Genomic DNA, 67,584 nt, shown 5'->3' on the forward strand with positions numbered 1-67,584 from the left:
GAATTGTCATCGAATGTCGTGTGCCACAGAGTCAATATTGTAGAGTGCTCTTTAACACAACCTTAGGATATCACAGGGCGCCAAATCGCATCCTGCCGGGGCGCCACCAGACGCGCCTGATTCCATATAGTCAACAATTATTGTTGACCATCGTGTCTTTAGTGTATAAATTTAAAAAAAAAACGAACGTAGGCATCATAGTGTTCACATGGTAGCACGGGGCGCTTCGGGTTACGTAATATCCGGGGCGCCGGCGGCTGCGCCTGTTGTTGCTTTTTTACCTTACCTTTTTTATTAACAAAAATCGCACCCTCCAGGGAAACGCCCATAATAAATTTTAATTTTTGTTTTCGCAGAAACCTTCTCGTGAGTGTTTTCATTAACTCTCGAAAGTTTAACGGCACTCAGATGAACGATGTCAAACAGCATCAGTTTTGTTTTTTACAAACTGTGTAGAGAAAAATTGCACCCTCCAGGAGCGCCGCCCTGTTAAAATAAAAAAAAAAGAATTTCTTACTGTAACCTCCCCTGAAGTTTTATGGCGAGCGGATGAACGGGATTAAACCGCAATCTACTTTTTTCGTATATATACCCTATATAGGGAAGAATCGATTCGCGCCCTGCTGGGGCACCGTGCTTGTGGTATTATATATATCCAGTGGTATTCTTAACTTAAGTTGCATGGCCATAGGATGAAAGGTGTAGTGCTGCATATAGGACATAAACAAACCCACAAACAAACAAGCAAAACTTCATTATATATATACATAGAGAGAAATATACATAATTCTACATTATATGCATATATATATATATATATATATATATATATATATATATATATATATATATATATATATATATATATATATACATATATCAGGGGGGTATAGCCCCTTGGCACAACTTGTACCACTACATAATCATGTTCTTAAGATTATATAGCACATTCTATGTATAAATTCGATAAAAATAGCTATTACGTATTCTACAATTTTATATTTGTAATAACATATTGTAAACGAAATGAGTCTTAAATTCGATTACAAAATGGGCGTTTATATTATGTATTTTTTCTATTTTGCAATCATATCATGTATTACTTGTTGTATAGCCTAGATTCTATAATAATATACTAATATATTCTATATTACATAATCCTATATTATATCGTTTAGTAATCTCTACCCTAATGTTTTCTATACCGAATAATCAATATTCTGTAATTCTAATTGTGTATAAATTAATCATATAATCTCTAAAATCAATCATAACTATGATCACAATTAAATTCAGCAATCCACTGTATTAATTTATATTGCTAAAAATAATTTAATTTTCAATTTTAAAGACAGAAGATACATTTTTATAATATTAATTATTATTAGCTCTGTAAAATAAATGGTTGTTTAATTTTTCTTATATTAAATATTTTAAGCGATTAATTAATCGAAATGGTTTTATTCCGTTAGCTAGTTTTAACAGTTTATTACTATAACTAGAGTTTCAACGACAGAATCAAATGAGAAAAAATCTATAACGTTATTATATACCGACACTGTTGATAAGCCACTCAACGACAGTGTCGTTGAGAATAGTGTATGATCGGCTTTTCAGTGACTAGTCAATCGTCGCGTAACCCCTGTGATTGTTGGGACATCACAGTTGATGTTGTCATAATTTTCTGCCGATTTAAGTAATTCTGCAACGAGCAGCCAAGTCTGCTCATTCATGTCCCCCTTCCAATGTCGTCTTTCTTTTCCCCGTCTTCCTGACTCCTAGCATCTTGCCCTGTTTTGTTATTATAGACACACACTTAATGGCACGCCCTTACCATGTCAGTTCAAGGTTAAGGTTAAGGTTAAGGTTAAGGTTAAGGTTAAGGTTAAGGTTAAGGTTAAGGTTAAGGTTAAGGTTAAGGTTAAGGTTAAGGTTAAGGTTAAGGTTAAGGTTAAGGTTAAGGTTAAGGTTAAGGTTAAGGTTAAGGTTAAGGTTAAGGTTAAGGTTAAGGTTAAGGTTAAGGTTAAGGTTAAGGTTAAGGTTAAGGTTAAGGTTAAGGTTAAGGTTAAGGTTAAGGTTACGGTTACGGTTACGGTTACGGTTACGGTTAAGGTTAAGGTTAAGGTTAAGGTTAAGGTTAAGGTTAAGGTTAAGGTTAAGGTTAAGGTTAAGGTTAAGGTTAAGGTTAAGGTTAAGGTTAAGGTTAAGGTTAAGGTTAAGGTTAAGGTTAAGGTTAAGGTTAAGGTTAAGGTTAAGGTTAAGGTTAAGGTTAAGGTTAAGGTTAAGGTTAAGGTTAAGGTTAAGGTTAAGGTTAAGGTTAAGGTTAAGGTTAAGGTTAAGGTTAAGGTTAAGGTTAAGGTTAAGGTTAAGGTTAAGGTTAAGGTTAAGGTTAAGGTTAAGGTTAAGGTTAAGGTTAAGGTTAAGGTTAAGGTTAAGGTTAAGGTTAAGGTTAAGGTTAAGGTTAAGGTTAAGGTTAAGGTTAAGGTTAAGGTTAAGGTTAAGGTTAAGGTTAAGGTTAAGGTTAAGGTTAAGGTTAAGGTTAAGGTTAAGGTTAAGGTTAAGGTTAAGGTTAAGGTTAAGGTTAAGGTTAAGGTTAAGGTTAAGGTTAAGGTTAAGGTTAAGGTTAAGGTTAAGGTTAAGGTTAAGGTTAAGGTTAAGGTTAAGGTTAAGGTTAAGGTTAAGGTTAAGGTTAAGGTTAAGGTTAATAATACACATGTGTTATTTTAGCTACAGATCAACGATTTTCTGTGCAAATATAAGTGTATTTATCAAATTCTTTACAATGAGTTAGGCTTTAATATTATTTGCGATCCTATACATATCATTGAAACATTAATATATACTGGTGGCTTATATTTTTTCTATTTTAAATAGAGTATATTGTGTGTTATGTTCTCTTACATATTCAAGTATTTGTAATATTTATTTCTTTACTTCTTTTATTTAAAATTGTTTACTTGTTCTTAACACAAAACACCTAATTTTATTGGGGTTTTTCTACCTGAAAATTAAAATATTGTTAAAATGATGATTCAATGTGCTGTAAAGAGTTTGGTTTGTCGGATTGAGTGAGGGGTAGGAAGCATGGGCTTATAAATAGAACTGGAATAATTTTGGGTCTACAAAGAAAAGCTGTAAATTATTGAGAGGAAAATGAGACACCAAAAACATTGTAACATCCTTCTCTTTCAAACAACTATATAAAGTAGAAATCCTCGTACAACGTTTATTTTAAACATTAAAAACAATTGTTTAGTAGTTTTATACAATTTCGAAGTGTATTAATTTATTAAATGAGGAGCGTAAAACAGCATATAACTGCATTAAAATAACTATTAGTTAATTTGACGTTATTGATGGAAACTGATGTTGTGTTAAGGATCAGTCTGCATTCTACTTCTTTTTAATTTGGTGTAATGCATTTATTGTAGAGTTTCTAAATGTATCTTTATTTTTATTGTATTGAGTTCCTGAACCAACTAATTATTGCTGTGTAGATGTCTATTTTGTTCAATTAGGATGTCGTATATTTTTTATGTGTCTTCCACAATAGTGCTTTGTTTCTAGCATTTTTTATAAAGGCTACCTATGTCATTTCTCCACTAGTAAGGTCTAGTGATGTTTAATTTTAGACGGTTCTTTATTTTTTACCCTGCGTAATATTGTGTTAATGGATCTAAATGTGGTTCTATGCTGATTCTGTATAGGTCCTTTAATAAGAAAGTGTTGTTTTTCTTCCGTATGTATATCATGCAGCCCATCGCCTCCATTTAATTTGTTTTGTATTTTAGTGGCTAATGATTATGATTGTTTTTTTTAAATAACTCTCTAATCTGCTTGTTTGTTTGTTTAATAAATGAGTTGGGTATTGTAGAGTTTGCTGTTTCAAAAATCATTTTGGACTGATGTACCTGTTAACTAGTGCTCTATTAAAGATGATTGTATAGCATTGGTTTTTTCCACAGTTTTGGTTTTCTTTTATTGTTCATTATGGCCCACGTTTCTTTATCATCTTTCATAGAGCCGCTGGTATAGGTTATCCTGTAAATTCTGATTTTGTCTGTTATTGTGATGTCTATGCTTTATTTATCTTTACCTTTTCACTTACCAATCCCATTATTTTTTTTCTGCTTCTAGTTTGCTTCAGCATACTTTATCCAAGTTTTTGAATTTTAAGGTGTGTGCATTTATCTGTTTGCATATTTTTCTTTGTGCGCATTTTTCTCTTGTGCCTTTTTCTGTGTGCGAAAATTTCTACTTGCGTATTTTTCTGTTTGCGCTTTTTCCCGTTGCACATGTTTCCGTTGCTCATCTTTCTGGAAGCCGAATTTTCCCACCGTAGGCTGAATTGCTTTTTCTGTTCATGCTCAGAAAATTGTGTCTTTCGCGTATACAAGCAGTTTCTTGCCTGTAGTGTATAAGGTCTCTTCATAGAGATATCATGTCTAATGTTTTCTAGTAGGGGTTCTAGGCTAAGGATGTATAGTACTTGAGATATAGGACAGTATTGTCTAACTGATTTATGTGTGTGAATACGCTTGTGCACTGTTGTTTTGTAATAGGGGTCCTAGATTTTAAGCTTATATTGTGTTCATTAACACGTTTGATCTACACTGTCAAAAGCTTTCTATTAGTCGATACTATGATGATGTCGATAAACTGCTGGTTATATGTAAGTTAAATTTAAGAATCAAGTAAACGCCTACGTGTTTGTGATTTGAGAGTAGTCTTAACAATTGCTGCTTGTAGTTTAAACACAAATATTTGATTCTTTAAACAGGTAGAAATAAGTTCTTTGGCAATATTTTTATTTTAAAATTGTAGTAGTTGGTTAAAAGAAGAATTAGCACAGATGGTAAAGAAGTAAATTAGCTATATGAACTTAATATTTAAATAAATGTAATTACTTATTTCTTGCGTAAATAAGTAAGTGTACAAATTGATATCATTTTCATTCAGGTTTTTATACTCCTTTTCCGCATTCTGTAGGATGATAAAAGAACAAAGAAAATTACATGAAACCAAGAAATAAATGTTCTCATATTTAGACAATAAATGTAAAATAAAATTATATAAGTATTTCTGAATCAGCTTAATTAAGTGTAAAGCAAAAGCCAATCTAATATACGGTGTTTTTTTCTAAATTTAGAATATGTACTTTATCAATTATTACCTTTTATATATAAAGAATGTCAGAAATAGGCCGATAAGGACACAAAAGGCACCTGCTGATATTGCAGCAGATATTAAGACTATATTGGTGCCTGTATCTGTAAATTTAAAAACAAAAATGTATAAACTCTATCTCTTCTAGGACTTCTGATTGAAACGAATAGTGTTGTTTTGAATCTGGAAAAGACAACGATGTCTGTAAAGACAAAGTAAACTAGATCTATATGTACGGCGTGCTTATGCTCTTATTACTTATTGATATTTGACATTTTTAATTGTAGTTACTGTAATATATAATTAAAAGACTCATCGTTTGAATATTGATTATGGTAAATTAGCTTAGAATAATTATTAAAAAATTAATTGTAAGATATATTTTTTCTAAACAATTTTTTTTTTATTTCAAGTGATTTAAATCATTAGCGATTAGAAAAAATCGTGTTATTTCTTATCTTTTTTAAACACAAAGATAAAAATCTTCTTATTTTTAAATATATATTAAATAAAAATATATCATTTATAATAATATAAATTTATAATAATAAATTCATGAATATAAATTTATAATAATATAAATTTATATATAAATAAATATTAAATATAATATTAACTGAAAGTATACTGATTAATAATCAATAGCAATGGATATATTTTTTATTACCCAAACACTGGGTGAGATCTGTAGAGCCTTTGTCCTTTGTCGTTTGACCATCAGGACAAGGCGTGCATGAAAAAGCAACGTCCTGGTCCTGGTATGTCCCTACAGGACACGCCTGGCAAGATTCAGTTTCGTTAATGAACATGTAGCCCGCTCCACATCCCGCTGAAAATAGTAAAGTAACGACTTCATAAACTTACCAGAATTATTAATGGATTGTAAAGAGTAGCTTTTTTAATTAGGATTTTTTTCAGCGTTACTGTAACCATACGGTAATATAGTGACGAATTATTGGTAGAAATTCAATTATATTTGTAGGTTTCCTTAATTGTGTAATAAGTAATTTATACGCAATTCATCTCAGCAACACATTTCTACATTTAATTATATATAATTAAATGTTAAAAAATAAAAATAAAATATTTTGCAATATATTTAGTAACATAAACATAAGTATTGTATCTAGTAGTTAAAACAATGTGTAATCATAGTATAAATACTTTTATGCTAAAACAATTTGTATGTACCGCATGCCATTACTCTCTGCGCCATTTTAGTCCCTGGTTCACATTTAAGTCCAACTTGACCATATTCAATCTTGTTAAAAGTACCGATACTTTGTACATTTAGGAGACCTGCATCGGCTTTGGTTTGAATCTTCGCATTGATGCCCATCACAATATCGTCATAGTATTTGGAAGTTTTTTCATCATCGCCCAAGTCCTTGTACTCACCAATATTGATAACTACAGAAATCTACTCAAAACAAATTCATATATAACAATTCCAGAAGCGGTTGTTGTTTAGGATTTTCTTTTTGGATACCATAAATAATAATTTATGAATATCTTAAGCTTGGTCTAAAGCGAATGTTACGTTACTTTTAGAGCTAGTTTTTTTTTTAAATTAAACCGATACCCCAGCTTTACCAACGGCAAAAATAACAAATACACATTAAAATATAAGTTTTGTTTTATCTTATTAAAAAATTTCCTTAAGCTTGAAACTAAGTACAGAAATGCAGTATCGGCTAGCAAAGGATTAAACAGTCGTTGTTAAATAGTAGATAAACAAGTATAAATTAGGCCAAGGGTTTGCCGAGAGAAGCATATAAATTGTATAGCGACCGAGTAGGTGTAAAGAAAATATGAGTCCATTTTAGTTTTCTTCTACATTTTAAAAATTTAAAACAAACATCGAAAAATAATCTTTTCCGGTAATGAAAAGAAAATGGAACGAAATAAAATTTTGGTTAAAATAAAAGCATAATAAACCTTAAATTCAAAAGTAATGTTACTCGTGTCCCTTCTCTTTCTACGAACAACTGCACCACAAGACAACTCCACAGTGTCAACAGAGCAAGGTGAATCTTCGGAACAAGCATCCCTAAAAATAGAAACTCCTAAAGCCTGAAGAAACTTGTCCTTAATGGTTGCACTGTCATTACTGCAGCTTCCAGTGTAGTAGTAAAATTGCAGTTCTGTTGTTACAGCTATTGGTTTCCTTATTTCTAAAAATATGTACAACTGTATTTTAATAAATTAACTTTTACTCACTTCACATTCTATTTCTAATGTAAATTTGCATAGACAGCTTATAGTATTAAAGGAAGCTATGGGTACTTAGTCAAAATCAAACTTACTGACGCAACTTTGCACTGTGTTATTTGGCAGCCATATCCCGGTTCGTTTACTGCAGCTGAACTTAAAAGGTGCTTGGTAGGGATACGTGTATTGGTTATTGCACATTACGATGCACACTTCACTTGCACCGTCCGATGTGTTACAAGCCAAAGCACCGTTGTCGGGAGAATTTAATTTGCTGCAAGATTGTGCTGCAAGAATAGTTTTACAAGATTGTTTTTCCAACAATTATTAGTGCAATATTATATCTGATACATGCCTAAATCAATACGGACATAAGTATATACATTGAATGAAGTGCAAAAAAAATCATTACGATTGCAAAATGGAAAAGAATTGCCATCTATTTTCCAGTCTAGTTGTGTGGAGTTTCTTGTTTTATCACACGTCATTCTATTTGACCCTATAATTTGGTCACCGTTAGAGCAGTGCATAAAACACGAGGCTCCGTAGACAAACTGATCAGGGCAGTCGTATACGATCACATTTTTTGCCGATGTGTTCACATTCGGGGCATCACACGAGATAGCTGCAATTGCATTTTAAATACAAGTATTATAATTACGTATAATGTTTATATATATATATATATATATATATATATATATATATATATATATATAAAAGAGATCTAAAAGTGGTAGACTATCTGCAAAGATTCAAAATAATACTTAATTTATGCCTGTGTTTAAAATCAGTAAATTGCTGTCTCTTACATTTAACTGTTATAGAGAAGGAGCAGTTGGCTTGGTTTCCAGTAGAGTCTGTTGCCGAAACTACAACCCGACTTGCTCCAAGTGGGAAATCAGACCCGGAGATAGGGTTGGATGTGATGACAACCCCTTCGCCAGAGTTATCCACAGCTTCTGGCAATGTGAATCTCACATAGTTGCGTTGACGAACAGCCGCGGCGATAACTTCAAAGTCTCGTGTACAGCCTTTTGTAAACTGAGGTGCCTCAATATCTGCAATAATTTTTTTTTATAATGTGACGGGCAACTTACTTTTTATACTTCTTCTGAATTGTTAATTGTATTATTGGAACGGATTTTCTACAAGGCAATTAGGTATTTCGTGACAACTAGCCTGTTGACTCTGATTTAAGCCTGCTTTTCTTTCTAGAATTTATTTCTTCCATAGCCTTTGTTCATTAAAGAACAAACTGTAACTAAGCAGATGTTTGATTCTGGAGCTGTCTCTCCTAGATGTGTTGCTGTCCACAGCAATAGAGCTTCTTCTACCTGGTGGTTCAAACGCTGGATTTTTCTGTTTTGCAGCCATGGTTTTACCGACCCGAACAAAATCGACCCGATTTTCTTTTTATTTTGTGGAGTTTTATTTATCCCGAACTTATTTTCTAACACTACTCTTAACTATTAAATAGATTGAAAGTTACAAGTGTATTTGTATTTACCTACGCATGAACCAGCTTGTGACCACTGCTGATCACTTTTGCAGACGATAGTAGCTGGGGTGACCGGTAAAAATCCTGCACTGCAATTCAGTGAGCAGAGGTTTTTGTACCTTAATCCAGACGGACAAGAATAGTTTCCGTGTGCAACGAATGGTGGGTTGCCGCATTCTCTCGCTGTGTATCATTAAAAAAAAACTGAATGTTTAGCAAACTATCAATAAATTAGGCTAATTTTTTAAATAATGTTCAGGACAAATCTAGCCGTATCAGGTGACAAAGAACGTGTATACTGACCTATATAATGATATATATATATATATATATATATATTTATATATATATATATATATATATATATATATATATATATATATATATATATATATATATATATATATATATAAATATATATATATATATATATATATACAATGAACGCTAACAATGAAATAATAACTATGAATACTTTGTAAAACTTGAGTAATACCACCCTGCGCAAATATAGACATGAAGTTCTCATACACAATTCCTTGTTAATCTAATCGCAACTGAAAGTAATTTCTATATCTATAATCATGTTTGCTTTCGTTACCTTTCTTGACGAAGCTAGTCTAAGAGAAGAAGATAACACACCTTATACTCTCTATTTCCTGTCTAACCGTAACACGCGATCCCTGAACTCGTGTCACCTGAACATGTTATTTATCCAAAACATAGTGATAATGTCATGCACATAATAATGCAACTTTTATAATTAACTAGCGTGCCCATCCCCACTCGCGTTGCCGCGGGATTAGAAGAAAGTCCTATGATAGTGCGGAGACATCGCAGCCTACCGGGGCGTCGGCGAACGCGCATAGTTCAGTTTAGTGAACGACCTAATCGCTCCATCTTATCCATAGTCTATCACACTGCTTAAAACGAACGTAGGCGCCATAGCGCTCACGGGATAGCCCGTGGCGCCAAATTGTACACTGCAGATACGCTGGAGGACGCGCAAGGTTCAGTTTAGTGAGCGACTACAGCAACCCATTATATCCTTAGCCTATCGCACTGTTCAAATGTATCGCAGGCACCATGGATGTACTGTTAATATGGTAGTACCCTTACCCGTTATTCAGGACGCCCGATTAAAGTATGCTCTGGAACTCTAAGCGCCAAACCGTGTATTGAACAAAATCGCACACTCTCAAGCGCTGCCCATAAAAAAAACGTTTTCGCAGGAATCTTCTCGTGAGTATTCTCATCTACTCCCCAAAGTTTCATGGTAATTGTATACCGTATATACAGAAAAATCGAATCGCTTCGATACAGACGAATGGAATTGTGCCCTGCCAGGGCTCCACCCGTACGAATTTGAATTTTTCCGCAGGTACCTCTCAAGGAGTTTATGGCAATCGGATGAAAGGTATAATAATGCAAAAAAAGACAAACACACGTATATTTTCTTTATATATCTATATTGGGTGCCCGATCTGGTTCTTCCCGGCTCCGCAGACGCTTAAATTTTGGCAGGCTCCCGCCTCGGGCCGACAGAACACCGGGGCCAGTGCAGGTCAGCCAAAAAGTCCACGCTAAGTGGGTCAAACTGACCTCGACTGACCGGTGCCTTCTAAGAGCTAAATATCGTAGAAAAATTTGCCGAGTGAACACAAGTGAAATTCTTTTAATATGAGCTATATATGGAAAGAAAATTGCCTAATGACCACCCTTGATATTTTGTGAGATTGTAGAAAAACGCCTAGATATGTCAGAAAAAACATCATTTCTGGGAAAACTCTGTAAAGTGGTCAAAACTAACCAGTGTATTTTTTTTATGTAAACATTGTAATTTATATGAAAACCATGGCAATTTTTTGCATGCACCTCGATAGATGGCTGAGCTGTACAGAAAATGTGTCGGTCAGACTTAAGCCATCGATGAGGGCTAAAAAATTACCGCAAATGATGTTATCCTAATATGAATTATACATAGAAAAATAATTGCCGAGCGAACTCCTACTCCCCTGATATTTTGTGAGGTCGTAGATATTCGACCTTGGAGGGTGGCAAAAAATCTTTATGCCCGTCGGGAAAAAAGTGTTAGAGTCGTTATATTTGTCCAGATGCCGTATTTATTTTATAATCATAGCATATTTTTTTCGAAAAAAGTAAACAAAGACTACGTCATTCGATCTATGTACAAGGGAGGTAACTTTCTAAAGTAATTATTTTGTAATTATAATTGCATACTGTTTCAAAACTAAAACAGAAAATGATGTACTATAACATTCGTTTAAATAATAATGTCGTTATAATTTACGTTATTTATTGTAATTAAATTGTAAAAGTTATTTTTTAAAAGTTAATTTAATATAATATTTGAATTATGCTATTAGAAGACTTTGCAGTTCTAATTATCTTGCGAGTAGTACGTTTGTGAATATTCCCCAACATTTTTAATGAAATTACTGTTTAAACGTTTAAACTTAAGCACTCCACATAACAGCCAATCACCAATTAATTAATCGTTCTAATTCTTAAACGTTTTTGAAACCTAAGCGAAGCTAGATAGTATGCCTAGTCTATATATATATATATATATATATATATATATATATATATATATCTATATATATATATATATATATATATAGATATATATAGATATATATATAAAGCAATGTATGTTTGTTTGTTTGTTTGGTTGTTTGTTCTTTTGTTTGTTTGTTTGGTTGTTTGTTTGTTTGTTTGTTGTTTTGTTTGCTTGTTTGCTTGTTTGTTTGTTTGTTTGTTTGTTTGTTTGTTTGTTTGTTTGTCTTGTATGCATTACTACACCTCTTATGACATCGCCGTGAAACTATGGGAAGTTGTTGAGGATATTCCTGGGGAGGTTTCTGCAAAAAAAATAATTTCAATATCGCAGGGGTGGCGCCCCAGTAGGGCGCGATTTGTGTTTTCTCTTTATACGGTAAATAAAAATATAAGTCGATTGAGTTTTCTCACCCTTCATCTGTTCGCCATCGAACTTTAGGGAGTTGATTACAACACTGCAGGGAAGGGTTCTGTCAAAAAATCATTTTTAATTTCGCAAGGGCGGCGCCACAGGAGGGTGTGGTTTTTCTCTATATACGGTATATAGAAAATAAAAGTCGACTTTGGTTTGACACCATTCATCTGATCGTCATCAAACTTTGGTGAGTTGATTAGAACGCTGTGGAGAAGGTTTCTGTTAAAATTATTTTTAATTTCGCAAGGGCAGCGCCACGAGAGGGTGCAATTTTTCTCTGTATTCGGTATATAAAAATAATAAAAGTGAATTGCAGTGACACTGTTCACACGGTCGCCATAAAACTTTGAGAGGATGTTAAGAATGCTCCTGGGGAGGTTTCTGCGCAAAAAAAACATTTTTAAATTAGCAGGGGTGGCACCCAGGCAGGGCGCGATTTGTTTATCGGCAGGATGCGATTTCAATGGGTAATATGGGGCGCTACAGTCGCTTACTAAATTGAATCAGGCGTGTCCACCGGCGACCTGGTAGGGTGCGATTTTGCTGCGAACATAAATTTCAGTTTCGGTCCCCAAAGGCTCAAATGGGCCGCTGAGGGCCCTGTAATGTATTTTTTAAAATCAGAAAAATTATCCAAGGTTAGATTATTAACTGGGTTGTTTCCTTTTAGCAGTAAAAAAAGTCTAAACTGTTTCGTAATTTTGCGAATGATGCAATTAGCATACATTTTTAGACGATCCAATCAGAAATTAAGATTGAGCTTTTAAAAATACATCATTAGTAATGCTACAAATTGCATCATTCACATTGATGATTATAACACGTGAAATAATTTTTTCCTACGTGTTAAAGAAAAAATCCTTTTGTTGTGTGTAACATTAGCAAATGAAGCAATTTGTATCATTGTTTCAGGATGCTATTTGGCGCTCTTGGTTATCTTGTGAGCATTATGGCGCCTCTGTTAGTTTTAAGGGGCCAGGGGCCGTACGCGGCGCCTCTGCGGTAATGTAATCGGGGGCTCCAGTTAGCGCCCATAAACGTCATAAGCGTAGTGTTTTCTACCTCATTATTTCTGTTAGTGATTAACGTACACTCAAACTTTTCATTTGGTAGTGTAGGTAAAATCGTGTCCCGATATTTGTGATTCACGCGAAGGAATTGTTTACATTTAAATAACTCACTTTTACAAAACAATGTCAGGCGTCTAAGAATATATGATTAGTAACGCATTGATGAAACCCTTCTTATATATTTCGACAGGCTTTCTTCTATTTCCGCGACAACGCGCGGGGTCGGGTACGCAGAGTATAAATAAAGAATTTTACAATTGCAGGCTGGTTTCGTTCCACTCCACGTCTGGTTTTCTTGGCACGTCTGAGAATTAGCACCGACCATCTGGTAACCTTGGTTACACACAGATATACACTCAGACCCGTATGCGTTGTCATGAGAACAGCTGACAGCAGCGTTTTCAATGGGCTGGTAGTATGGGCATCTCTTGACTGGTGTACAATAATATATTCATTACAACTAATTATTAAGCAAAATTCGTTTCTTTATTTCATGCTTTAATCAAGTCAATTAAAAAACACTTATTTTACTGGTCCGAACGGACACTTGCTAGAATGGGACGAATTTAAGGTAGATCACTTTAAACATGCACAACCGCCCCAGTGTTGTGTGTAATAGTTACAGGTGTCCAAGAAACACATAATGCTGACCACACTGTCATATGCCGACGCTACTGAACCAGGTGAACTCTACAAAAGATGGCAAAAGTTATGCTGTTTGGTCCACAGTGCAGTCTGGGTGGTTCCACGTCTAGTATTACACAAACCTTATTCTATACTTGTAGTATTTAAATGTCTTTGTTCTTTCCTGTTAGTGATTCATATTGTTGGTACTAACATACATGCAGTATTATTTCCAAAATTAATTCTTTAGAATAGACACATAATTTCATTATTAAAATGTGTTTCACATTTTGTATGGACAATACGAAAATGTGGCTACCAACGCTGTTAGATTTTTATTGTTGCTAGAAATATTCACTACACTGGCCAATTTACCTGTGCAAAATCCTGCACATGTCCATTGCTTATTAACCTGGCACCTGATAGAACTGTCCCTTTCAATGGCATATCCAGCCTCACACGACAGGTAACAGGTAGATAGATAGCTGTAACCACCAGAACCGCAGGTAAACTGACCATGCTCAACGACAGGTGGCGCTTGGCAAGTAATTGCTAGATTTTAAGTAAATAATTTTATTAAAAAATATTATTAGTACAAATTTTAATAAACCGGTAGTGATCTCCCCTAAACTTTCTCAAATATTCTTATATAACACTACGGGGATGGCAACTAGGGACATAGACATAATTTTAATCCATTTTTAGTTACTTAATCTTTTAAAAATAGAATTAAATCTCGTAGAAAAAAATTGCGCACCAAGTGAACGGCAAACAATATGTGTATAATAATGCGGAATTTTATTGGTACTTTCCAAATTTATATGCATTTTTTTAGAAATCGGAAATAGCGAAAAGTGCTACTTCCGATCAACGGAAATTACGAAGGCAGAGAATTGGATCTTTTACTTATGTGTGACTATCTGAAACAGTAATCAAGTTATAGGCTTTTGAAAAACTAAAAGTAGAATAAGTTCCACTCCCGGTTAACGGGAATCATTGAAAAGTTGATACAGAACTACAAATTCGAGATAATACTTATATATGAAATTTCATCAACCTAGCTGTGACGGTACTCAATTAATCGTGGTCACAGATATACAATAATACAAACACACTCACACACAAAGAGAGAGAAAAAGAGAGAGAGAGAAAGAGAGAGAGAAAGAGAGAGACATACGGACAAAATAGTAAAACTATGTTTTTCTGACTCAGGGAGATGTAAAACGTCGAGATTTGTGAAACAAAAATGTTTGTACGATTACAATACTTCCTCTAAACTTCGTATACGAGAAAGTAAAAAGAAGTCTAGTAGTCTAGTTCAACTTTTAACATATTTTGTAAACAAGAAAATGATACAGACGTCTACAAACTGGTTTTGGTGCAGTCCATTGACTGTTTGATTCGCATTGGATTCTCGTAGCTCCGGTAAGTTCGTATCCTACATCACAGCGATATTCACATTGAGCTCCGTAAATATTTCGTTGAAAGGGCTGGCACGAGGCGGAACCTCTATCAATGTACGTGTTTTCGTTCGGGCATCTTCGGACTAGAGCAAAATGATTACATATTAGATAACAATGAATCGATCGTGTGTATGAGCGTACGTGCAGTCGGATATTGTTACCTATAACGTTAAAAGCAAAGCTACATGTGGCAGCTGCCCCTCTGTTGTCCTGTGCCATGTAGGAAATCGTGTAGCTACCTTCTTCAAACCTCACACCTGGTTGGCTGCCCTGAGATAAACTAACACTGAAATGTGTGCATAAAGTTTTATTAATTAACATCATCTTTTTTTGGAAATTCATAATTAAAAAATATAATTAAATTAAATAAAGTATGCATGGCTATAGCTTAAATACATTTGTTTAAATTAACAATTAGTTAGCTTCGAAAGGTATTTTTTAATAAACGTAAATGGTGAAGCTTTTATAAAAAGTTTTGTTACTAATTGAAGCAAACTCAAATTTTTAATGTCGATTAATCGATAAGATTAAGTAAGTATATACTATTTTGTATGTCGATAAAATCCGAAATAGTAAAGTTTATGCAATTTCAAGTATCCCTTGAAGTAATGTCAAGGAGTATTGTTTTTTTTATTGCACGTAGAATACAAAAACAACTGCGACATACCTGACAGTGTCACCATCAGGGTCAGAGACATTTGGCTGGTTCCACCAGACTGCCACCGATACTTCCCCCTTGTCTGCGTAGTAAATTAAAGGTATACTTGGACAAGTGACCGACGGGTTTCTGTTTGGTAATAAGTCTGAAAGCAGATCATTCAAATGGGTTTCGGATAATGTCTTAAAATAATTTCTGAATAAATTGTAACGGAAACATATTTTATGCAGTTGGTCAGTACATCGGTCTCTATACGCACCCAGTAAAATATCTAAGTACTAGTATTCAAATGATACATAAACTATTCACCTTTAGCAATGTATAGGAAATTTTATTTAAGGAAAATATCATTACATTACTCGATGGAATGTTAAAGTTAAAATCAGAACCATCCCAGAAATTTCTTTTTGACCGGTGCACAATCCACGCTTTCTTGTCTTGCACTAGAATAGCAAGATACAATGACATATGTATTTATATTTAAAACTGGATGTGTGTTAGTATTTTCCTTCTGTAAGCTCATTAGTACATTATATTTTCTTTGAAGAACAAAATTAAAAGCGGGTAATTATATTTATTCATGAGAGAACAGGCAAGAATAATGTATAGAAAAGTATTATATTTGTATACCTTTAATCCATTGTCCTTTGACGCACTGTTGTATTTTGAAGGTTTCAGGGCTGATATTTGTCTCACAGAGTGTACCTTCAGATACAAAAGTGCGTCCGTTTCTTTCCGCTAAATTAGCTAAGCCATTTTGGTTTTTTATGTTGAAACAAGTCTCAATGTTCATGTAGCTCTTCAGCTTGCAAAGGATCTATCAATAGATTTTAGTAATATACAGAAATAACATAAGATATCACAGCGTGGTCAAATGATAGAGCGTTTGAATGCTAACCCGAAAGTCTCGAGTTTGGATCCGTTGCTCATACCCAATGACGTCTTTGAGTCTACCAAGCTTTGATGGGTACCATAAAGGAAAGTAAACGCGGCCGAACATAATGCTGACCACACTATCCATTCAATTCTCCTTGACTCCTTCATATGCCAAAGTCAGTGAACCAGGTGAATTCTACTTGCCCAAAAAACGTCAATGTTCGTAAAAGTACTTTACTGTTACCATAAGATAAGACTTTAGGTAAGAGTATTGTTCGCACACTTTGTCATTCTTTTAACAGACCATGTCTAGGCTATTAAATATAAATCGGGGTCAACAGATTTTATTCGTTGGATTCCGGTTATAAAGCTTGTCGAGCGTCATAAGCAATTGTGTTTGATAACATAAACACGGATGCTATGAGTGAGTCGGAAACTGTTATGCTTTTATTATCTGACACATTTCAAAAACAAATCCAATAAAGTTTTAAGTAAAATATAAGTCAATAAAAGTCAATAATTTATAGATCTTAATTCACATAAATATCCCGATAATGTAGTCGTTCGTAACTAAAAAAATAAAGTGTTAATAGGTAGTAACTGAATGAGCCCCGTCTAAGCTTCATCTGAATCAGTATAAAAGTATCACGATTTTCTCAACAAATCACAAAAATAACTCGGAAATAGCCTACATTACTACTTCTGGTCAACGAGAGAATTAGATCTTTTACTTACATATGAAATTTCATTGATTTATCTGAAATAGTACTCAAGTTATAGGCTTTTGAAAAATTGAAAGTAGTAAAAGTTTCTTTTCCGGTTATTGGAAATCGCTGAAAAGTTTATACGGATGTACACATTCGATATAATACTTATATATGAAATTCCATCAACCTAACTGTAACGGTACTCAATTTATCGTGTTTACATACAAAGACACAGACACACACACACACATACACACACAGACATAAGGACAAGATTGCAAACTTTTGTTTTTCCGACCCAGGTGTAAAACGTCGAGATTTGCAAAAATCTCGATTTGATTTGGGTTTTTTTGCACGATTACAATACTTTCTCTATAGCCTACATTATATGCCAGTAAAGTAAAAATTTCATTTGATTTTTTGTGCACGATTACAATACTTCCTCGATACACTGTATACGAAAAAGTAAAAATGTCTATACTTACTTTTTCATCATTGGAAAAATTTGAAGCATGAATAAGTGCAACTAAAGATCCGAAGATGATATAAATAGGACCAGCTTTTGAGTAAATATTTTCAAATAAAGGAAGATTCATGGTTGGTTTTGTTCTTTATAACATTATGCAATTCTTTTGTCAATAAATTAAGAAATCAAAACTTAAAAAAAGCTATATTAATAATGTTGATGGATAAGCCGTAAATGCCAACAGCTGAAGCTACGACTAACAAAAAAAAGGTAGATGCTAAACATGACTAATGATAAAATTTCAGCTAAGAGGAAGTTGACAGAAAATGGCAGGTTGCGTGTGTCAATATGCAAAATGTATTTAGCAAAACCGGTTCGTGCAGCCTTTTCATCGAATTCATGACGCAAGTACACTAGATCAACTTTTAAATTTATTTTGCTTATGTGTCTGTGGTCCACGTGGACGTTTCAGGGTTAGGGTTAGGAGCAGGAGCAAGTGGTTAGATAGCGTATAATGTAGGCTACTTAGTTATAAAACAAAGCATATATATATATATATATATATATATATATATATATATATATATATATATATATATATATATATATATAAAGCAATGTATGTCAGTCTGTCTGTGTGTCTTTTATGCATTACTACACATCTTATCACATCGCCGTGAAACTTTGGGAAGTTGTTGAGAATATTTATGGGGAGGTTTCTGCGAAAAAAAGTATTTCAAATTCACAAGGGCGGCGCCACGGGAGGATGCGATTTTTCTCTATATACGGTATATAAAAAAAATAAAAGTGAATTGCAGTGACACAGTTCACACGATCGCGGGGCGCGATTTGTTTTTTCGTAATAACGGTATATAAAAATAAAAGTCAATTTTTGTTTGACACCGTTCATCCGATAGTCATGAGACTTTGGGGAGTTGATAAGAACACTACCTGAAAGGGTTCAGTAAAAAAATTTTTTTTTTTTTAATTTCGCAAGGGTGGCGCCACGGGAGGGCGCGATTTTTTTCTCTATATACGGTATATTAAAAAAATAAATAAGGAATTGAAGTGACACCGTTCACACGATCGCCATGAAACCTTGGGAAGATGTTAAGAAAACTTCCAGGGAGTTTTCTGTACAAAAAACATTTTGAAATTCGCAGAGGTGTCGCCCTGGCAGGGCGCGATTTGTTTTTTCTCTATATGCGGTATATAAAAATAAAAGTCGATTACGGTTTCACACCGTTTATCCGATCTCCATGAGACTTTGTGGAGTTGATTAGAATATTCAATGGAAGGGTTCTTTAAAAAAATAATTTTTATTTTGCAAGGGCGGCGCCACAAGAGGGTGCGATTTTTCTCTATATTCGGTATATAAAAATAAAAGACGACTGCGGTTCGACACAGTTTATCAGGGTGTTATAAAACTTTAGGGAGTTGATGAATACTCCCCAGAAGGTTTCTGGGGTGGGAGAGGGCATGGGAGTTGGTGGGCGGTGATGGGAGGTGGGATTTAAGTTTGCATGGGAGGACCCCCAGCAGGATGTGATTTGGCGCCCTGGTCTATTGCGTGAGCACTATGGCGACTACGTTTGGTCTAAACAGTGTAATAGACAATCGATAGCATGGGGCGTTACAAACGATCACTAAATTGAATACGGCGTGTCCGCCGGCGCCCTGGTAGGGTGCGATTTGGCTGCAAAAAAATTTTCAGTTTGGGCCGCTGAGGGCCATGTAATACGTTTTATTTTAATAATCAGAAAAATTAACCAAGGTTAGATTATTAACTGGGATGTCTGTCTGTCTGTCTGTCTGTCTGTCTGTCTGTCTGTCTGTCTGTCTGTCTGTCTGTCTGTCTGTCTGTCTGTCTGTCTGTCTGTCTGTCTGTCTGTCTGTCTGTCTGTCTGTCTGTCTGTCTGTCTGTCTGTCTGTCTGTCTGTCTGTCTGTCTGTCTGTCTGTCTGTCTGTCTGTCTGTCTGTCTGTCTGTCTGTCTGTCTGTCTGTCTGTCTGTCTGTCTGTCTGTCTGTCTGTCTGTCTGTCTGTCTGTCTGTCTGTCTGTCTGTCTGTTCTGTTCTGTTCTGTTCTGTTCTGTTAAGTTCTGTTCTGTTCTGTTCTGTTCTGTTCTGTTCTGTTCTGTTCTGTTCTGTTCTGTTCAGTTCAGTTCTGTTCTGTTCTGTTCAGTTCAGTTCTGTCTGTCTGTCGGTCTGTCCCTCTGTCTGTCTGTCTGTCTGTCTGTCTGTCTGTCTGTCTGTCTGTCTGTCTGTCTGTCTGTCTGTCTGTCTGTCTGTCTGTCTGTCTGTCCGTCCGTCCGTCCGACTGTCTGTCTGTTCTGTTCTGTACTGTACTGTACCGTACTGTACAAAATACAGTTAAATACTGGAAATTGTTCAAAACCGGATAAAAACCTACACGTACTTGTGTATGGCACATGTAAGTAAAATTGCATCTAACAGACAGACACGCACATACACACAGACATACGGACAAAATTTAAAAAAAAAAATTTTTGACTCTGGGATGTATAAATCGTCGAAACATATCGAAAATCACGATTTCTATTTTATGCACGATTACAGTACATGTACTAAACTCCATACACGAGGAAGTGTTGTAGTTGTTCCCCTTTGACCGTTGAATCGTTATTAAACAAATGTAATAAAACGAACAAATTTAAATAATAATCATTAAAAAACGTGGGGCGCCGAAGTAAATGTTATATTACTATTGATTAGATAATACTATTGACTTTTATTAGGGAGCTTGTAGAGAGTCAACAGTATTAGAAACTGTAAGAAAATAACGGCGCCCCACGTTTTTGATCGCTTATAGTAGAGTGATCGCTTGCATTATTGTGATGTATAGCATTTATTTTCTACTTTTTAGTTCAATCAGAAAACGTGGGTTTTTTAAAACTTTTTTAATGATTATTATTTTCTACATTTTAGTCTTTGTCTGTTTGCATTAAAATCTTGCTATCGATTTTATCTTTTCACTTTTTTTTTGGTAAACGAAGACAACTCGTAAAAAGACAACTCGTAAAAAACACGTTGTGTGAATACTTTACTGACTAGAACACATAGATTTGAACCCGTGTCGAGTGGGATAGCAATCGTGTGCCCAACCACTCGACCATATCGTCTCCCCCATACTGGCCACCAGTTGTTACGGTTGTTTGTACACAAACACCGCGTGAACACTACTCAGTAAGCAAAGAGGGAGAGTACCGAACCTTGTTTTCATCAAATTACAGTTACTGGGTGATGTCCCTTTTTCCCCACGTTTTTACTACAATTATATAGCGGTCTAAAATGCTCAATAAAATGTTTCCATGGATCAATTTTGTAATAATAATAATTGAATATTCTATGGTCATCCAAAACAAAGCTTCCCTGAAAATTTCAGCGCGCTAGCTAACTGGGAAGTGCCAGAAATTTCGATCGCAAGATTTGATCGGAAAAACAGAGACGAAAGCAAGTTAAAGAAACGTGGGAAAAACAGCAAAAGCAGACGGGAAAGTATTCACGGCCGTTGTCTTGGGCGGCTCTTTCTCCTTCATCTTCGTAATTTTTATCGCCGTCATTCTCCTGTCTAACGCGACGAGAATCATCACTGACCTCCAGGTGAGAATGCGTAGGAAGATCCGCGGAAGAAAATAGTGCAGAAATTAGAAATACTTTTTTGAGATTTGCGAGTATTTTGTAATTGCACAATGTTTGCAATATTTCTGTTTAATATATTTGAGCTAAACCATTTCGTATTACATCTTAAGACGCTGTGTCATAATTTAAGCTATTTTGTTAAATCTTACGCTACTTTGTTTTGTATTTTGAAGATGTTTTGTAATATCTTGAAGCTAATTCATAATATCTAAAACTATTTTGTAATATCTTAAACTATTTTGAAATATTACAAGCTATTTTGTAATATAATAAGCTATATTTTATACATAAGCTATATTTTATATAATAAAATTTTTTGGAGTTAGAGACAAATATATAACATGGGGATCTAAGTAGACTACTTCTCTTTGTTATTTTAGAAGTAGCAAAATAATATGCTAGATATAAAGATGATGTGAAATTAGATGGTTAAAAGATTAAAATATTTTACTTACGACTTTGCTAGAAACACATTTCAGATATTTTAGATAGTTAAATGTAAACTTCATTACACATGGGTAAGTATAATTAAAATTTTCAAATTTCTAAATAAGATTAAATGATAAATTTGTTTGAAAGAGTTTTTATTTTAGAAATGATTTAAAATGATAACTATTATAGAATAATGATAATATTTTTTCTTTCATAGAAAGTTCATTGATAGATATACGTTCTATAACAGAACCAGCATAAATGCAAACAAAATTTACTTTTAGCACATTTTTTCAATTACGATTTTTATTGACATTTATGAATATTACTAAAACATATTTCCTTACTTTTTACAACTAAGATATAAATATATATATATATATATATATATATATATATATATATATATATATATATATATATATATATATATATATATATATATAAACAATTATCTCATAACTAAATTACAATAGTCCGTATCTTATTAATCGTATCAGTTATTTAAATTTTTAAGTATGCCAAGCAATGCGACATGATTTACTGATGTCCAATTGAGGCTCACTCACTAAAAATATTGCATTTGGTGTTTCTTTCAGAAAATATAAACCTTTTTTTATATTTCCCATCGCCCCAAAAAATTAAGTCTGCCCCCCCCCCCCCCCCCCCCACCGAAACAAAGTTTCAACAAAAACAAATTATTTTATTCCAATCTAAATCAGACACCTCTCTATTTACAGGTGATCTCTTTAGTCATTATAAGAGTATATTTTAAAAATTAACACAACATTTTAAAACTAAGCTTTATTTGAATAGGCCAATATAATTGTGTTACATAAAATATGTTTGCCTACAAAAAAATGTGTAAATACAGTAAACAGTCGTATTTTTATTTAAAAGAAATGAATAATAAAATATGTTTGTTTAGATTCAAGGTTTAAATTTAAGGGGGAAAAAAATATATATTTAAATAAACTACAAGTCTTTAATATATTTAATTTGTTACTAAGCCGTGAAAATAGGTGGGTTTTAACATTTAAAACATCTAATAACAGTATTCACATTAAAAATGTAAAACAAATATAACCTTTACCAATGCTATATAAACTAAAGCAGTAAGTATACACAAGCGAATACACGTGTAATGAGAGTTATAGAAAATGTAGTTGTTTTCAAGTTAGTTGGTTTGTAGGTCATCTAATCTCAAGTTAGCTTGGCCTTTGTTGAATCCACCAAAAGATGTTTGATTTCGTTTATGTTTTCTGTTAGAAGAAACAAAATGTAACTTACGTAGTGTATTTTTCTATATTCATATGATTATTTACGTATGTTTTTGTATTTACTAGTCACCGGTTGCTGTTACTCGTGAATTAAGGCTTATATATATTTTAAATGTTATGCTTGTTTGAGAAATATATTTTATATAATAGTTATTTACCACACGTTGAACGATAAAAGTGACAAATCAAAGAAATAACTAAATAGCTAAAAAAAAATACGACACATTTAAAATAACATAGGCTTCGAATACCTATTAGAACAATTAAAACCAAATTATATACATTATTTATCAACACAACACCGTATTAAATTCCCATACTTATTAAGCGACTTGGATGATTAAGTTAAAAACCCGGCTATTCAATTGTATTTTTGCTTTTTTATAATCTAATTTATTTTTATTATTTTTGGCCGAGAATTTCTTAACGTATGTCTTGATAAGTGACGGGGTGGCCTAGCGGTAGAGAACTAAACTGCTAACCCGTGGACATCTTATCCGTAAGTCTCGTGTTCGAATCCAGGTTTTTAAGTCAGTAGACCGTCCCTGAGTCCACCCAACTTTGATGGGTACCTAACTCACGTTAGGGTAAGTGAAGGCGGCTGGGCATAGTGCTGACCACACTATCCCTTCATGTGCCGAGGTCAAAGAAACAAGTGAAATCTACTTCACTTGCCTCGTAGACCGACATGTTTGAAAGGGAACTTTACTTACGTCTCAATAAGTAGATTTATAGATTTAAATAATATAGTTCATTTCTTCATATTCTAAAATAAGAAAGTGTCGGAAGCGAATTCGACATAAGATGACGTCATTAGTATTGTGCATCATTTTCAACATTCAATTTTTAATTCTATTTTCATCTTACATTCAATGACGCCATATGTATTGTGTACTTTCCGTAGTTTTAACTTTTTTATTAATATTGTTTTTTTTTAATATATTTCTCTGATAGTTTCATGCAACTTCATTATATTTGCCAGTCATTATTTTTGTGTTACTTCAATCTTCTCTGGAGCGTTCTTGTCACAACCATACGTAAGTTTACGGTTGCATAATCAAAGATGTGTTTCTACATTCGAAAATATCTTTAGTTTTATTTTCCTTCTTAAATTAAATTTAGTTTATATATTTAATACATCTAACATATTAATTTCAACAAAAGTCCGTATCATTAAGTTATCCATATATTGCTGCACATACTGATTTCATAGCCTCGGAGAATATATTGCGGGCTTTTATATATTAGGATCCTACATTAACCTTGCTTTAATATGTTGTTGACATCTGCTTTAGTTCTCACATTACAATTGTTATAGCGGTTTATTTATAATTTTAATATGAAAAGTATTTTTATTGCATTACAATTTATGTCTAAAGAAATTAGTTGTAATGCATATTTTATTTTAAATCGTATATTAAAATACAGAGTTGATTAAAGTCTCCTAATAAAATGTATTAATGATCAAATCATAATTTAAATTAACTTACCTTATTAGGATGAACATTACAACTGCAACTATAACGACACCCACTACAATACCAACAGTCAGTCCAGATATCAGAGCAATATGATCATCGTTCACTAAAATAGAGAAAGAAGACAATTAAAAAAAACGTTCTTATTTCAATAAATTAAAAAACTTCAAACAATTATTCCCCTACAACCATTCCCATTTTAAATAAAGTAAATTACCATTCACAGTAATGTCCTTCTTGGTATTTAGATCATTGCTGGGCACATAGTTTGGGTAAATATCCTGAAAAGTAACCGGTTCATTTGTGCATTGGTCCATGGAATAGGATCCTTTGCTTGATGTTGTGGTGTCTGTGGATGTTTGATAAAGACAAATGATGCACGTGAGCCTAAATCTTTAGTCAAAAATAAATTTTAAAAACTTATATTTCTAACATAATAAAATGTAATTATTTTGAAAATGTGATTACTTACCTCCTGGGCATTTATTGCATTGACTCATTTTAGGCTGCTCTTGGAAATACCCTTTGTCACAAAGTACACAAGAACCATTACCATCTGAATAAGATCCTGCTGGGCAGTCCACTATGTAAAAACAAAACAAATTAGATCAAACAAATTATTTACTTTCTAAAAATATTTAGATTTTTCTGTGCTAAAATATTCAGAGTATATTAATTACTTTATTTAGTGACTCAAAAAAAGAGATTTTTTTTTGTGTTTAATTTCACAAACTACCATTACTTCTTACCACAAAATCCATTGTAATATCCAGATCCTTTTTGACAAACGATTTTGGTTTGAACAGATTCCACATTTCCACTGGGATAATTTGGACCAAGAGACAATACTAACCCATCTTCCGTTTTGTTTACCAATTGGTTAAGAAGATTTTCTAAATTTATCAGCTTTTCTATTTCGTGCTCTGCATCATTTTCTGAAATTAAGTCATAATGTTTATATATTGATTTACTAATTTAAATTTTGAGAGAACATAAGGTCCAACATTGTAAATGGTATGGAGAACATTTTTTTTTAAATATAACTTTTCTTTCTTTTTCTATATAAAGGATTTTTTTGCTAAATAATTTAATTAAACGAATAGTTTACCAGGAAGGGAGGAATTTTTCGTCGGGTCAATTTCAGCACTTCTCGACAATGACAAATTTATAGTTACTGTTAAAGTTCCTGAAAATAAATGTGGTCAAATTAATTTAGATGTCAAAGCAAATATTATTGTTTTAAATTATATTTTAAGTTATTTAAATGAACACGCAGGTCTAGTTAATTAATAATAAAATTAAAACATTAATTAATGTTGTTCGAATAAGTTTAGGATCTCTTTCTAAAACATTTTGAAAATTATTGTTTATAAAATTAAATGAATATATTTTCATTTTTCAGGTTATATTCGTTTTATTAAAAGTAACAGTGTCTTTTTTTAAAAAAAAAAAAAGAAATGGTTAGAAATGTCGAGTATGTACCGATGGATCTCCGCCTGCTACTGCTGCAGTTTGCGGCTGAGTCTATATCAAAGGAGCAATAATTTTCCTCTATACATCCATGAAGTCTAAACTCTTCTGATATAACGTTTTGCACTTCTTGTTTTTGTGTTTTGTTATTGCAATCCACAGCAAATGTGGTCACAAGCGTTGGCTCAACTTCTATAGGCACTTTCATTTCTGGGGAAATAAAAGTTCAAAGTAAAAAAAAAAACATGTTTTATAGATAATAGTAAGTACGCAAAATATAGTTAATGCAAATAGATACGAATTAATACAACATAATACCTGTACAATCAGGAAGTAAGCCAGTAGGATTATCGATAGTCTGATGAGACCAGGTGTAATTCGTTATTGCTCCACACGTAAAGGTGTTCTCAAAATCTATAACCATAGTACCGGGAGCACAGACAATATTACAGACTAGCATTTGATCTTCTGTAGAATTTGAACAGTTCAGAGAAGTGTGCCATGTTCGCAGTTCTGGCAATTTACATTCTGAAGATTTTAAGAACAAACACGAGGTATAAATAAAAAAATAAGTACACACATTGCTAATAAAACGTTAGAATTGTTATATTGTTATGACAGAGTACTAAGAAAATTCCAAAATTACCAGGACAAGTTTTAGCATTACACACAATTTTCTCAACAGCCAGTGAACTGTCACACTGCTCCCCGCCGTTACTTGGTGGAGGATTATCACAGAGCCGTCTCCTGGTGGAACTGCCCCCTCCACAGGTAGCGCTGCATTGTGACCATTCTGACCACGCGCCAAAGTTACCGTTCACTATGTCAAAATCGTAGAAGCGTATGTGAAAATGTACACTAAATAATTTTCACATACATTTTTTTAAGAAAAAAGCTTTTATTATATTGATAAAAACAAAAAACAATTTACATATGAAAAAATATATCGTAAGTAAAATGTCATTTTAGTTTAGTTTAGCTTTATTAAATCCATACGCTGGCATGGTTATACTAAAAGCTTGAGCGCTCACTAAAGCATAAAATATTCCCTTTCATACGAAGCTCATTAATAATGTTAAGTTCTATAACGTAATATACGACTTTGTTCAATCTTCATCATCGAGCAGAGAGGCTTTTGGGTTGTTAAGTTGTGAAACATAAAAAGGTTAATTTTTAGTTAGACAACAAAACAAACCACCCAGGTCATTCATGTAACAACGTACTAATCAAGTTCACAGCTGATAATATTTTGTTTTAAAAATGGTTTTAACTCCATAGAGATAATTAATCAGAGAACGCATGTTAAATGATTTCATATAAAACGTCACAAAAATCCCTTTTTACAAATATCTGTGCCTAAGTTATTTTTACAACCTGCTCTTACTATTTCGTTACGGATTAAATTGAATAGAATGCGGAATAAAGACTACATGTTTCTCTCGTTGTAACGAGTTATTAGGTGTGCCTTTGTAAACACACCTCAGTAAAGATACTTGTTGATTTGAATTGGCTAATTTCGCTAACGTCTCGCTAGTACACGTGACATTATAAAACGAAATTTTAGAAATTTTCAGTAAGGAATAAGTACTTTTTTACTTTTAAAATAAATTACCTGGACATGCTGTGAGATTACATTGAACAACTGTTTGAACCAGTCCTCTGCAAGGCATACCATCACCCACTGCATCCTGCAAAATGTTTCTTGTTCGTATAGCTTGTTGGTCTCCGCAGGTCCCAGAACATGGAGAAGTTACCCACTCACTCCACTGACAGTCTTGTTATGTAATCATAACGTAAAGGTTTACATCCAATACGTTTAATAACAATACATGTAATATTTAAAACTCTTTATTTTTTTAGGTGCCTTCATGGTTAACAATACAACGTTTAATCTTAACTTAAAATTAGTCTTTTACAAGAGATTCCAAGAAAAATGGCATGAAACCTGTGTTAACAGCAGTTTATTATAAAACATGTGCGATGTTAAAATATAATCTTACCTTGACACGCGCTCTTACACACTTCTGTTTCCGTACCACCACCTAGACACCCGTCAGTCCCGGGGCTGTTACACTGTCGGGTTCTTGTCCTCTCGCCTGACCCACAGGCGGCTGAACATTTTGACCAGGTGCTCCACGCACCCCAGCTTGTAAGTTGACGCGTTACTTATAAAAATAATTTCAAACACTGGCACAACACAACCAAAAATTCTCTCGAGAGATTAAAAACAGTTTATGTATTGTGACTATATCTGTCTAAAGTTTTTTTCATGCAATTTACAAATACTAGCATACAAAGACAAAGCAAGAAGATATATGTGAAAAATCTTCATAGACTGACCTATTTTCTTGTTACACAAGACTCCGTAGAACCCAGGTGAACAGACGCAAGTGTAGGTTTTATTCTCAGGCCTGCTGATACAAGATGACCCGTTGGCACACAAGTTGTCAGCACAGAAATTTGTGACATTCTGGCACCTGTCACCTGACCAAGGACTGTCACACAGGCATGTCAGCCTTTGGCTACCGGCTACACAGACGCCATTTTGGCCGCAAGGTCGATCAGAGCAAAAGTTGTTGTCTAATCATGGACAAATATTCTTTCATATTAAAATGTAAATTACATAATATTTTTATTACTTTCCTTAAACTCAATTTTAATTATGTATGTGATTAGATATATTGGTGTATTATTAATCTAATGTTAGTTTTAACATTATCATCTAAGTTTACAATTTCAGTTTAGTTCGTAATCTATTCGTTTTCCAACATGATATAATGGTACTGTTTTATTTCAATAAACGCATCTCTTTTAAGACATTAATCATTTGAAATGTATCTATTAAAATTCGAAATGATTATTTACCTGTGCTCACTGGCTTAAACCGCTAGTCTAACCTTGATTTCTCTGATATAGCGAATTCTTAAGCAAAAAAACTCAACGGTTGTATACTTATACTAGCTGCATACCCGTGCTCCGCCACGGTAAATCTTTTTAAATGTAACAACTTGGGAACAGAACAAAACTAAACACAAAACAAACATAACACAAAAGAAAACACAAACACAACACAACCACAAAAGAAAACACAAACACAATGCAAACACAAACGAAAACACAAATGCAACACACAAACACAAAAGAAAAAACAAACGCAAATAAAAACACAAATGAAAACACCAACACAATGCAAACACAAACCCAAAAAAACACAAACGAAAAAACAAACACAACACTCATAACATAAACACAACTTAAATGCAAACATAAACGCATAATGCTCACAGTTTAGCCCGTGGCGCCAAATCGAACCCTGTCCAAGCGCCGGCGGACGCGCCTGATTCAGTGAATGACTATAAAAACCCCAGCTTGTCCGCAAACGGAATGTTAGATTAATAATTAGTAAACAGTACTTTCAGTGTAGAAAATAAATAAAAGGCAATATTTGAAATATCCGTGTTTTGTACTATATCAATTCATGCATTTTTTTCAGTACTCTAAATTTTAAAAATTTACAATAGTTTCATGACTAAAACCATAGCGCACCTAATGAACTTGATGACGTGTCTATAAAAGTGCAAAATAGTTGATTAAAAATTATAATTAATAAACAGGACGTTTAGTGAATAAAAGAAATAAAAGATAGCTTTTTATCAATCCATGCTAATTATAATTTTCCAACAATAATGTCCTCTTACAATAATGTCATCTGCGGATTTGCATTCACATTTTGCTAATTATATAATTCCAACAATAATTCCCTTTTCGAGATTTTGCATTCACATTTTTGTATTAGCGTGAGTTGAATTTATTTTTAGATTACCTCCCTTGGCAAAATTACAAAACAGTTTAATTAATTAATTAATTCGACCTTACTTTTATTGAAATGTATCAACTTTTTATAGGAATCAAAACGACAATTATATTTGACATTGATCCGTTTAATATGTTTTAGCAATTTGCGTGTATTTAATATTTTCTTTACGTTATGCAAAAGAGTAAAAACTGTGGCAACTCTAAAATATATTTTAGTCGTTGTAAAAATAAACCCTACTATAATACTTATAATAAGACACTGCGATGCACTGAAAAGCACTGCGTCACTGTGTGATGTTTACTTTTATGGTTCCAAAATCTATAGCGATGACACGAGGTCTTACACACTACCAGTCCGCTTATATCATAGATAACTAAAACATTTAGTAAGAAAGGATGTTTTTTTTAAATAACATTCAGTATTACATTAATCTGTTAAAGTAAGTTCTTGATGTGACATAAAATCAAATCAAACTTTTTCAGTTATTACCACTGCAGGAGCTTGGTGTCATCAATGTTATGCCAAAAGGGTCCGGAGCTAAGACATGCTTGTCAACCTGTTTGGTACAGGAGAGGCTAAACTCTTTGATTTGAGAGGCTGAGTAAAATGTGGTCGTCATCTGTATGCCGCTTGTTACAATATCTGAGCAGAACACAATTGTATTTTTTTCAATTCCAATCAAATGTAAAATCATTATTATATTCTTCATTTTACTTTCTTTTGTAAGGCACTGAAAATATCTCCTGCTACTAAAAATAATAAGACTACTTTAAAAAGTTATGAAACAAGCGTTAGAGTAGCTTAATTGTTTAGTAGAATACTGTTTAAAATTATTAAAATTTAATATGCGTAGCTACTTTGCATACAATTACGGATAAAACCGCTGTATTTCCTTAAAATTAACTTACAGGGGATATCTTTAGATTTTTTGAAGTACAGAGACTTCTTGTTTAGATTTGTGAAGTTCAAGCCTGTAGAAAAATAGATCTGCTGGCCATTAAGGTACACTGTTGCATTTCCGCTTGAGTATGTCAGAGCCACATGATTCCATTTTCTGAAAATAAAATTCTAACCATTTCAATATTCCATTTTTAGATGTCTAGAATGTATTACAGAAAAAAAGTCTAAAATAGAAAAACAAATCAGATATTCGTGTATCATTTGTATTACTGTTTTCTTTAAGTGTTAAACAGTTTGTGCAAAATTCGATTCTAATTTTAGAATATACCTTTAAAAAATACTACCTTAGGGTTCTGTTAGAGTCAACAGTTTCTGGAACTATGTTGACCACAAACTGGTCTAGAGAGAATTTGGCTGTGTTGTTATTTACAATGTTTAGTGATGAAATTGTTACATCCGATATCCAGGTCATAAATGAGAATCTTTTTGGTACTGCATCAAAGATTTGGATTACTGGGCCTGTGCTGTTTTCTGTTTGCTTAACATCATAGACTGTTGACATATTACAGATACCATATTATGCTAATAATATTTAAAAATGGAAGTTAGGATATATTAATTAATGTCGATAATTATGAGATTTTCAAGAAAATACTACTAGAATGCGAGATAATTTTGTCAGACGTAAAATGAGAACTGAAACAAAAAGGTATATTATAAGCGCATCTTGAATTAAACTAAAAATATTACTCACACTTGCAGTTGGCTTGTGACGTTTGTCCGGGTAATGTCGTCGAGGTTCCATAAGGACATTTGTTGCAGAGTGTCATACCAATAGCAGACTGGTATGTGCCGGTAGGACATGGCTGACAGGGTTTAATGCCAGTCTGTGACACAGAGCCAGCGGTGCATAAATCTAAGCCAGGGACAGAATAGTTACTAACAAATATGATTTTATTTCAGTAATTACTACTTAAAATAACATTATAGTTTACTAGTATTTATATTCAATAAATTAATTTTAAACTAGTCTACTTACCTTATTTTAAAAAATACAAATTTTAGATATACAATTTTGTTTAAGTAAAAGTGTAAGTTTTGATTCAAATTATTATTTCCTCACAACAAATTAAGGTTCATACAGCAAAAGTTTCAAGAAACGAAAAACACTCAAACAAATACCACGACTGTAAAACATTATTTACCAAGACATTGGTTGAGAGCTGTAGAGCCTTTGTTCTTTGTCGTTTTACCAACAGGACAAGGCGTGCATGAAAAAGCAACTTCCTGGTCCTGATATGTCCCCACAGGACACGCCTGGCAAGATTCAGTTTCGTTGTTGAATATGTAGCCCGTTCCACATCCAGCTAAAAGTACAAATACATTTAAAACAAGTTAATAAAAAGTCTAGTGACAATTTAAGCGCAATTTCCTTATGTTATCCATAACAATTTTTAATTTTTTGTGACCGAACGAAAGGATATATTTTTGCGCTAAAAAAAGACAACTATATTAACCTATATCAACGGAAAAAGTTTTATTTTAACGAGTAGGCCTACACGATGCTAAGTTTAAAAAAGTAGTAAATATTTGTTTGTGACCGAACGAAAGGATATTTTTGAAAACTTTCTTCGGCAATATTGTTCTAAATTATGGCTGGAATCGATTAGTAAATGTTTCAAGTCGCTAAGTGGTCTGGTTGCCAAGATATGGTCCAAAAACTGCATTTTTCTCGAGGTTTTTTTGGCTTTTCCGGGAAATCCAAGAAGGAATTCCGGGAATGTTTTTAGCCCCCAATCATCCTCGGAACTTGCTTAACATATTTGCTTTGGAACTAGTCCTCGATATTGCTTCGTTGAGGAGGAGATACGACTTAAAGCTGCGGACACACATCCATCCATTGCGGACACACATCCATCCACCCATCCATCCATTCAGAAATGACGAATTAATAATCGCAAATCCTGTAAGGATATTGCGCTAAAACTTACTCAATGAAAAAAAAATTATCAAAATAAATAAAAAACGGTAATGGGTCAATGAAAAGATCACTAATGCAATTGGTCCTTTCGAGAGTTTACTGAACATAGTCACATAAGGAAGATGAGTAAGTATGGGGGTGTCACGCGAACCAACAACAATATTTCAGAGCGCGGTACCAAAGGGAGTACAAGGGGAAGATAAAGCCGTCAATTGATAAGGGAAATTAAACGTTGGACGGGACAGCCCGACGAATAATTACTCAGAGCAGCAGAGAACCGAGACGGCGAAAAATTATGAAAGAAAACTAGCGTGCCCGTCCTCGAGCGTTGCCGCGGGGTTAGAAGAAATTCCGAGGATAGCCCTTGGCAAATCGCACCCTACTGGGGCGTCAGCAAACGCGTCTAATTGAGTTTAGTGAACGACCATAATTCCCTATTGTATCCATAGTGTATCGCAATGTTTAAAACGTACGTATGCGTCTTAGCGCTTACGAGATAACCCTGGGCGCCAAAATAGCACCCTGCTGTGGCGCCGCGAAATTGAAAATTTAAATTTTTCGCAGAAATCTCATTAGGAGTATTCTCAACAACTTCCCAATGTTTCATTGCGATCTGATTAAAGTTGTAATCGTGCATAACCTACACTACAGATTAGCACGCGAAAGTGTGTGCTGTATGAAAGCTTAACGTGTACATTCATCACTCACCGTAATATCTCCGTTAATCACTCACTGTCTAAGTGTCGGTGACGTAGAGGGGCGCTCTCATGAGCCCTCGATTACACTACCGCAGGGACGCGGCGTACGTCCCTTGCACAGTTTAATCATCCCATGTCGTGTGCCGCCTTGTCATTATTGTAGGGTGTTCCTTAAAATTAACGTAGGTGCGTAGTGCTCATAGGATAACGCAGGGCGCAAAATCACACCTTGCCGATGTGCCGGCCGACGCGCCTAATTATGTTTAGTAAACATTTATAATGCCACATTGTATCCACAGCGTATCGCACTGTTTAAAACGAACGTAGGCGCTATAGCGATCACGGGATAGTCCGGTTCGTCAAATCGCACCCTGCAGAGACGCCGGAGGACGACCCTGATTCAATATATTGATCGACTGTAGCAACCTATTGTATTCATATCCTGTTTAAAATAAATGTAGGCACCATGTTGCGCCAAATCGCCCCGTGAAATGGCGCCGGAGAACACGCCTGAATCGATAAATTTAACAATTATTGCTGCTCATTGTGTCTTTAGTGTAAGACATTCTTTTAAACGAACATAGAAGCCATAGTGCTCACACGGGAGCCCTGAGCGCTTCGGTTCGTACAATCGACGGGTCGCCGGCGGTTGCGTCTATTGCAGTTTCACCGCAGAATATAGTAGTACCCCTTACCATCTATGTAGGACGCCCGATTAATGGATGTCAAGTGCTAACATAGCCGCTCTGGGTGCAAAACCGTGTATTGACGAAAATAGCTATCTCCCGGGCACCGCTCATAAGTATTCTCATCATCTACTCCCCAAATTTTCATGTACTCGGATGAACAGTGTCCAACCGCATCCGACCTGTATTGTTAATAAACCAAAGGTAGAGAAAAATCGCACCCTCCCTGGGCGCCGCCCTTGCAAAATTCAACACAAATTTTTTTGCAGAAGCCTCCCCTGGAGTGTTCTAAGCAACACCCCAAAGTTTCATGGTGATCGCATGAACGCTGTCCAACTGAAATCGACTTTTATTGTTATATACCGTATATAGAGAAGAATGGAATCGCGCCTACCAGGGGCGCCACCCCTGCAAATATGAAATTCTTTTTTCGCAGATATCTAGCCTGGAATATTTTCAACAATTAGCAAAGTTTCATTACAAGCGGATGAAATTTGTATTCATGCATAACAAACAGACACACGCACACACATATACATTGCTCTCCCTCTCTCTCTCGCTATATATATATATATATATATATATATATATATATATATATATATATATATATATATATATATATATATATATATATATATATTTCAACTGTGGTGCCCAACGACCCCTATATGGGTTAAGTAATTATTGAATGATTGAGTAATGTAAGCAGCAATATATTTTGTATTCTCACTACTTAAAGATTCATAAAATGAATACAGTTATCTATTTTTTATATCAATGCCTACTACCAACATAAAAAATGTTATGCTATTGCTATTTTAAGTACCGCATGCCATTGTTCTCTGCACCATTTTAGTCCCTGGTTCACATTTAAGTCCAACTTGACCATATTCAAACATGTCAAAAGTGCCGATACTGGTTACATTCAGGAGACCTGCATCAGCTTTAGCTTGAACTTTATAATTGATGCCCATCACAATGTCGTCATAGTACTTGAACGTAGATTCAGCGTCACCCTTATATTTATATTCACCAATATTGATAGTTGCAGTGATCTACAATGTAAAGTACAGTCTTTGTACATAATTTATCACTGGTAGCATGATAATGTATAATTAAAACATGTTTACAATTTGAAGTTAATATTTAGTATAAGATGTTCAAACTTCATGTTATTCAAACATAGGAGTCACTTAACGTACTACCAGCAATATAAACAGAAAGTTATATTTTAATGACAAGAGAAGACAGAGGCAGTGGCGTAGCTAGGTCGGGTGTAGCCCGGTGCGGTAATTAATGGTGTCAACCCCCAGAGGCGTAGCGACCCTTCCCGGGGGCAAACTTTCTTATTTTCAATTTGCACCCCCCCCCTCAAACATTCGATTTGCACGCCCCCCCCCCCCCCCCTCAAACTTTCGATTTGCATGCACCCCCCTCAAACTTTTGATTTGCACCCTCCCCCCTCAAGTTTTTCTCTATATATTTTGCTATTTTTTGCCTTGGTGTCACCACCCTAAATGGTGTCACCCGGTGCGATCCGCACCCCAGCCCCCCCCCCCCTCGCTACGCCTCTGGACAGATGTACAGAACATAGTCCAAGTAGAGACAGAGCAGTTTTTAACCCAACAGGATCCGAACAACGCGGCATCAAATCGCATCAAGTCAGACTCTTGTAACCACTTCAGCCAATGAAGTGGTTACACGTCTGACTTGATGCATGGAGGGCGAGGCGATTTGGTATCGCGTGGAATGGTAGGTTCGGGTCCCGTTGGGTTAAAACTCCTCCGTCTCTACTTTGACTATATTCTGTCTCTCTGTCTACCCTTGGGGTTGAAATATCGTTTTCTGTTTGTATTTTTTAGCAGCAACGCCTGCTTCCATCCCCTTTACACGTTTAATCAACCACAACCTGACGTTATTGTGTTTTATTTTCAATGTATTCAGACATAAATTATTGTATTTTGGGCCATTTAGAAAGAACTAAAATGATATTTATTTTACCGTATATTCTGTAGAGGAACTGCTTGTGTCTCTCTTCCGTCTACGGGCAATAATGCCACAGGACACTGATACTGTGTCCACAGTACAAGGAGTGTCTTGTGAACACATAGCACTGAATACACTGCGAGAAACAGCTTTAACAAACTTGTCCTTGATGTCAGCGCTATCAGTAGAACACGTTCCAGTGTAGTAGTAAAACCGAAGATCGGTTGTTACAGAAACTACTTTTCGTCTATCTGTTAAACGTGAAATATAACATTAAAGTTAATAGACAGATAATTCAAAATAAGCTGTCTTGCCTTAAAAATAATAATTTAATTTCAGTTTTTAGTTTACAACTTACAACAAGTTAAAGTAATGAGACAACATTACATTCCGACCAAATTTAATAAGCATACTCTGTTTTATCTTAAAATGTATAAAATAGCTAGCAATGTGAATTCGACCAACCGACACAATCCCGTGTTGTTTCTGTAGGTGACCAGGTACCATTGCTCTTCGCACAGGAAAATTGAAAAGGATCTTGATAAGGGTAGGAATAGTTTTCATTGCACATCAAAATGCAAATTTCACTGCCACCACCAAGTAAATCACACGAAAGAGAACCATTTTTTGGGACTCTTAATTTACTGCAGGCCTTTACTGTAAATATTATAAAGGTGTTCATACGGTAAATGTGACTACGTAAGCCCGTTGTATTTCTAAATTATTTTATCGTACATTTACGGTTAGAGAAAATATTTAACTGTACAAATATGACAGTATAGTTAGTAGACTTACGCTCGCAAATTGGACGGGAGTTTCCTTCCATTTTCCATTGTACACTATTGTTGCCATCTACTTTCCCGCATCTGATCTGGGTGGGGCCAGTTATCGGGTTCCCATTCATGCAAGATAAGTCGCAGGAAGACCCAAACACATATTGATCAGAGCAGTTATACCCAATCAGATTTTTTCCTGACGTATCGATGTTGGGGGCGTCACATGATATAGCTTTGGGTATTATTTTTGAAAAGAAAAGAGTTAAAAATCAATAACCAGGGGAGCGTGGTAAGAAGTGGAACAGAGCATTATTTTAGTCATTTTGGACACAAAATTTCAATGTGCCCAGAAAAAAAAAACACTCAGCCGTTCATTATATAACATTAAGTTCTCATTTTAACGGAATGGTTTCATGTTAACGGTCAAGTGCGAAGTCTTTACTTTATGTATTTAAACCATCTCTTGATGTAATAATTTTCCTAAATTACTAAATAGACATCGGTATACTACTAAAAGAGAGAAGTTTGTATATTTTATTATTTTTTTTTGTCTATTTATTTAGATGAAAGCATCTGCACTCTGTGTAGAACTGTAAATTACGTATTTATGTATTGAGTAATGTTCTTTTTCCCGAACTGTTAAACACACATTTACAGAAATTAAATAATTAATTTCATGTATAGTACTTTATTTTCACAAAAAATATAAACGTTCACAGGCTTATTGACGTCACTTGATTTATTTACTTATTTTCGCAACAAATATGGCGGCTTCCATAGAAGGCCTTGCTGGCAATTTAAAAGTTTAACGCATTATAATGCTAAATGCACAGTGCTAAATCACAATTGGTTCTAATTCATAAATATTAGTTAGACTTAATAATTTATTCAATTATTATTTAAATAAGGTTCTATCTCAGAAACTATTATAGAAAGATTTTTTAAAAAGATAAAAACATGTAAGCTGAGGTGTGACTTCTTTTTTTTTGTGACGCTGTGTGACAATTTGGGGGGGGGGGGAGATAAAGATCATCAACTAAACAGTTATCCAAGGATAACGGATAGTCAGGCATATTATAATTAACAGACATAACGCAAGTACATTAGAAAAACAGCAAAGCCTCATGCTGACGAAAGAGGTATCTATGGTGTTGTTATAAGTGTTTTGAAATGAGAAAGCGTTAGCCTTATGGCAGACAGTCGTTGACTCTCCCCGTTTGCACTGCATTGCTTTGTCGCTAAGCATGGACAACCGATGGGCTTCGTTTTGCAAGAAGAATCAGAGTTGTATGTGTTCCTTTGCTCTACCGTATGCTTCAGTTTTACCACTGAAATTGCAAGAAGCCTACCATACCAGATGGTAGTTGTCAGAAACATAAAATTCACTCTGCCTTGGTAAAACAAAAGAAAAAGCAAAGCAAGTGGGGCAAGCGTTGATAGAGTTTGACACAAAAAGTATAAAAAGTTTTTATGTTGGATGTATTTTGAGTAAGATAGACGAAGTGGAGGATTATGAAGTAGCATACATCAAAAAGAAGCATGTCCTTAAAAATGACAGTAGATTAATATTTGTAAGAGCCTTTCTGAAAATTTAAGTTATCAGATGAACCGATAATTGCAGTTGTTTTTTTCGCATCTCAAATCGTTGTTCCACTTCTCACCACTCTCTCCTATACAGAAAATATAGGCTTTTGTTAAAGGTATTAGGGCAATAAACGTCTGTAGCAAGAATGTTTACACAAACGCTATCTCTTTTATGATCAGGAATAGGATTGGTTCGTGCGAGAACTAAAATACGATCTCTACTTACTCTTGACTACAACAAAGAATGAACATTTTGATTGAAGACCCTGTGTGTCGGTCGCAGTGACCGTTACTTTAGTGGACCCCAGTGCGAAGATAGCTCGGGATACCGGCTCTGAATTTACTATGACACCATCGCCTGAATTGTCAACAGCTACTGGCAGTGTAAAATTAACGTATGTGGGCTGTCCAACTTCAGAGGCAATAACTTCAAGGTCACGAGGACATCCATTGGGAAATGTTGGTGGCTGAGTATCTGTAAATAATTGATTAAATAATATCGATTATAAAATAAAGATTAAACTTTGTGATACACACACAACCACTTACCCAGCAACATGAATACCACTCGACAGGCCATTCACCAAACAATACACGAAATACAACACAGTAGAAATATTTAGAAGAGATTGAAAGGGAGTAGAAAAGAATGGTATTGATTGGAGAGTACTTTAGTAGAGATGAGAGTAGATGTAGTGATCTTTTAACTATCACTATGGTCCATGATTTTGTTTAAAAGAGTGCGATAAGCGGTGAGTAAAGAGAGTTACTGTAGTCGTTCACTAACTCTATACCAAGTCGTCAGCCGGCGCCACGACAGGATGCTATTTGGCGCCCCGGGCCTTCACGTGAGCGCTATGGCGCATACGTTCGTTTAAGTGAGTGCAATAGACTATGGATAAGTTGGGGTATTACAGTCGTTTACTAAGTTAAATCAGGCGGTTCCACCGGCGCCCCGGCAGGGTGCAATTTTGGAGCTTTTGGCGCCTCGGAATAGACTGTGAGCACCATGCGTTTATACTTTCATTTAAGTTTTTGTTTATGTTCTGTGTTATTATTTGCGTTTAGGTTTGCGTTTTTGTTTGAGTTTGTGTTTTCTTTTGTAATTGCGTTAGTTTTTGCGTTTTTGTTTGTGTTTAAATTTGCTTTTGCGTTTGCTTTTGTGTTTGTGTTTGCGTTTTTGTTTGGGTATGTGTTTTTGTTTAGGTTTGTGTTTGCGTTTTATTGTGGATTTGTGTTTGTGTTTGCGTTATGTTTGTGTTTGTTTTTGTTTTGCATTTGGTTGATTATGGTTAAGATTAATTAGAAAAGTAATGTATTTCCTAATGTAATATATTGGGATTTGTGAGGTCAGGGGAACTCACTCTTCTTGTATTAGTTATATTTATAATGTTGTTATTGAGTGATGTCCCTTGTATTTATCTATTGTTACTTCCTGTTCCGGTCTCCATCATGTTAGCGAAGGCCAATAAAATATATATACAAACAGCATGGCTTCTCGTCAGTGTATTATAATAGAACAACTCCAATCTACCTCAATTGGCGACGAGGATAAATGATCCACTAGAAAGAGCACCTACTTACTCAAAAAGAGGTTTGCTAGAGCATATTGGCTAAGTATTTCTAGGATAATGGCGCTGTATGGCCAAATAAAAGAATTTGATTCGAATGATGAAACCATTCAGGATTATCTAGATAGGTTAAGTTTTTACCTTGAAGCAAACGACGTGACGATAGAAGCCAAAAAGAGAGCTGTTTTGTTAACAGTCATAGGGCCTCAACAATTTAGGCTACTAAAGGACTTATGCGCACCAGCTAGTCTAACTACCAAGAGCTTTAACGAGCTGAGCAAATTGCTAACAGACCACCATGCGCCTACCCCATCAAAGTTTCTATGTCGAGCTAGATTTGACGGTAGGACTCGTCAACCAAACGAGTCAATATCAGAATATGTTGCTGCTTTACGTCATCTAAGTAAATTTTGTGAATTCGGCGATACGCTGTCTGACAGACTATGTGAAAAGTTTGTGACAGGTGTAAACAGCCCTGATATTCAAAGAAAGTTGCTGCTCGAGTCAGATCTAACATTAGAAAAAGCAATACAACTTGCAACTTCATTCCAGCAGCCATCCGATGCGGCAAAATCTCTAACGCCTTCAGAGATCCATGCAGTAAACAGCAGGTTAGTCAACAAACACCAACCCCATCAGAGCATTTCAACTTATGCTAAACATCCTGCACGTTCAAATCCTAGATCTAAATCTAGTAATAATTATCAAAAATGTCATCGATGCAAGGGTCCCCATGCATCTCATCGATGCAAGTTCAAGTTGGCAACTTGTTATAAGTGCAGAAAGCAAGGTCACATTGCCAAGGCCTGCTTTGCAAAGTCTTCGTCTGTTGCTAAATCTAGCCAGTCAAGACAGTACCGCAACCAAAGGCAGTACTATGTTAACTCTCACCAAGACTACCTAACCCAACCAATGAACCACTCTACCAGTGAAAATGCTCAAACTGATTCGCAGCCGGATTTCAACCTATTCTCTGTGAAATCAATAAGTCATGCTCCCATCAATGTACCAGTTTATATCAACGGTAAGAGCATCAGCTTCCAACTTGACACTGGAGCATCGCTAACTGTCATCACAAAGAAGGACTATGACGCTGTCACAGGAGGATCAGTGCCTCTACAACCATGTCACAAGTGTCTAACAACATAACCTGGTGACAATGTTCCGGTAATAGGAGAGTGTATGGTTCATGTAAGTTATAATGGTCAAAGTGTTAAACTTCCTCTTCTTGTGGTTGAAGGAAATGGACCACCATTACTAGGTAGGAACTGGTTAAGTGATCTTAAGTTAAATTGGGAGAGTATATGTTCATTGAACAATGCAAGAGAATCTAGTCTTACTTCAATAGATAAAGTTATATCTGAAAATAAATGTGTTTTTGGTAATCCTGGATTACTAAATGATAGAACAGTGAAGATAAGCATTAAAGACACAAATCCAAGATACTGCAAAGCTAGAGTTCCACCTTATGCAATGAGGAATAAAATTGAAAATGAGCTAAGTAGATTGGAATCTAATGGCATCATAAAGAAGGTAGACTATTCAGATTGGGCAACGCCCATTGTGCCAGTGTTAAAGAAGGATGGTTCTGTAAGAATTTGTGGAGACTATAAAGCTACACTGAATAAGCAAATAGAGCTAAATAGGTACCCTATTCCTAACATTGAGGAAATTTCTTTGAATTTGGCAGGAGGAGACAAATTCACTGAATTAGACTTTAGTCATGCTTACACTCAACTACAACTGCATCCAGATTCAAAAGTCTATACGACAATAAACACACATAAAGGACTCTACCAATATGAAAGGCTATGTTTTGGTATATCATCCAGCCCTGGAATTTTCCAAGCTGTCATGGACAGTATTTTTAAGGACATTCCAAATGTTTGTGTTTACTTTGACAATGTGTACATAACTGGTAAGAATGACACTGAACATCTTAAAACACTTGATAAAGTCTTGAAAATAGTTGGTGAAAAAGGTTTAAAGATAAACAAAGATAAATGTCAATTCATGCTGACAGAAATTAGTTTTCTTGGTTATATATTAAGCAAGCAAGGTCTCAGACCTCAACCTGAGAAAACAAAAGCCATTAAAGAAGCACCAAAACCTGAAAATACCCAACAACTAAGAGCTTTTTTGGGCTTGATAAATTACTATGCGAAGTTCATAGGGAATCTGTCTGGTAAACTATCACCACTGTACAAGCTGCTACAGAAAAATGCAACTTGGCACTGGGGTAAACAACAAGATGCTGCTTTTAATACAGCAAAAGAAGCTTTGTCTTCTGACACCTTACTAACTCACTATGACCCAGGGAAAAGACTTATATTAACATGTGATGCTTCACCAGATGGTGTAGGAGCAGTCTTGTCCCACATGGATGAGAAGGGTGACAGACCCATTGCTTTTGCCAGTAGATCTTTGAACCAGGCTGAGAAAAATTATTCTCAGTTAGATAGGGAAGGCTTAGGCATCATTTTTGGTGTTAAGAAATTTCATAAGTTTCTGTTTGGTAGGAAGTTCACCATCTTTACAGATCATAAACCATTGCTAGGTTTATTTGGAGAAAACAAAACCCTACCTGAGCATGCCTCACCAAGAATTCAAAGATGGGCTATCACACTAGCCGCATACAATTATGAATTGAAATACAAACCTGGATCTGAGAATAGTGCAGATAGTCTTAGTAGATTACCTTTAAAAAACCAAAGCCTTAGTTATGTACCAGAAGATGTATTTGTTCTTTTCACTATCATGGATAACTCCAATATATATGTGAATGATGTTAAGAGAGAAACACAAAAAGATGAGTGCTTAATAAAAGTATATGAGCACTGTAAGAATGGTTGGCCTGAAGAGTCTGTGAATGATGACTTAAGGCCATGTAAAATAAGAAAAATGGAATTAAGTCTAAAAGATGGAGAAGATGCAGTCCATTATCAGTCAGAGTTGCCTAAACAAAGTATTTGTAACTTAATAAATGATTATGGTGATATGGCAATTTCAAATGCTTTTAAAGAGAATACATTAGTAAGAAGGAATGTGATCATCAAACAACTTTGCTAACATCATTAGCACTTACAGAAACTATAAGGGTAACATCAAAAGAAAAAAGATTTTTGCCATTTAATACACCCACTTCAAATACTGGATCACAGTTGCAAATTGATATGGTCCAGGATAGTACTTTTAAACAGTATTTTTGGTTACCAACAAGCACTATCAGATTACCTGAGAAAATTGATCAATCAAAGAAATCTATGTCAGTTAAGGATCTGAATAATAGCATAATACTTTCAGATGCCAATTCAAAAATAGTTCCATTAAATCATGACAAAACATCCATTGAAGAGAATTTGGATATAATGATAATGTATATCTCAGAAATTATGGGAGAAGGGAAAAATGGATACCAGGTCAAATTGTTCAATGTACAGGACCTGTGTCTTATAAAGTAAAAACAAATGATGGACTTATTGTCCGTAGACATGCAGACCAGTTAAAAATAACTTGTGCAGATAATAAGTGTGAATCTATCAATCCCACCAAATCTGATCAGTTCACACCAACTCAGTTTGTTCCACAACCAAGTTCTGTTGATATGAGTGAACCAAGTTGTCTGGAGTCAGAAAATGTAAATTCTGGAATTAATGATTTAAATCCTAGACCTCCTGAGATAGAGAATCCATATGGTCAGAATCTTGAGTCACCAAATCAAAAGCCACTGAGAAGGTCAAGCAGGACAATCAAAGTCCCAAATAAGTTAGACCTATGATTTTAAAGGTCAAAAGGACTTTGACATCATTGTTTTGTATCTTGATTATGTTGTAACATATTGTGCATTGTTTGTAAAGATGTAATCTACCATAGTGTTCATGTTACAATATAATTGGTGATTTTAGGATACTGTCAATTGTTCTATTGAGAGATGTGTTGTGTTTACTAAGGGTAAAGGGATGTAATATATTGGGATTTGTGAGGTCAGGGGAACTCACTCTTCTTGTATTAGTTATATTTATAATGTTGTTATTGAGTGATGTCCCTTGTATTTATCTATTGTTACTTCCTGTTCCGGTCTCCATCATGTTAGCGAAGGCCAATAAAATATATATACAAACAGCATGGCTTCTCGTCAGTGTATTATAATAGAACAACTCCAATCTACCTCACCTAAACCTTAGAATTTCTAGGTATATGCTGCTTAATAAACACACAAGTCATGGTATTTGCAAAAAGGTTTTCATAGAGGCCAGTGCATGGCCTGGTCAGGACGGCTAGTGAATAAACGGGTATAAACGCAAACATTTTTAGTCGTAGCCTATGCGATGTCAACTTCATTTAGAATAAGTTGATAAAAAGTGAAAAAAAAACAAATTAAAAAATCGTTATATAAGCTCAGTTGTATTCTTTAAGTAGCCTACACACAATCAATCACCTTTACAGTATCCTCCTTGTGTCCATTCTACCAGAATGGTACACAGAATTGTAGTTGGTGTTACGCGCTGGAAGCCTGGGTCACAGTTTAGGGTACAGACGTCTTTGTACTTCGTTCCCGAAAGACACGTGTAATTTCCGTATGCAACATAAGAGGGTGATCCGCATTCTCGTGCTTAGAAAACCATTGAAAATCATGGGTAAAATACTTTAGTTTAAATACATAAGCAAATTATAAAACTCTGATTGCAATTTTATTACTAAATACAAAATGTAGATTTACAAAATCAGACTAAATGATATAGTTAATGTACATTAAAATTCCAACTAGCTTGTTAGTAGGTAAAAGACATATACATGTACTTTTTTTCTAAAAATGGGAAACTATCTAAATGAGGTTTGAAACCATCTACAAAATCTTACGAAAAGTATTGAATAGTTAAGTGCATACTCTAACCCAGCGACTCAAATCTGAAACGTTTTCTCTTTTAACTTCTGTTTTTTTAATAGTATCAATACGTTTTACATGTTAAGTATACAATTAGTGTACTTACATGTGCACGTTGGTTTCGATCCATTCCACGTTTTGTTTTCTTGACACGTCTGTGAATCAGCTCCGACCAACAGATAACCATCGTTACACACAGAAGTACACACGGAACCGTAGGCGTTGCTATGGGAACAGCTAACATAAGCATGTTCATCGGGTTCGTAGGGCGGACATCTTTTGACTGTTAAAAAAAGAATTTTAAAAACACTAATTTATACAGATTTCACGAAAACTGTTTATATTAAAATAGTATTAATTATATTATTTTGCTCTTTTAAATAACGTGAAGCGTTTGGTATAATAGATTGACACTCGCCGCCTATGTCTGACTATCATTGTTACTGAGAACAAACAAACAAATCCAAATCTTTAATTAAGAGAAAGTACCAATCATTTTAGAAGTCAATATTTACTAAATATCTTTATGAACACAGTTTTAGGAATTAATTCTGTAAGTATTAAAATGTTTATGACTTTACTAGGGCATTCTCTACTCAATATATCGCTACTCAATATATATATATATATATATATATATATATATATATATATATATATATATATATATATATTGTAATTATATATGTATTTAAGAAATTTTATGCGTTAAGCCTATATTAGCCAAATTGTACACGATACATATTATAGCATAAAACTTCAATGACGTTCTCTTCGCGTGAATTAGATCAAATAATTGCCTACACGAGTCACACACAAAAACAAAATACAAATTTACGAAAAATATTCACCTATGACAGAAATAGTTTTTGTACACCGCCCAATGTTTTTTTGCTTGTCTTCAGCTGTAAACGTGACCGGGGTGACGCCAATGTCAAAGAATGCCCCTGATTGTATGTCACTTTCAACTGGATAACTAAAGTTAGAGTTGTCTACCGCTGTTACTGGAGGCCATTGTACTTGAACTTTTGAAAGTTTTGGCCCAGCATATACTTCAATCTTTTGCGCACCACAATTCAGTACTGGAGGCTCAATATCTAAAAAAATATAATAGCCGAAATAAGGGAACCCCTTTAGATCTGCCACTTTGAGTATCACAACCTTTCACAGCACATATTGCCATTTTGAATGCGGACATGTACACCGCGATGGCGTATGTTTACATACTGAACGATCCGTGACGTCATATGCAAGGACTCTATTATTTACTTACGCCCACGTAAGACCAGCAGCCATTGCCGCACCTTCTACTGATTGCCTTGACCAGCCCACTTTTCTCTCCCCTAGGGGATACCAATCTACTTCTTGCTTTGCGACTGTAGCCTCTTCCCTTCTCATGAAATGCCCGAATAATCACCGTAGGGGGCTTTAATGTAAATGTCTGTTGGTTGTTGCCTTGTTGTTTGCAGCATCTCTTACCTAAATATCTTAAGGATCTCTCGTAAACATCTATTTGTGAACGACTGTTGCCTATCTGTATTTGATTTAGTAATCTCCGGGTCTCAGTCATAAAGCAATACTGCCTTAACAGTTGCGTTGAAGATTCTTATTCTGCTCTAGAGTGACAAGGCTGTGAAATTCTTAATCGGGGTGTAGTACGCTGAAGGCACATCTGGCCTTGTTGATACCGCTTTTTATATTCGTGTCTACTCCCTAATCCTTTATTTTACCTAATTTTTAGGTGCCTACTATGTCAGATCTATCTCCTTCCAAAATATCAAGTTTTTGTCGCATCTGCAAGTGGTTGGTCTAAGCACTTTTGAAAATGTATAGTTCGTATGAGGCCGCTGGCAGTCTAAGTCAGTTTTCGATCACTTTAAACTCGAATTTTGAGGAGGCTTTAATTTTTTTCGTTAACATGATAGTACAGAAAACGTTGTCCAGAACTATTTTCTTACAACTTACCTGCAAGTACCCAATCTAATAGGAGTGAGGAAAATATAAACAAACAAACAATAGATATAGAATCATAAAGGTATTTAAAACTTTTTTATTATAATTTTCAAGTTTTAAACAAATCTCTAAATTTGGTAATCTTATTGACTTCTTTTACGAAACCCATGAGAAAATTGTTTTATTAAATGTTAGTTTTGTAATATTAACTTATATAACTTAATAAAGCCTGAGATTTAATAAATATAAAAAGCGTTATGACAAAAATACTTGTGTTAGTTAAAAAATATTACCTCTGCATATGCCGGGTACTGTCCATGACCTATTTGCAAGACATCTAATGGTGTCAGTTCTATCCACGACATAACCGGTTTCGCAGGTGAGGATACATTTAGACATATATGGGTAGCCTCCAAGACAACCGGTAAATTTACCGTTTTCTACTATTGGTGGTGCAGCACATGCTATAGCTATTTTTTTTAAAGAAACATTAAAAAGTAAAGGTCCTTTTTTGCATTTTATTTTATTATATTATAAAACATTAATTATGTTAAAGCAATACGATGTCTTATCGGTATTTATTTATGTTAAAAATTTAAACCGTTTTCTAACGAAAGTATTATTACAATTAAAATTTCTAACACAAAAATATTTCGAAATATGTGTGTTAAAATATAAATCAAAACACAATAAAGGATAAAGTGTTAACCTTGGCAGCTGGGTTTCGGTACAACAGACCATTGTTGGTTTTCATTACACTGAGCATTAGAAGATCCGCTAATTTCGTGTCCATCATCACATGTATATCTACACTCAGATCCGAATATATTAATATACTGTGGAGGCTGACATAAGACCTTCCCGTACCATATGTATGAGTACTCTATCGAACATCTCCTGACTTAGATATATGGCAAGCGTATCAAAAATCAAAGTTAACCCGTACAAAAAGGCAGTTTAATTTTTTTTAATGAATAACTCTTACCTATAACACGAAATGTTGTGCTGCAGGTATCCATACCTCCTCTATTATCTTTAGCCATGTACGAAACCGTATAAATACCTTCTCCGTGGTAAGTTCCAGGCAACTGGCCTTGTGTCTGAACAACACTATTACCATAAAAATATTCTTTGTTGAGGGGCAAAATTTTCATATTTATATATATAAATAAAGATATATAAATATATATATATATATAAATATAAATATATATATATATATATATATATATATATATATATATATATATATATATATATATATATATATATATATATATATATATATATATACAGGACATATACGACGAACTAGGCGGTCGCCTAGGTCGCCATCCAAAGGGGGTTGCAAAAATGTGTAATCTTCAATAATAAAAAGTACCTAATAATGAATAATTTTGATTACATTATATAAACTTAACACTTTCGGGTAATATACAAAAGCGTGGCGATCTATTTGCGCCCCTTCTTTAAATTATGCTTATATTTAGCTACTCGCTTTGGTGAAAATGCGCCCTAACCTCCCTCACTAGGAAAGATCGGGACGCTTTTTACCAGTCCGTTACCTTTTTATTTTGGTGTCAAGAAATTGATGCAGAAAACAAGTAAATAATGCCAAGTAGCAGTCAACTATCTCTATTTCGACTGTCTATGATTAAGTAATGAAATTTTTTTTTGTAATATTATCACCGCGTTTGGCGCACCCTTTCAAACGGCGCCTATGCAATTTTTATAGGGCTAAGTCTCATTTTCACTCACTTTGAAATAGAAATCTCGTAAGCCAGTGAGAGATTTAGATTTTCAAACAAAATTAATTGTTGGCACCACAAGACCCTAAAAAGAATTAATATTCTAATACACACACACACATAGGTGTGAGTGTGCGTGTATGTATATATCTATATATATATATATATATATAAAGGAAAGTGGTCAAGTGCCCAATAGGTCACTTCCCGGGGCCGCATGTGCTTCAAATTTGGCAGGATCATGCCTTGGGGCAATAGAACACGAGGGCCGGTGCCGGTTGGCCGCAAAGTAAACGGAGAAGGAGTCAAAACTGACCTCGACTGACCGGCGCCTTATATGGGCTATATTACGAAAAAAACTTGTGCCCAACTACCCCCCTTTGATATTTTGTCAGGTGGTAGAAGAACGAAAAGGGGTGTCAGAAAAAACCCGCCATATCCGGGAAAATTCTGGAAATGGGTCAGAACTGTCCAGTCGTATTTCCCTACATAATCTTTGTATTTTATGGAAAAAACAGAAGGTAATTTCAACAACGATTTTAGGGTGCTTAACCTCTGTACATCAGGCTTATTTTTTGCATGCTCATAGATAAATGAACATGTCATATGGAAAATTCGTCCGTTTGACTAAAAGCCCTCGATGAAGGCTTAAAAGTAACCGCGAGTGAAATTATCTTTATATGAGTTATATTACGGAAGAATCTTTGCCGAACGACCCCCCCCCCTCCCCTTGATATATTTTCATGTGGTTGAAGAACGCCTAGGGGTGTCAGAAAAAACTCGCTATATCCGAGAATATTATGGAAATGGATCAAAACTGACCAGTCGTATTTCCCTATATAATCTTTGTTTTTTATGGGAAAAACAGTGGGTAATTTCAATACCGATTTTAGGGTGCTTAACTTCTGTACATCAGGGTTATTTTTTGCATGCTCATAGGTAAATGGTAATGCCGTGTGGAAAAACTGTCCGCTTGACTCAAAGCTCTCGATGAGGGCTAAAAATTAACCACGAGTGAAATTATACTTATATAAGCTATATATAGAAAAAAAATTCCCACGCAAGAACCCTTTGAAAACTCTTGGAGATATACAACTGTCCCAGGGAGCACGAAAAAAATTGCGCTACCCTCGGGAAAATTCCGGAACAATGTTTTAACTGACCAAAAGCCATATTTCATATTTAAAATGCCTTTACAGCGCGGGTTAGTCCTTGAACCTAATTTTTATCACTTCTAACTCATGAGCATTATATTAAAAAGAGCTTCGTGTATCTTGTGAAATAGATTTTACCTTACTTTATCGCCGTCTGGATCTCTGGCTTCAGGTGCTTTCCATGAAACCAAAATTGACAACTCGCTCCTCGGCGTATACAATGGTGAAGCTATTGTTGGACAGCTTATTGTTGGATTTCGGTTAGGTGGTGGGCCTAAATACAAAATTTCAGATTAGCAACATATATTCGTCTAGAGACGCTAACATTTTAATGATATTTCCTGGTTCGCCTGTATTCAAGTGCTTTTCTCTTACTACTTTCTCGCGTACGAAGTATAGAGGAAGTATTTTATAATAGTGCAAAAAATCGAAATCGAGGTTTTCACAAATCTGCAAGTTTTACCCCTCCTTGAGTTGGAAAAACTGCATAGCGGGTAAGGGGTATTACTAGAATCAATGGTAAAACTGCAACAGGTGACCCGAAGCACCCCAGGCTCCCATGTGAGCACTATGGCGTCTACGTTTGTTTTCAAAACTGCTATACACTAAAAACCGATGGGCAACAATAATCATTGACTATTTCAAATCAGACGCATCCTCCGGCACCCCTCGTGGTGTCGTTTGGCTCCTCGGGTTATCACGTGAGCGTTATATTGCATACGTTCGTTTTCAAAATTGCGATAGAACATGGATAAGGTGGATATGAATCATACGCGTCCGCCGGTGCCTCGTGTTATCCTGTGAACATTATATCGCCTACGTTAGTTTAGTTTTGACGAGCACCCAACAACGGACACACTAGTATATTAATGAAAATATGTGGGTTTGGTCTGGCGCCTACGTTCGATTTCAGCAGAGCGACAGACTAAGGATAAAATGGGATATTTTAGTCGTTCACTAAATTCATTCAGGCGCGTCTTTCGTTGTACAGTGCACCCTTCAATATTTACAAGGTCGCACACGACATTAAACTGAGTTAGGGGTCTTAGTTTATTCGACCTCACTATTACGGAGAGTAAATAACGAACACTCAAGGCTTTCACACGGCACGCCCAGAGGCGGTAGTGTGGGTAATTCCTTACCCCGACAAATATAATCCAAGAAATATACCGCAGGCATTGTGTTCATTCAAATAGCCAAGTTTTACAAACAAGGTCATACGTCTAAGAATGTAGGATTGGAAACGCATTGATTAAACACTCTTACAATATTGCGTCAGACTTTCTTCTGTTAACCCTAAAACTGTAAAATGTTATCTCCACTACATTCCCATACTGGCTTACGCGTTAAGGAACAAACAATGATTTTTTTAAATTTATAATCATGCTATCGAAATTCTAATAATTGTAAAACAATAATTTTCACATTACTTTTGTTAATGGCTTTAAAAAGTTTTTTTTTTAAAGTACGAAAAAAAAACCGCTTACTTTTACGCCGACAGAAAATAAAACATACTGTAAAGCCAACAATTAATCCAATAATTAGTAGCTCTATTCCTCGTTTCGATCTGTGATGACTATTAGAATCAGAATCTGTAACTATAAGTGATAGGCACACTGAATTATAAAAAAACAAATGTTATTATAGTTTTAAAATTAAATGAACATAAAAATATGAGAAAATTACAAAAAGAATACACATTCTAAAATTAGTACAAGTACAGGTACAGGTACAGGTGCAGGTGCAGGTGCAGGTACAGGTGCAGGTACAGGTGCATGTGCAGGTGCAGGTACAGGTGCTGGTACAGGTGCAGGTGCAGGTACAGGTGCAGGTGCAGGTACAGGTGCAGGTGCAGGTGCAGGTACAGGTACAGGTACAGGTACAGGTACAGGTACAGGTACAGGTACAAGTACAGGTACAGGTACAGGTACAGGTACAGGTACAGGTACAGGTACAGGTACAGGTACAGGTACAGGTACAGGTACAGGTACAGGTACAGGTACAGGTACAGGTACAGGTACAGGTACAGGTACAGGTACAGGTACAGGTACAGGTACAGGTACAGGTACAGGTACAGGTGTAGGTGCAGGTGCAGGTGCAGGTGCAGGTGTAGGTGTAGGTGTAGGTCTAGGTCTAGGTCTAGGTCTAGGTCTAGGTCTAGGTCTAGGTATAGGTCTAGGTATAGGTATAGGTCTAGGTCTAGGTCTAGGTATAGGTATAGGTATAGGTATAGGTATAGGTATAGGTATAGGTATAGGTATAGGTATAGGTATAGGTATAGGTATAGGTATAGGTATAGGTATAGGTATAGGTATAGGTATAGGTATAGGTATAGGTATAGGTATAGGTATAGGTATAGGTATAGGTATAGGTATAGGTATAGGTATAGGTATAGGTATAGGTATAGGTATAGGTATAGGTATAGGTATAGGTATAGGTATAGGTATAGGTATAGGTATAGGTATAGGTATAGGTATAGGTATAGGTATAGGTATAGGTATAGGTATAGGTATAGGTATAGGTATAGGAATAGGTATAGGTATAGGTATAGGTATAGGTATAGGTATAGGTATAGGTATAGGTATAGGTATAGGTATAGGTATAGGTATAGGTATAGGTATAGGTATAGGTATAGGTATAGGTATAGGTATAGGTATAGGTATAGGTATAGGTATAGGTATAGGTATAGGTATAGGTATAGGTATAGGTATAGGTATAGGTATAGGTATAGGTATAGGTATAGGTATAGGTATAGGTATAGGTATAGGTATAGGTACAGGTACAGGTACAGGTACAGGTACAGGTACAGGTACAGGTACAGGTACAGGTACAGGTACAGGTACAGGTACAGGTACAGGTACAGGTACAGGTACAGGTACAGGTACAGGTACAGGTACAGGTACAGGTACAGGTACAGGTACAGGTACAGGTACAGGTACAGGTACAGGTACAGGTACAGGTACAGGTACAGGTACAGGTACAGGTACAGGTACAGGTACAGGTACAGGTACAGGTACAGGTACAGGTACAGGAACAGGTACAGGTACAGGTACAGGTACAGGTACAGGTAAGGGTACAGGTACAGGTACAGGTACAGGTACAGGTACAGGTACAGGTACAGGTACAGGTACAGGTACAGGTACAGGTACAGGTACAGGTACAGGTACAGGTACAGGTACAGGTACAGGTACAGGTACAGGTACAGGTACAGGTACAGGTACAGGTACAGGTACAGGTACAGGTACAGGTACAGGTACGGGTACAGGTACGGGTACAGGTACGGGTACAGGTACGGGTACAGGTACGGGTACAGGTACGGGTACAGGTACGGGTACAGGTACGGGTACAGGTACAGGTACAGGTACAGGTACAGGTACAGGTACAGGTACAGGTACAGGTACAGGTACAGGTACAGGTACAGGTACAGGTACAGGTACAGGTACAGGTACAGGTACAGGTACAGGTACAGGTACAGGTACAGGTACAGGTACAGGTACAGGTACAGGTACAGGTATAGGTATAGGTATAGGTATAGGTATAGGTATAGGTATAGGTATAGGTATAGGTATAGGTATAGGTATAGGTATAGGTATAGGTATAGGTATAGGTATAGGTATAGGTATAGGTATAGGTATAGGTATAGGTATAGGTATAGGTATAGGTATAGGTATAGGTATAGGTATAGGTATAGGTATAGGTATAGGTATAGGTATAGGTATAGGTATAGGTATAGGTATAGGTATAGGTATAGGTATAGGTATAGGTATAGGTATAGGTATAGGTATAGGTATAGGTATAGGTATAGGTATAGGTATAGGTATAGGTATAGGTATAGGTATAGGTATAGGTATAGGTATAGGTATAGGTATAGGTATAGGTATAGGTATAGGTATAGGTATAGGTATAGGTATAGGTATAGGTATAGGTATAGGTATAGGTATAGGTATAGGTATAGGTATAGGTATAGGTATAGGTATAGGTATAGGTATAGGTATAGGTATAGGTATAGGTATAGGTATAGGTATAGGTATAGGTATAGGTATAGGTATAGGTATAGGTATAGGTATAGGTATAGGTATAGGTATAGGTATAGGTATAGGTATAGGTATAGGTATAGGTATAGGTCTAGGTATAGGTATAGGTATAGGTATAGGTCTAGGTATAGGTATAGGTATAGGTATAGGTATGCATTTTACGAGCAATTAACCATGCACATATAGATAGACATACTCCTACGCGAACACATACTTTTATGTGAATATTACAATTTATAATTTATATATCTATAAAGCGTTAGTATTTGTACATATTATATATTATACACACACTTACATATATATGTATGTATATATATATATATATATATATATATATATATATATATATATATATATATATAGATAGATATATATATAGATATAGATATATATATAGTTATATATAGTTATATATAGTTATATATAGTTATATATAGTTATATATAGTTATATATAGTTATATATAGTTATATATAGTTATAAATAGTTATATAGAGTTATATATAAATAGTTATATATTTTATTCATATTACAATGAATGTGCATACTATAATGTATACATGTATATTAGATAATATATGTATTTACTTGACATCCATTTTCCATGTATGCATTCAACTACTTTTGCTGTCGTGTTTCCATCTTTGTTATCATTAAGCTCACAAACTGATCCCTCTGGTAGGTATTTTCCATCTGTCTGCCCAATGTGTATTTTGTCTTCGTTTAGGTTTGTACATGACTCCGTGTTTATAATAGTCTCTTCTAAGCACGCAGTCTATAATCGATGGCAACAAAATAATGCAATTTTTTGGGAAAGTAATACATTATTTGCTAAGGGTATCTTTATTTTTATTCTACAGCTACTACCCTTCGTACTAGTTTATTGGACATGCCCAAGTTCACCCAGCTCTGATGTTTTCCTTCCTCATATTAGGGAAACCAAAGACGGGTTGGCATAGTAATTGCCATTTTATCTCACTGTGTAATGAGATAGATCACAATGCCATAAAGAAAAACTGCACTAATGATAAATTTCGCTAATTCAAGCTGTGAATGATTCCTATAATAGGCTTGAAAAGTCTATGTAAATCATGCAAAATTTTTAAAAACCTTCATATTTTTTGTGTTGAATATAAGCCATTAAAAAGCCGTTTACAATTATTTTATCAATTCATTTTTTTTTTTAAATGAACCTCAACACCTTTTTGAAGGCAACGGAAATGACCAGGGAGAGTAAAACAATGAAAGCTACAACAATTGTTTCCCAAAATAAATACACAAAAGTGGTCAATGGTATAGCCTAGTATTGTATTTAAATAAAATAATACTACATCTTCTATCACCAGAACACCCTTACTCTACTTAATCCAAATTAAAAATAAAAGTGTTAGCTAAATTACTATTATATTAAGTAAAGTAAAAGTTTCCCTTTCAAATCTGACGGTCTATGGGGCTAGTGAAGTGGAGTTCACTTGTTTCTGTGACCTCGGTTTATGAAGAGATAGTGTGGTCAGCACTATGCCCAGCCGCCTTTACTTTCCCTAACGTGAGTTAGGTTCCCATCAGAGTTTGGTGGACTCAGGGACCGTCTAGTGACTTGAACCGGATTCGAACTCGAGACTTACGGGTTAGCAGTCCAGCTCCCTACCGCTAGACCATTCCGTCCCATACTATTATATTACAAGTAATTATTTGTTTGACTAATTCTAGTCTTAATAAAACAGGAAGTCATATTGTACTTGTTATACAAATACAATAAAATATTCAATTTTGAATGACAAATATGCTATCTGGCAACAAACATTTGGAACCATCTTTTTTAAGTCTAATACGGCCGATGTTAATTGTATTCTGATGATCGGATTTAATAAAATTCTCCTTATCAAATAATATTGCTAAATGGTTCAAAGATCAAGCGTAACTTTTCTTTCAATTTCACAAGTGTACTGAATAAGTATGTTTTTCCACAAGCTTATATTCAAAATGCACAACTCATGTGTTTTTTATGTTCTTTTAGGAAAGGGTTGTGTAAAACAGGTCGCTGTTCTTTCCATGACAGATAATTCCATAACTAAAATTTAGAGGGACTTGAGCAACAGAAATCTACCTCGAAACTAACAAATTGTAAAATTATAAGCTTTTAAATCGATAACATCGAATACAAAACACATTAATTAAAAAGGAATGCGGCTAGCTTAGTTTATTAGCGCAAACTTCAATTTGCTAAACATTAGGTTGAAACAAAACACAAATCGTTAGTAACTAACCTCTTTGTGGGCGAGTTGTCCTTTTATGTCAACATCGCTTGCCAAACTGCATTTTGGTAAGAAAATGAATACTGAGAATAATAATAGTACTTCAACCTTCAACACAACAGCAACACTCCACGGCATTTTAATTTCCTTTCACCAACTAGAAAACGCAAAAGCATTGGACTATATATATATATATATCTATATATATATATATATATATATATATATATATATATATATATATATATATATATATATAATATTTACGTAAGGCAGTTCTTTTACTGAGGAATGTAGTTAATTTAGATTATTACAAAGCTGAAATTAGACTAACGAAGCATATCAATTTAGCTAACAGGCTTATTTTTAAACTACATGTATATTATAGTACCTTATGTACTACTTGCAACATGTACTAATTACCGTGACTCGACACTATGCTAACATTTCTTATTTTCAGTTTTTTATGGCAAATATAAGGTGTCCGCCTTCCGAAGGTCTAAAAAATATTTTAAAAGTGTGTAAATATTAATTCAAACGTAAGCATATTTACACAGGTGATTTTAAGCAAACACGGATGTTACATATTTGCAAACTATTTCTGATCTTTTTATATTATTACCTAACGTAAATTTCAAGGTAAGATGGGTGCAGAAAAAAAGGTTTTTAAGTGTTTTTTTTTTTTTAATTCTACATTTTCTACTTAAAAGACGAACATCAACTAGTGTCATGAAGTTTTGTTATATTGTACGTGTTACGCTCTGCTATGTTCTGCTCTTCTCGGTTAGGTTAAGTTAGGTTAGGTTAGGTTGGGTTGGGTTGGGTTAGGTTAGGTTAGGTTAGGTTAGGTTAGGTTAGGTTAGCTTAGGTTAGGTTAGGTTAGGTTAGGTTAGGTTAGGTTAGGTTAGGTTAGGTTAGGTTAGGTTAGGTTAGGTTAGGTTAGGTTAGGTTAGGTTAGGTTAGGTTAGGTTAGGTTAGGTTAGGTTAGGTTGGGTTGGGTTTGGTTAGGTTGGGTTACGTTAGGTTACGTTAGGTAAGGTAAAGTAAGGTAAGGTTAGGTTAGGTTAGGTTAGGTTAGGTTAGGTTAGGTTAGGTTAGGTTAGGTTAGGTTAGGTTAGATTAGGTTGGTTTGGGTTGGGTTTGGTTAGGTTGGGTTACGTTAGGTTACGTTAGGTTAGGTTAGGTTAGGTTAGGTTAGGTTAGGTTAGGTTAGGTTAGGTTAGGTTAGGTTAGGTTAAGTTAAGTTAAGTTAGGTTAGGTTAAGTTAGGTTAGGTTAGGTTAGGTTAGGTTAGGTTAGGTTAGGTTAGGTTAGGTTACGTTAGGTTAGGTTAGGTTAGGTTAGGTTAGGTTAGGTTAGGTTAGGTTAGGTTAGGTTAGGTTTGATTGGGTTGAGTTGGGTTAGGTTGGGTTGGGTTGGGTTAGGTTAGGTTAGGTTAGGGTAGGTTATTATATTACAAATATAATATTGAAAAATCGAATGTAAATACATAATTTAAAATATGTAATTTTTTTTCATACTAAATTTAAAATACACTATTTACTTTTGCTTAGGGTTTATTTTATTCCATGGAAGTACTTGAGCCCAGAAAAAATATATTTTATGAAATTAAATAGACACAAAATTCGTTTTTCTCTGCTTAAACAAATAGCTATGTTTACTTTCTTTATTTGAGTGGTTACGGTTTATTGAAATCAATTCAGCCACCTAGAGCAGTTGGTTTACACAATGTCAACACACATATGGCTTAAACATTCGATTCTAGTATTGGCATGTGAGGCCGGTTAAGCTTATGGTTGTTTATTCCTGTATAGACAAAAGTTTAAGCCAAATGAAGAAAGAAAAAAATACGCAAGGCGTATAGAATATTGACACTTAATGGTTTGGAGGAAAGCCAGAATTTCTAATTTATAAAGAACTAGCGTACCCGTCCCCGCGCGTTGCCGCGGGGGTATTAGAAAGTCTGATGAAATATATAAGAAGGTTTTCATCAATGCGTTACCAATCCTAAGTTTTAAGACGCGTGACCTTGTTTTCTAAAACTGAGTTATTTAAATGTAAACAATGCATAGGCTTGGATCATAAAGATAGGGACACGGGTTTACCTACAATACCAACACTTCCGCTTGAAAACCTTACGTTAATCACTCACCGAAATCATGAAGTAGAACACACTACGGTGATCGCCCATGTGTCAGGGACGTAGAGGGGCGCTATCGGGAGCCCCTGATTACACTAACACAGAGGCGCCGCGTACGACCCCTGGCTACACCTAACATAGGCGCCATAGTGCTCACAGAATAACCCAGAGCGCGAAATAGCATCCGGAAACAATGATGCAGATTGCGTCAATCGCTTAAGTGAAACAAATCAACAAGATGTTTTCTTTAACACGTAGAAAATTGAATATTTGACGTGCTATAAACGTCAGTGTGGCTGATGCAATTAGTTAGCGTTACTAATGGTGTATTATTAGAAGCTCGATCTCAATTTCTGATTGGATTGTCTAAAAATAGATGTTAATTGCATCTTTAGCAAAGTGACGAAACTTTACAGAAGGATTTCTTCGCGTTACAGAGTTATTTTTAGAAGTGTGACTTTTCATTTTGATTTGAGTAGTCCTTCTAAACTTAATTTTGTATTATTTTGAGAACTGTAGGCTTGGAGTTGTTTGGATTTTTTACGGACAAAAGGAAACAACCCAATCTTAATAATCTAACCTTTGTTAATTTTCCTGATTATTAAAAAAACGTATTACAGGGCCCCCAGCAGCCCGCGTCATCCTTTGGAGTCCGAAATTGAATTTTCAGTTTGCAGCCAGATTGCACCCATCCAGGACGCCGGCTGACACGCTTGATTCAATTTAGTGAGCGAATTTGAAATTATTTTTTTCGCAGAAACCTCCCCAGGAATATTCTCAACAACTTCCCAAAGTTTCACGGCGATGTGATAAGAGGTGTGGTAATGCATAAAAGACACACAGACACACACACATACATTGCTTTATATATATATATATATATATATATATATATATATATATATATATATATATATATATAAATATATATATATATATATATATATATATATATATATATATAAAGAGAGAGAGAGAGTGAGATATATATATATATATATATATATATATATATATATATATATATATATATATATATATATATATAGATAGATAGATGAGGTAGAAGAAGAATTATTTACTCAATTAATATTAGATATGTGCATTGACATAGGCAGGAGGGTGGGTGAGGTGGTTAAAACTCCATCCCCCACCCACACCCACACCCATATATCTAATATTGTCATAATACCACTGTACTTACTTAAATCTATTTCTCAATCAGAATATATGTAAATATATGTTCAGATATTATTACAGCTATCTAAAAACTGACGCTGTGTACACTCTGGTTATCCCACTCAACCCACCTTACTTCCTGAACGGGACACGCCGTACTATTGTAGAGCGACTTTAATGAGTCAACACAAGTACGGCTGTCCCGTTCAGGTGGTAAGGTAATCCTGTCACTTTAGGTCTATAATCTTAAATAGACATTATTTACTTAGCTAATGCCCACACGCATTGGAGCAGTGGCGGAACTAGAAAAAAAAGGCCCCCGCGCAGAATTTTTTTTGGGCCCCTATATATATATATATATATATATATATATATATATATATATATATATATATATATATATATATATATATATGTAAAATAAGGGTCGCTTTAAATGTTTTTTTTTAAATGTCCATCTGGTACACGAATAAATCAGCGGTTTACCGACCCATGAGCTGGCCCCATAAGTTTTCCAAGTGAGAAGCATGGGCTCTCTAAATCTAGTCCAACACACCAAACTGACGCCGATTTTTATGAGGCGTTCATCAAAACGTTACCAACCGTGTATTTTTAGACGTGTGCCCTGTTTTCCAGAAGTTGAATTAAATATTAACAATGTCGGCAGTACATGTCTTGGATCTTAGGGCGCGGGTTTGTCCACACTACCAACTAGACCCGCCAAGGCATGCTGTAAGTCCCTCGGCAACGGCCCAGGTGTCAGGGGAGTCACGGGGCTCATGGGAGCAACCGGTTACATTACTGCACGGGTGATGGGCGCTACACATTGTTTCTTCCGGCATTCTGGAAGATACATTGGTGCAACACTTGATTAAATTTAGTCAGCGAGTGTAGTAGCGAGACTTATTACTAGTGTTGTGGGAACTTTTAAACGACTGGATGTGGGGGCCAACCTGTTCATCTGTGATGCGCTCAGGATGACACTGTCGCCGGTGGTTTCAAGTAGTAACCTCATCCGCTTATATGCAAGATCTCGGGGCGCTAAATCACATATTTCCGTTAGGCGTTCCCACTCCAATACGTAAACAAATGTTAGGCCTATGACAGAAACCTTTGCGGGGCTGTACTCAACAGCTTCCCAAGTTTTTATGACGATTGGGTGTATGATGCAGTAATTCATAATAGACAGAAAAATATTTTTTACATGTACAACTGTGTGTGGCCAGCTGACGCGTCGGATAACCTTCTGATTTATGATGTCATTTATAAATAGTAATTGACTATTAATAATGTTAAATTAATTCTAAACGTTCTAATTAATTTCTAAATAATTATATAAAAATAATCTTACCTTCCCTGTTTTGTGAATTAGATGTGCCTAAAACTATGTAGATTCTAAGTAAATTAATATCTGTTGACTAGTGCTGTCTAGTTTATGACAAAATGTCCCGAAGTGGTGGATGTACGGTTAGGAAGTAGTTCATAAACGATACATTGATCTACTCGATACTTGCGAGGCTAAAAAAGGGGGATGGGATGGGGGTCGGCTCGGGAAAAAATCTTGAAAGAGACAACAAAACGCCTATGAACGTCAGCATCGCCCATTGTAAAACTTACTCAGGGGAGATAATTCCAAGTATAGGCCTTAAATATTTACTATACTATTTCTTGTCAAAGCAAAAAAAAGTAAACGTATATAAAAACGAAGTTTCTAGTATTATATTCTTTTTTTTTTATTGTAGGATGCAAGATAGTACATAATACAAATTCAACCACTATCATAAACATTCGGGTCCCTAACTAATGCCGCAAAGAAGAACCGCGCATCATGCAAGCCCACTTCATATGTAGCGGCTTCTCGTGCTATTGACTTTGTTTTTTTTTAGCGCAATTTCCATTCTGGAGAATTGCGTTTATTAACTCGTCATTTCTGGGAATGGATGGATGAATGTATGGATGTGTGTCCGGGCTTTAAGTCGTATCTTCTCCTCAACGAAGCAATACCGATGACTAGTTACAAAAGCAATTATGTTAAGCAAGTTACGAGGATGAGCATAGGCCATAAAAATTCCGGGTTTCTTTCATGTATTTCCCTGAAAAGCCAAAAAAACTCGAAAAAATGCAGTTTTTGGCCCATATCTCGGCAACCAGACCACTTAGCGACTTGAAACATGTACCAATCGATTCCTGCCATAATTAAGAACAATATTGCCGAAGAAAGTTTTCAAAAATATCCTCTCGTTCGGTCACAAATTTTAAAATTACATAAACACCTACAAACCGATCGTTCTTCTAGCTTGAACGCAACCCAGCATTATACGTCAGAGCTATTTTTAGATAACATAAGGAAATTGCGCATCAATGTCACTAGACTTTTTTAATAACTTGTTTTTTTTTTAAAGAATTTTGCCAGCGAAAGCGCGTGTTTGATTGTAGAGAAATAGAACTCGGCCTTGACGATGGTTAAAAATACAACTATAAATAATTTTTTGTTTGGTCCCCATCCCCTGCCCCATCCGCCACAGTACACTTTGGATGATCGGTCAAACAGTTACGTGTCCTCTATTTCGCTATCAAAGGGGGGCAACGAGTCAATTAAATTAAAAATTTAAAAAAAATATTAATTATGGTCAGCCGTGGGCCCCTAAACGGCCTGGTAGTTCCGCCCCTGTATAGATCTTTTGGCTGTAGGCTTAAAGGCTAGATGATTGAATCCTAGCTTTTTTTTTTACTTTAATGTATTTAGTGTTAATAACTAATGTTAAATTAATACGTGAACTAATTATAAAATGATTAATAATATAAAGACGAGTCTTACCTTCCTGGTGTGAATTAGATTCGTCACCAAAATACATCATCTGGTAAATGAACAACTACTAACTAGTGTCTTTAACAAAATGTGCAGAAGTGGTCAGTTTACAGTTCAGTAGTTCATAAACGGTTCGTTAATCTATGCATTACATCTTATTGTAAGAGTAAGGGTGTGGTGAGGGGTGGAGGTGAGGGGTAGGGGTGAGGGAGGGGGAGGGGAGAGAGAGTTGGGAAGGTTCATTGGAAGGGGACAAGAAAGCGCCAATGAACATCTACATCAATAGTGCCGACTTTTTCCGGTCGTCTAGACGACCAGGATAGTCGCCGCAACATTTGCCCAGCCCGATTTCAAAGCGTACCGGCACAGTCAAACTTCAGTGAAGTTGTCTATATGTCTGGCGGTCTCTCGAACTATAGTCTGTGCATTTTTCTCAAAGACGTTTGCCGACTATCGTGTTTGTTTGTAACTTTAGAAGAAAGATAACTCGACCTCCAACTAATTTTTATTATTATTATTTATTTATTTTTAAATAATTTAGCCAGGAGTTTTGGGCCCCAAACGGTCTGGGCCCCCCCCCCGCATTGCGGGGTCTGGCGGCACTGTAGTTCCGCCCCTGCATTGGAGGGCCAGAGTTAACACACGTAGGGTTAGAAGAGACAGAGTAGTTCAGTGATCAGTCAATCGTCCCATAACCCCTCTGATCGTTGGGACATCTCAGTTGATGTTCTCATAATTTTCTGCCGATTTAAGTAATTCCGCAACGGGCAGCCCAGTCTACTCATTCATGTCCCCCTTCGAATGTCGTCTTTGTTTTCCCCGTCTTCTTTCTCTGGCATCTTGCCATGATTTGTTATTGTAGATACACCCTTGGCTTAGTGTGGCACGTCCTTACAATGTTAAGGTTAAGGTTAAGGTTAAGGTTAAGGTTAAGGTTAAGGTTAAGGTTAAGGTTAAGGTTAAGGTTAAGGTTAAGGTTAAGGTTAAGGTTAAGGTTAAGGTTAAGGTTAAGGTTAAGGTTAAGGTTAAGGTTAAGGTTAAGGTTAAGGTTAAGGTTAAGGTTAAGGTTAAGGTTAAGGTTAAGGTTAAGGTTAAGGTTAAGGTTAAGGTTAAGGTTAAGGTTAAGGTTAAGGTTAAGGTTAAGGTTAAGGTTAAGGTTAAGGTTAAGGTTAAGGTTAAGGTTAAGGTTAAGGTTAAGGTTAAGGTTAAGGTTAAGGTTAAGGTTAAGGTTAAGGTTAAGGTTAAGGTTAAGGTTAAGGTTAAGGTTAAGGTTAAGGTTAAGGTTAAGGTTAAGGTTAAGGTTAAGGTTAAGGTTAAGGTTAAGGTTAAGGTTAAGGTTAAGGTTAAGGTTAAGGTTAAGGTTAAGGTTAAGGTTAAGGTTAAGGTTAAGGTTAAGGTTAAGGTTAAGGTTAAGGTTAAGGTTAAGGTTAAGGTTAAGGTTAAGGTTAAGGTTAAGGTTAAGGTTAAGGTTAAGGTTAAGGTTAAGGTTAAGGTTAAGGTTAAGGTTAAGGTTAAGGTTAAGGTTGAGGTTGAGGTTGAGGTTGAGGTTGAGGTTGAGGTTGAGGTTGAGGTTGAGGTTGAGGTTGAGGTTGAGGTTGAGGTTGAGGTTGAGGTTAAGGTTAAGGTTAAGGTTAAGGTTAAGGTTAAGGTTAAGGTTAAGGTTAAGGTTAAGGTTAAGGTTAAGGTTAAGGTTAAGGTTAAGGTTAAGGTTAAGGTTAAGGTTAAGGTTAAGGTTAAGGTTAAGGTTAAGGTTAAGGTTAAGGTTAAGGTTAAGGTTAAGGTTAAGGTTAAGGTTAAGGTTAAGGTTAAGGTTAAGGTTAAGGTTAAGGTTAAGGTTAAGGTTAAGGTTAAGGTTAAGGTTAAGGTTAAGGTTAAGGTTAAGGTTAAGGTTAAGGTTAAGGTTAAGGTTAAGGTTAAGGTTAAGGTTAAGGTTAAGGTTAAGGTTAAGGTTAAGGTTAAGGTTAAGGTTAAGGTTAAGGTTATGGTTCAGGTTCAGGTTCAGGTTCAGGTTCAGGTTCAGGTTCAGGTTCAGGTTCAGGTTCAGGTTCAGGTTCAGGTTCAGGTTCAGGTTAAGGTTAAGGTTAAGGTTAAGGTTAAGGTTAAGGTTAAGGTTAAGGTTAAGGTTAAGGTTAAGGTTAAGGTTAAGGTTAAGGTTAAGGTTAAGGTTAAGGTTAAGGTTAAGGTTAAGGTTAAGGTTAAGGTTAAGGTTAAGGTTAAGGTTAAGGTTAAGGTTAAGGTTAAGGTTAAGGTTAAGGTTATGGTTCAGGTTCAGGTTCAGGTTCAGGTTCAGGTTCAGGTTCAGGTTAAGGTTAAGGTTAAGGTTAAGGTTAAGGTTAAGGTTAAGGTTAAGGTTAAGGTTAAGGTTAAGGTTAAGGTTAAGGTTAAGGTTAAGGTTAAGGTTAAGGTTAAGGTTAAGGTTAAGGTTAAGGTTAAGGTTAAGGTTAAGGTTAAGGTTAAGGTTAAGGTTAAGGTTAAGGTTAAGGTTAAGGTTAAGGTTAAGGTTAAGGTTAAGGTTAAGGTTAAGGTTAAGGTTAAGGTTAAGGTTAAGGTTAAGGTTAAGGTTAAGGTTAAGGTTAAGGTTAAGGTTAAGGTTAAGGTTAAGGTTATGGTTAAGGTTCAGGTTCAGGTTCAGGTTCAGGTTCAGGTTAAGGTTAAGGTTAAGGTTAAGGTTAATGTTAAGGTTAAGGTTAAGGTTAAGGTTAAGGTTAAGGTTAAGGTTAAGGTTAAGGTTAAGGTTAAGGTTAAGGTTATGGTTATGGTTATGGTTAAGGTTAAGGTTAAGGTTAAGGTTAAGGTTAAGGTTAAGGTTAAGGTTAAGGTTAAGGTTAAGGTTAAGGTTAAGGTTAAGGTTAAGGTTAAGGTTAAGGTTAAGGTTAAGGTTAAGGTTAAGGTTAAGGTTAAGGTTAAGGTTAAGGTTAAGGTTAAGGTTAAGGTTAAGGTTAAGGTTAAGGTTAAGGTTAAGGTTAAGGTTAAGGTTAAGGTTAAGGTTAAGGTTAAGGTTAAGGTTAAGGTTAAGGTTAAGGTTAAGGTTAAGGTTAAGGTTAAGGTTAAGGTTAAGGTTAAGGTTAAGGTTAAGGTTAAGGTTAAGGTTAAGGTTAAGGTTAAGGTTAAGGTTAAGGTTAAGGTTAAGGTTAAGGTTAAGGTTAAGGTTAAGGTTAAGGTTAAGGTTAAGGTTAAGGTTAAGGTTAAGGTTAAGGTTAAGGTTAAGGTTAAGGTTAAGGTTAAGGTTAAGGTTAAGGTTAAGGTTAAGGTTAAGGTTAAGGTTAAGGTTAAGGTTAAGGTTAAGGTTAAGGTTAAGGTTAAGGTTAAGGTTAAGGTTAAGGTTAAGGTTAAGGTTAAGGTTAAGGTTAAGGTTAAGGTTAAGGTTAAGGTTAAGGTTAAGGTTAAGGTTAAGGTTAAGGTTAAGGTTAAGGTTAAGGTTAAGGTTAAGGTTAAGGTTAAGGTTAAGGTTAAGGTTAAGGTTAAGGTTAAGGTTAAGGTTAAGGTTAAGGTTAAGGTTAAGGTTAAGGTTAAGGTTAAGGTTAATAATACATATTTGTTAATTTAGCTAAACCTTAACCTTAACCTTAACCTTAACTATTTTCTGTGTAAATGTAGGTTGACTTTTCGTTGTATGTGTATTTATCAAATTCTTTACAATGCGTTAGGCTTCCTTTATTATTTGCGATCCTGTACATATCATTGAAATATTAATATGTACTGATGGCTTATATTTTTCTATTTTATATGAGTATATTGTGAGTGCGTTATGTTGTCTTACACATTTAAGCAATTGTACTATTTCTTTCTTTACTTCTTTTATTGAAAATTGTTTACTTGTTCTTAACACACACAAAAAATTTATTGTTTTTTTACCTGAAAATTAAAATATTGTTAAAATGATGACTCAATGTACTGTAAAGAGTTTGGTTTGTTGGATTGGGGGATGGGTAGGAAGCATGGACGTATAACTAGAACTGGAATTATTTTGGGTCTACAAAGAAAAGCTGTAAATTATTGAGAGGAAAATGAGACACCAAAAAAATTGTAACATCCTTCTCTTTCAAACAACTATATAGAGTAGATGTCCTCGTACAAAGTTTATTTTAAACACTAAAAACAATTATTTGGTAGTTTTATGCAATTTCGAAGTGTATATATTTATTAAATGAGGAGCGTAAAACAGCATATAATTGCATTAAAATAATTAATTGTTAATTTGACGTTATTGATGGAAACTGATGTTGTGTTAAGGATCAGTCTGCATTCTACTTCTTTTTAATTTGGTGCAATGCATTTATTGTAGAGTTTCTAAATGTATCTGTATTATTATTATATTGAGTTCCTGAACCAACTAATTATTGTTGTGTAGATGTCAATTTTTGTTTAATTAGGATGTCGTGTATTTTTTTTTGTGTCTTCCACAATAGTGCTTTGTTTCTATCGTTTCTTATAAAAGCTGCCTATGTCGTTTCCCGAATAGTATGGTGTAGTGATGTTTAATTTTAGACGGTTCTTTATTGTTAACCTTGCGTAATATTGTGTTAATGGATCTTAATGTGGTTCTATGCTGATTCTAAATAGGTCTTTTCATAAGAAAGTGTTGTTTTTCTTCGGTATGTATATCATGCAGCCCATCGCCTCCATTTAATTTGTTTTGTATTTTAGTGGCTAATGATTATGATTGGTTTTTTTTAAATAACTCTCTAATCTGCTTGTTTGTTTGTTTAATAAATGAGTTGGGTATTGTAGAGTTTGCTGTTCCAAAAATCATTTTGGACTGATGTACTTGTTAACTAGTGCTCTATTAAAGATGGTTGTATAGCATTGTTTTTTTCTACAGATTTTGCTTTCTTTTATTGTTCATTATGGTCCACGTTTCTTTATCATCTTTCATAGAGCCACTGGTATAGGTTATCCTGTAAATTCTGAGTTTGTCTGTTATTGTGATGTATATGCTTTATTTATCTTTACCTTTTCACTAACCAATTTTTTCTGCTTCTAATTTGCCTCAGCATACTTTATCCAAGATTTTGAATTTTAAGGTGTGTGCATTTTTCTGTTTTGCATATTTTTCTGTGTGCGCATTTTTCTGTTGTACCTTTTTCTGTGCGCAAATTTCTACTTGCGTATTTTTCTGTTTGCGCTTTTCCCGTTGCGCACTTTTCCTTTCCTCATCTTTCTGGGAACCGAATTTTCCTACCGTAGGCTGAATTGCTTTTTCTGTTCATGCTCAGAAAATTGTGTCTTCCGCGTATGCAAGCAGTTTCTTGCCTGTAGTGTATGAGGTCTCTTCATAGAGATATCATGTCTAAGGTTTTCTAGTAGGGGTTCTAGGCTAAGGATGTATAGTACTTGAGATATAGGACAATATTGTCTAACTG

At 35.0% G+C, this 67,584-nt stretch overlaps 3 protein-coding genes across 4 annotated transcripts; all 3 read right to left on the bottom strand.

Moving 5' to 3' along the window:
- Nucleotides 1–4,787: 4,787 nt before the first annotated feature.
- LOC131952583 (sushi, von Willebrand factor type A, EGF and pentraxin domain-containing protein 1) lies at nucleotides 4,788–17,983 on the bottom strand. 2 transcript variants are annotated; one of them, XM_059315328.1, is made up of 17 exons: nucleotides 17,760–17,983; nucleotides 16,322–16,508; nucleotides 16,051–16,134; nucleotides 15,701–15,836; nucleotides 15,195–15,319; nucleotides 14,931–15,116; nucleotides 13,946–14,122; nucleotides 13,202–13,378; nucleotides 8,888–9,061; nucleotides 8,190–8,438; nucleotides 7,790–8,002; nucleotides 7,473–7,664; nucleotides 7,105–7,340; nucleotides 6,358–6,586; nucleotides 5,834–5,995; nucleotides 5,174–5,270; nucleotides 4,788–4,983 (listed from the first exon to the last, which is right to left on the bottom strand). In XM_059315328.1, the coding sequence occupies exons 1-17, from the start codon at nucleotides 17,868–17,870 to the stop codon at nucleotides 4,956–4,958; spliced, it is 2,763 nt and encodes a 920-aa protein (XP_059171311.1). In that variant the 5' UTR covers nucleotides 17,871–17,983; the 3' UTR covers nucleotides 4,788–4,955. The 2 variants fall into 2 exon arrangements, with proteins under 2 accessions (XP_059171311.1, XP_059171312.1); XM_059315329.1 differs by lacking the exon at nucleotides 8,888–9,061.
- A 4,839-nt stretch (nucleotides 17,984–22,822) lies between these two features.
- LOC131952582 (uncharacterized) lies at nucleotides 22,823–35,158 on the bottom strand. The gene is made up of 18 exons (XM_059315326.1): nucleotides 34,972–35,158; nucleotides 31,983–32,144; nucleotides 31,532–31,693; nucleotides 31,122–31,329; nucleotides 30,786–30,931; nucleotides 30,367–30,519; nucleotides 28,401–28,640; nucleotides 28,061–28,225; nucleotides 27,673–27,834; nucleotides 26,707–26,880; nucleotides 26,379–26,588; nucleotides 26,073–26,270; nucleotides 25,699–25,776; nucleotides 25,340–25,525; nucleotides 25,063–25,173; nucleotides 24,808–24,939; nucleotides 24,603–24,696; nucleotides 22,823–23,094 (listed from the first exon to the last, which is right to left on the bottom strand). The coding sequence occupies exons 1-18, from the start codon at nucleotides 35,117–35,119 to the stop codon at nucleotides 23,010–23,012; spliced, it is 2,814 nt and encodes a 937-aa protein (XP_059171309.1). The 5' UTR covers nucleotides 35,120–35,158; the 3' UTR covers nucleotides 22,823–23,009.
- A 979-nt stretch (nucleotides 35,159–36,137) lies between these two features.
- Nucleotides 36,138–56,450, bottom strand: LOC131952587 (sushi, von Willebrand factor type A, EGF and pentraxin domain-containing protein 1). Its single transcript, XM_059315332.1, has 15 exons — nucleotides 56,429–56,450; nucleotides 56,107–56,251; nucleotides 54,428–54,614; nucleotides 51,290–51,400; nucleotides 49,941–50,076; nucleotides 47,886–48,010; nucleotides 47,610–47,801; nucleotides 47,194–47,370; nucleotides 45,799–46,044; nucleotides 45,054–45,230; nucleotides 44,501–44,674; nucleotides 38,718–38,966; nucleotides 36,927–37,139; nucleotides 36,597–36,788; nucleotides 36,138–36,382 (listed from the first exon to the last, which is right to left on the bottom strand). The coding sequence occupies exons 2-15, from the start codon at nucleotides 56,230–56,232 to the stop codon at nucleotides 36,138–36,140; spliced, it is 2,550 nt and encodes an 849-aa protein (XP_059171315.1). The 5' UTR covers nucleotides 56,233–56,251; nucleotides 56,429–56,450.
- Between the last annotated feature and the right edge of the window lie 11,134 nt (nucleotides 56,451–67,584).

The sequence above is a fragment of the Physella acuta genome, unplaced genomic scaffold (genome assembly GCF_028476545.2).
Source record: "Physella acuta isolate Inbredline_101_S28 unplaced genomic scaffold, ASM2847654v3 ptg000878l, whole genome shotgun sequence".
NCBI classification, from domain to species: Eukaryota; Metazoa; Mollusca; class Gastropoda; family Physidae; genus Physella; species Physella acuta.

Coding starts and splice junctions, on each gene's coding strand:
- LOC131952587 (XM_059315332.1), bottom strand. CDS start 56,232: ATGCCGTGGAGTGTTGCTGTTGTGTTGAAGGTTGAAGTACTATTATTA. Junction 38,967..44,500: donor ACAAGGAGGATACTGTAAAG/GTGATTGATTGT, acceptor AATTATTTACAG/ATACTCAGCCACCAACATTT. Junction 36,789..36,926: donor CTCCCGTCCAATTTGCGAGC/GTAAGTCTACTA, acceptor TAATATTTACAG/TAAAGGCCTGCAGTAAATTA.
- LOC131952582 (XM_059315326.1), bottom strand. CDS start 35,119: ATGGGCATCAATTATAAAGTTCAAGCTAAAGCTGATGCAGGTCTCCTG. Junction 25,777..26,072: donor TAGCAGGCGGAGATCCATCG/GTACATACTCGA, acceptor ATTTATTTTCAG/GAACTTTAACAGTAACTATA. Junction 25,526..25,698: donor GAAAAATTCCTCCCTTCCTG/GTAAACTATTCG, acceptor ACTTAATTTCAG/AAAATGATGCAGAGCACGAA.
- LOC131952583 (XM_059315328.1), bottom strand. CDS start 17,870: ATGAATCTTCCTTTATTTGAAAATATTTACTCAAAAGCTGGTCCTATT. Junction 13,379..13,945: donor ATGTGCAGGATTTTGCACAG/GTAAATTGGCCA, acceptor ATTGTACACCAG/TCAAGAGATGCCCATACTAC. Junction 7,665..7,789: donor TTCTTTTCCATTTTGCAATC/GTAATGATTTTT, acceptor CTATTCTTGCAG/CACAATCTTGCAGCAAATTA.